The sequence below is a fragment of the Gossypium arboreum genome, chromosome 3 (assembly GCF_025698485.1).
Source record: "Gossypium arboreum isolate Shixiya-1 chromosome 3, ASM2569848v2, whole genome shotgun sequence".
Lineage (NCBI taxonomy): Eukaryota > Viridiplantae > Streptophyta > Magnoliopsida > Malvales > Malvaceae > Gossypium > Gossypium arboreum.
In genome coordinates this window covers 72,064,433-72,136,521 of record NC_069072.1, presented here as the reverse complement: position 1 = coordinate 72,136,521, position 72,089 = coordinate 72,064,433, and the positions used below count along the sequence as shown (strand labels likewise).

Below are 72,089 nucleotides of genomic sequence, written 5' to 3'. Positions count from 1 at the left end.
GTTTTGAACGATTAGCCATTGGAATGGTTAATCATGATCACACTTTGTGCTATGTATGCAAAAAGGGCCAATTGAATCATGGAAATCATGAAATAGGTAAAGCCTACCTTAAAGGCAGATGCTGACAGCAGCAGTGACGTGGATGTGAAAAATCACTAAAAATAGTAGGAATGGTATTAAATAGTGAATAAATTATGTAAATTAGCCTTGATGAATCTACTTTCATATGGAAGAAACGAAACGGTCATATGAGTTATATGTTAAGAGATATTAAAGTTCTCGTGAAACAGGGCCAGAACGGTTTCTGGATCCCCTATTCTGACTTTGGAAATTCATTGTAAATTAACCAGAGATAATTAGGAGTCATGCCATATATGTATAGATTCCTCTCTGAGTCTAGTTTCTATAGAAACAAATAGAAACAGTATTGAAGACTTGTATAGGAAGATATCCAATTCGTAATGCATAAAGGTCAGTGTAGTCGAACCCTGGAATAGGGGAGACTTTAACTAATAAACTGTACTAATTGGCCCGACCAAAAATTCTAGAAAAAAATCTGTAGATGGACATATGAGTCTAGTTTTGGGGAAAAATTACGAAACTGATTTTCGAGTTTTGAAACTCAAGATATGATTTTTAAGGCGACAGTGATGCAGTAACCAGCTTGTCTGGAAATTTTTTTATGGACAGTGGAAATGATTAAGTCAAGTTTGTGTGCACCTTGTGTTCGACTCCGGTAACGGACTCGGGTACGGGGTGTTACAGAATCAAAGCAACGGAATAAGCATTTAATGCTTAGTAAGTTTTGAATAATGAAATTATGCACAACTAAGGTATAGCGTTCGTATGACTAAATGAATAATTGCATATACACATATTCTCAAAATCATACTTCACATTTCAACCCTTATATTCATACACAGGGGATCAACTTAACTAAAGGCCGGAAGCTTGTTAATCAATTGAGCGAATACTATTTAAAAGGAATCAACTATTTCAATGAACATACGAAACATACCTCATCATTTGGATTTTACGAGCATATTAATTGAAATTATTACAGCAAGATCGCTCATTCTCCAAACCCAAGTACCTTCAGGATTTAGCCGGCTATAGCTACTCGCTCAAACGCCTTCGGGACTTAGCCCGGATAAAGTAACTCACACAAATGCCTTCGGGACTTAGCCCGGATATCGTAACTCGCACAAATGCCTTCAGGACTTAGCCCGGATATAGTAACTCGCACAAATGCCTTCGGGACTTAGCCCGGTTATCATCCGAATATTCATGCACATATCAATAAATCATGACACAGCTATATTTCATTTTCATAACTAGAATTCGAACACAAGTCAATTATCAAGCATTACCATTTTCGGCTCAATAGCCACATACAAAGAGCATGATTTTGATTTGCTTATAACATGATCTCCATACACATTCGGCTACCCGTCATAAGTATAAACTAATCACCTCAATATATAATTCAAGTAGAATCATTATATCTCCGTTTATTTGTTATGCTATATGTCATGACTTAATCAAATCATAAACTAAGTTCCATTACTCGAAAACTTACCTCGGATGTTGTCGAACGACTTCAACGGCTATTCAATTACTTTTTCCTTCCCTTTATCGGATTTAGTTCCCCTTTGCTCTTGAGCTTAATTTAACAAATAAATTGATTTAATCATCTTGAACATCAAGAGAAATTCAAGGTACTTAGTCCATATATATATATTAGACATTAGAGTCATATTTATGAAATCATGAACCAAATTCAACATATTGGCTAATATTCTCCTTTAGCCGATTATCTAAGTCAAGATAGAATCATCATTATGCTTGCCTATAACCGAATACATGCAACACCAATCTATCTATTCATTCATGTGTGCATCTTATTTAAGCATGTATATCTACAATCGAATTCATCATATAAATATCTATGAATTCACTCAAACAATCTCAATACAACACATGGTGCTCAAACCATTATTCAAATTCAAAACTCGGCTAGTACACATATATACACTAGCAATCAAATACTAACGTTTGCACTTCACCTTAATAGCTAGCTTAGCAAACCTTAATTTAACATATAATTGTTCATAACACAATTAAAGCATCCTCTCCATTCCATCAATTTAAAACACATACATTGCCCAATAATATCCAAAATCATATTCGGCCTTAGTACACACTTGTTAGCCGAATTTTCTCCATTTAGTAACTAATGCACATATGTGCTCATTTGCTAGACTCTACTTCACCTAACTACCGTTTATCTCTTCCATTTACTACCATGGCCGAATGTTATAACCCAAGCCACACATATTGTTCCTCAAGGCCCTTCAATGACCACATTCGGCACCCCTTAAGAACAACCCCATTTCAACCTTCAAGAAGGAAGAAAAAATATATGTACTAAGAGCTTCAAACTACTTGGCCGAATATCAAACCTCCAATCAATCAAAATTTAATCCATGGAATGAATAGAACTTGAACTAACCACCTTCTTTATACATAATTTTCCAAGAATTTCAAGGTACTTACCTCTTCTTAATCCTCATCCAAGCCGAACATGAAGCAAGAGAACTCCTTTCTTCTTCCTTTCTCCTTAGAATTTTCAGCCAAAGATGTTAAAGGATGAACACTTTTTTTTTCTTTTCTTTGTTTTCATCACCCTTCATCTCCTTATTTTATTACTAACCCTTTTATTTTATTATTTCTAACATAAAACATTAACACAACATGTTTATAATATGTTATGACCCATAGCATGGCCGGCCACTAGCTCAAATTGTGGGTAATTTGACATACAAACCCATCATTTTTATAACATGCATTAATAGGCCACTTTACATTTGCCTAGCACATTTCTAAATTTTCTCACATAAGTCCTATTTACTAAAATTCACTTACAATTAACAAAATCCAAATATGAAATTTTCACACATGCATATATACATATAATAAGCATCAAATATGACAGTTAATTATTTTTATGACTCGGTTTTGTGGTCCCGAAACCACTTCCCGACTAGGGTCACATTAGGGCTGTCACATTAAACCCCCGAAAATAAGCTTGCCTTTTGATTTTCAAAGCTCATGCATTTTAATTTTAAGAGGATATTTGATTATTTGGGTTAAACTAAAAATATTGAAACCCAGTAAATTAGGGTACGTTTTCTCGAATTTCCAAACACGAAATATTGACCTCCTTTTTTAATGAAGAAAAGAAGAACAAAATTTTAAAAAGGGTATTAGGTCGTTTGGTCAAACGAAAAATCGAAACCCAACACGTTAGGGCACGATTTCTCGAATTTCCAAAACACAAAATATCAACTTTATTAAAGAACCCCTTTTATGAATTTTGGTGAAAATTAATGCAACATTTAAATTGATATACAATATGTGATACAAAGTTATGATGACAATGATAAAATTACAAAGGTAGATACAATATTAGAAAACAAATCTCGATAAATGAATAAAACAAATAAGTAGGGATACATGATGTAAAGATAAACAAACATAACGTAAATGTTCATAAATGAATGGGACAATGAAACCACATACATGAAAAGGAAGCAAATGATGAACCAAAAGCATGAGAAAATATTAGTAGTAAGAAAATATACGAATCAACAATTATTTATATAGAAAACATTAACCTTACGAACTTTAATGTGTATACATGAAGTATATAAAAAGAGTAAATAAAGTATATATGTGTAATATTAAGTAGGAAATCCTTTAAAATATGAAAAATTATAAAATAGCAAAGACGAGATAAAAATAATGATGATAATAAAAGTGATGATATATAAAAAAATGTGTTTAAAAAATATTAACTCGTTTAATATAATAATAAAAATAACTTATGCGTAAATACTGAAAAGGAAAACAATATGATAATAATAGTAGTAGTAATACAATAGTGATAATAATAATAGTGATAATGTAAGTAAATCTGAAAATAAAATATATAATGTAATAATAACAATATAAAATTATTTAGTTTAATAATATGATGATAATAATAATAATAATAGTAGAATATAAAAGTACATGAAAGAATACAAGTAAATCAACTTGAATTATTAAAAATAGGTGAGGAAATAAAATAGTATAATATAAAAAAAAGCAGTGATGTCAATAATAGTGACAATGATATTAATAGTACAATGAAAGTCAAAAGTTTTAAATCTATATAAAAGGATATAAAATAATAGGTAGTAAAATGATAAAGCGAAATGAATGTATTTAAAAATAGAGGAAGCAAACTTTCACTAGATCGATACCAACAGCAGATAAGAAAACCCTATTCTTTTTTTCTTCTTATTTTTGTATCAAAATGAAATAAAAATAAATGAATAAATAAAATAAAAAGCTCGAAGAGAAGAAATGAAAATCACCTTTTTCTTTTCTTTTTTTATTTCGATTTCTATAGGGTTTTTGTATTTTGAAGATTGAGTTTTTTTCCTTTTCAAAAATCCCCCCTTTTTCAGTTTGTATCAAAACTGATTTGTGAAAAAGGAAATGAAATGAACGAAAATAAAAAAAAAAATGATGAACACCTCTCAAATTTTTTGAATCTGTTTTTGGTTGTTTCTTTATTGTGCTGTTCAAAATTACATTTTTTTTCTCTAGCTATATAGCCGAAATTGATACTTGCTTTTTGCTTTTTGTTTTTTTCTCTACTGCCCCTGCTACTGTTTAGTACCATTTAGCCACTATTTTTTTTGCTTTGTCTACTTGCTTCTTGTTTGCAGGCGTTGACTAGAGCGATGGGACGGTGGCGTGCTGCAGGCGTTACCAGTGGAGGGGTATGGCGCACATGGGACCTAGGTTTTTTCTGATTTACTAAGACTTAGCTTAAGTATTCGAGCCTGGCCATTAGGTTTTTTTGTTAATTTTGGGTTGTCTTGTAATTGGGCTGTCAATTATTTTATTTGGTTTTGGGCCAGGCAAAATTTGGGCTGTACAAGGACCAAATTGAAAAGTTTTAAAAACTCAAGGCTAATGTTGTGACGTCACCTTTTCCACGTTACGATTTGTCACTTCACGATGTCAGGCCATTCGACGTCATGAGTCACATACTTTCGGTTGATGTTGCGACAAGAAAAACGTGGTCTCCGGGACGAAGACTATTTTTTTATACAAATTAGGTCATTTGGTATTTATTTCATGTTAATCTTTCAATTAATTCAATCGATTCTTATTTACACCACATTTCTTGCATAAGAACATACTATAACAATGCATTAATCCATTACCTAATCAACTGGTTTAAGATAGACTCAATTTGATAACAAAACATACCAACTTAACTTATTCAAATTCAACTTATCAACCGTACCTTATCCATTCAGGATCATCATTTTACCTATACCATTCCTACTCAAACATGCCACTTTGAATACAATTCATCTAGCTTACATATTACCAAACAATCAAATATAAGTAAAAATTAACCTTATCATAAACCAAACATTATAAAGGATTCAAACTTAACCTATCATTCAAAGTAAACACATATATTAACACCTATGTACATGCCACATAACTGAGAATAAAATGACCAAAAGACTATCAAGTCTATGGTAGGATAGTGTGGTCTACAAGTTGACTCGATTGATAGGTTCCACAAATCAACAATCTACAGGGAAAAGGAAAACTAACAAGTAAGCATAACGAATGCTTAGTAAGTCCATTTGAAATTTATGTAACTTACCTTGACATTTATATCAATTTAAACAATTGAACTCAATGGCATAATACATGACATCCATTGGCATCCATTCACTAACATGTGCAATTCAACAACAACAATATATATATTAGTCCATATGCATAAGCCAAACTATAATGCTTAATTTATATTCATAAGAATCCACTCCATGCACTGATCTTCATTTCAACCATTTTGTTTCCATTTAATACATTTTCATTTCTATTTTCGCCTAGAGAACTTTAGCAAATTAAACTAGGATACACATGACTAATTTTCTCACATGAGTTGACATATTCGGGCTGTAACACCTCTAACCTGTATCTGTCGCTAGATTAAGGTTATGGAGCATTGCTAAACAAATGAAACATTTAAACATACATTTCATACATTATCATAACACATTATAAAACAATTATTCACATACATATCGTCCCTAATTCGAGCCCTTGAGGCCCTAAAAATACCTAAGAAACAATTTGGGACTAAATAAAAAACATTTGGAAAGTTTAAGAAAATTTCAAAAAAATTTAGAAATAGGGGTCATACGGCCGTGTGGCTAGACTGTGTGCCTCACACAGCTGAAACACACACCCGTGACTCAAGCCGTGTAACCTTCAAACTAGGGACACACGACTGTGTCCTAGCCCGTGCCCTTACCCATGTAACTCTCTGAGTAGGGTCACACGAACGCGTACCAGGCTGTGTAACTCTCGAAATAGCTTCACACACCCTTGTTTCAAGCCGTGTGCTAGGCCATGTAACTCACTAACTTGTAAACAAAGGAACCTACAAGAGACACACGGCCGTGTCGCCAGGCCGTGTGTCACACACAGCTAAGTCGCACACTCATGTCTTAGGCCGTGTGGACATAAATTTGCCCAAAATCAAGCCATCCTCAACACCAAATCATGCATTGTAACACCCTTAACTCGTATTCATCACTGGAATAAGGTTGCGAAGCATTACCGTACAAACGAAACATTAAAACATACATTTCATACATCATTGCAAACAGGATCTAAATACATTCAATCACATACATAACATCCCTTAATCGAGCTCTCAAGGCCTTAGAAATACCTTAGAAAAAATTTAGGAACAAATTGGAAATAATCAGAAAGTATAAGAAAAATTTAGAAAAATTGAACTGTAGGGGTCACATGGCTTGGACACACGCCCATGTGCCAGGCTGTGTAACACTCGAAATAGCCACACACGCCCGTGTGCTAGGCCATGTGCTAGGTCGTGTAACAGCCTAAATTTCATGCATTAGAACCTACAGGGGACATACAGTCGTGTCGCCTAGTTGTGTGTCACACACAGCTGACTCATATGCCCATGTCTCAGGCCGTGTGGACATGAAATTGGCCAAAATCAAGCCATTTCCAACCCCAATTCATACAACCACTTAAAAGCATTTTGTACACATAATCAAGGCATCATAACATGACCAAAACCAATATGAAATGACCAACTCAATAGTCCAAAATCATTCAACCAATATGTCATTCAAGGCACCTCAAATGCAAGCATACAAACTTACCAAATCATGTATATTTTTTATCACTTTTCTACTATCAAACATAATTCACTTTTACCAAGTCATAACTCAAATATGACCATTAACACTTCAACATAACCTACCATTTGAGCCATACCATTCATGCATCACAAGTGCCAAAATGACACAATCCAACCAACATCAAATGGTACCAACTATAAACTTATACATGGAAAAAACATCAACTAACATTCAACTAGATGCTAAAACAAGTTCACCTATACATGTCATTATAACCTTGGCCAAAAGATGAAAAAAACTACCAAAATTTATGCTGGATAGTGTGATAGATCTCTGACGAGCTTCCAAGCCGATTGAGCTTCTGATTATTTATAGAACATAGGAAAGAAAACTAAGTAAGCACATAATGCTTAGTAAGTTCGTAAAACATGAATATAACTTATCATTTCAGTATATAACATTAAGATTAAGCATAATATAATCCAACCACAAGCTTGGTACAAGCCTAAGTACCATCAACAACACATGTTAGTACCATTAAACACAATTCACTTGAATTTAACATAAGATAAGCCATTATACATGAACATGCTTCCTTTGAATTCATCACTTTCATTAACTTAAACATACTTCCATTGAAGCTTACCATTTCAATCCTTTTCATAATTACATAATATAGTTCATTTGCACACTTACCGTTCCTTTCCTTTTCATGCCAATGAAAGCTCACACGAAGTGTACTTAACATATAATCGTAACCTTTCTTTTACATCGTTGCTCACTCAAGCTATGAAATGGGCCAGTTCACACGAAGCTGTGGGTTGGAATGTAAGCTACACGATGCTACTCGCATGAGCCATGGAGTATCTGCAACAAATGCAGGACCTCAACCATTGGTAGAACATCTAAGACTAGTATCCGAAAAATGAAAACCCTAATAACATGTCATTTGTATCCTAAGAATTCTTAAGGTTCAACTAAGACTCGATAACCGCCATGGCATTGTTGGATAATCATCATTCAATTATATGAAAATTAACATATTAACATATAATATAAAATAACATTAAAATGATAATTCTTTATACGAACTTACCTCGACGACTAGATCATAAAAATAAAGTCGATTAATTCGAGGCTTTAACTTTTCCGCAATCTAAATTCATACAAGGTCTATCTTGATCTAAATAGAAAAATTCAATCCATTTAATACTTACATTATTCAATCCAGTCCATACTTTATTTTTGTAAAAATTACTATTTTACCCCTAACATTTTAACTTTTCATAATTTAGTCTTTAAGCTCATAAATTGAAATTTAAACATTTTCATCCTTTTCTCAAGCCAATTAATTTCTCTTGGGACCTACATCAATCTATAAAATCATCATTTCAGAAATTTACCATGGAATTTTACCACTTTTACAAATAAGTCCCTAAATGACATTTTTATCAAAAATCACTTTAATATTATGTCAATCTTTGTCCACCAACATTATAAATGGTCTAATTACCATTTAAGTCCACTCACATTTAAGTTTCATAGAAATTTGACTCCTTTTACTAATTGAACTCTACTTTTGCACCTTTTACGATTTACTCCTTTTTATGTAATTAAACATGCAAACGTCAAAATTTCTTAACGAAATTTTTATACAACCTTACTAACATTCCATAAACATTAAAATAATAAAAATATAAAATTATACTTTTCAAAATTATGGTCCTAAAACCACTGTTCTGATGTCACTAAAAATGGGTTGTTACATGCTTAAACCTATAGGCCTTTTGTGCACATAAACAAGGCATCAAAATCCTATTAAAACATACACAAAATGACCAATTCAAGAGTCCTAAAATCAATTAACCAATATGTCATTCAAGGCACCTCAAATGCATTTATCAAGACTTATATAAACATGCATACTTTACCACTTTTCATTCATCAACTACTAGCTCCAATACTTACCAAACATGCTACAATTTGACCATTAACATTCCATCACAAAAACCTATAACAGCCTGGTTTTAGCTAAATCAGAACAGTGGTTTCGGAACCACAAATATGATATCAGAAAATTTATTTTAATATTATTTTTTGCGCTTACAACATGATAGCATGTACGTGTGAAAATTTCGTGAGCTAATTTTATCGTTTAATAGCTCAATTTGAGAAAAAGGTCTAAATCGCGTAAAATGCAAAAGTTGCATTCTATTAGTTAAAGGTGTCCAGAAATATTATGGCCTTAAATGGTAATTAAACCATTTTAATTGTTATTGGACAAAGATGGACATTAATATGATGATTTTAATGTTATGTCATTAAGGTTAAATAGGTAATTTGGTAATTAAAATTAACATAAATAAAACAAAGGCCATATTATCTTTATTTTTCTTCATCTTAACCGATTATCAAAATAAAAATAAGCCAAAGAAGATGTATTAGGGTTTGGCACACATTAAGCTTGATTAAGGTATGGTTTTTGCTCCGTTTTTGATGATTTCTATGTTTTTGTAATCGTTACAGCTCAATCTAGCTAGCGCATACCTTAATTTTTGAAACTGTTAAAGAATTATCATGTTTATATTATTGAATAATTGAGTATTTTGATGATTGATGATATATTATGAAAGTTTGTTAATAGTTAAACTAGTTTTGTAAAGTGATTTTTGATAAAAATGTCAAAAAGGGATTAAATTGTGAAATCTACAAATTGAGGAGTTGAAATGTGAAATAAATGAAAGTTTAGGGCTGCTAAGGGCCCTATAGAAATTCGGCACTCATAAATTTAGAAATAAATTGTGTAATTTGTGTTTTTATGTGATAAGGACTAAATTGATTAAATGTGAAAGTTTAGGGGCTAATGTGTAAAAAATGCCTGAATGTGTATTTTTGGACTAAATTGAATGAGTGAGTTAATTTTGAATATATATAGATCAAGAAAGAAAGAATTCGAATTTAGATCAGGGGAAAAGCAAGGTTATCGAGTAATCAATCCAATTCGTCAATTCTGAATTTGAGGTAAGTTTGTATGTGGTAATTTCATTATAAATGAATGTTAAATCCTTTGATATTGCATAAACTATGATTACGAGATTACGGATAATGATTGAATTGTGAATACGAATCTACAGATGTGTTCGACGATGAAATCGACAAGTGAAACTTCCCGGTTGAACCTTAACAATAGTTTAGGATGCTAGTGACATGTCATTAGGTTTTGTGTTGGCCTCGGGCCATGATATCAGCACTTCAGGTGTGAATGATACCTTGATTTGGCTACGGGCCATGGTATAGGTATTCTGGGATAAGTTACCTTGATTTGGCTATGGGAGATGGTATAGGTACTTATAGATTATAATCCTTGAGTATCTGACTTCTATTTCAAATGGTTCAACGGGTAAATTAATGAAGTGGTTGAGAAAGAGGTTAGTACGAAATGATACAAGTGTAACACCCCGTACCCGAGTCCGTTACCAGAATCGAACACAAGGTGCACACAGAAATCATATCTTGAGTTTCAGAGCTCGAAATATTTTTTTTCGTAATTTTTCCCTGAAACTAGACTCATATGTCCATCTACAGATTTTTTTCTAGAATTTTTGGTCGAGCCAATTGGTACAGTTTATTAGTTAAAGTCTCCCTTATCCCAGGGTTCGACTACACTGACCTTTGTGCGTTACAAATTGAATATCTCCTTGTACAGGGATTTAATACTGATGCCGTTTGTTTCTATAGAAACTAGACTCAGAGATGAATCTATACATATATGGCATGACTCCTAATTGTCTCTGGTTAATTTACAATGAATTTCCAAATTCGGAACAGGGGATCCAGAAACCGTTCTGGCCCTGTTTCACGAGAACTTTAATATCTCTTAACATGTAACTCCTATGACCGTTTCGTTTCTTCCACATGAAAGTAGACTCATCAAGGTTCATTTACATAATTTATTCACTATTTAATACCATTCCTACTATTTTTAGTGATTTTTCACATCCACATCACTGCTGCAGTCAGCATCTGTCTTTAAGGTAGGCTTTACCTATTTCATGATTTCCATGATTCAATTGCCCCTTTTTGCATACATAGCACAAAGTGTGATCATGATTAACCATTCCAATGGCTAATCGTTTCAAAACAATTCCATACCTCATAATGATCGACATACAAACGATTATAGTACTATACTAAAAAACGTATATAAGCCATTTTCACATGGCTATCCAAGTTTACACAAAACCAAAAGGTACATGACCTTAAACAAAAGGGTAGTCCTATACATGCCATTTCAAAGTTCAACCAAAATTATACCAAAATGGAGGCTTTGATAGTATGGATGACTTCGACTTCAATGATCCCGAATCCGATAGCTAACGAGCAAAATCTATAAAATAGAAAGCAGAGAAAGCGGAGTAAGCAATTTATGCTTAGTAAGTTTGAGCAAGAAATTCAACACAACAAAAGCATAGCATTCATAAAGCTAACGGATAATTTCATATGCACAAATTCTCAATATCATACTCATTTCACATTCCAACCCCTATGTTCATACATAAGGGATCACCTTAGTCAAATACCGGAAACTCATTACTCGACTGAGCAAATATTATTCGAAGGGAATCAACTAATTCAAGCTCATATGAACATACCTCATTGCTGGAATTTTTTTCAAGCACATTAACTGAAATTTTACAGCAAGATCGCTTATTCTAGAATCACGTACCTTTGGAATTTAACCGGATATAACGACTCGCTCAAATGCCTTTGGGACGAAGCCCGGTTATAGCGACTCGCACGAATGCCTTCGGGACTTAACCCGGGTTTAGTAACTTGCACAATTCCTTCGGGCTTAGCCCGGATTTATTAACTCGCACGAATCCCTTCGGATCCTAGTCCGGATATAGTCACTTAGCACAAAGCCTTGGGACTTAGCAGGACATCATTCAATAACCGAGCATAATTATCAATAAATTATGACACATTCGTATTTCATTTTCAATAGCAAAACTCAAACACAAGGCACTTTTTACACTTGCAATTTCGGCTCAATAGCCACACACAAAGAGCATGATTTTAATTTGCTTTAAACATGATCTAATCAATTCGAATTTAAGCTCTATTACTCAAGAACTTACCTCGAGCGTGGTCGAACGATTTCGACGGCTATTCGACGACTTTTCCTTCCCTTATCGGATTTAGCTCCCTTTGCTCTTGAGCTTAATTTAACAAATAAATTGGTTTTATCATTTGAGCATCGAAGAGGAATTCAAGATACTTAGCCAATATATATACTCATTAGGCATCAAAGTCGCATATGTACGAAATCATGAATCGAACTCAACACATTAGTTAATATTCCTCTTAGCGAATTTTCTAAGCCAAGAATAGGCATCAATATGCTTGCCTCTACCGAATGCATGCACACCAATTTCCTTTCATGTGGCGAATATGCATGTCCATGTTGAGGCCAATTATACATAATACCACACAAAAACAGCATACATTTTACTAACTAACGATTACATATCGTAGCTCAATACACATCTCTCATTTACTTCATAACCAAACATCATCATAAGCAAATATACACTTGAAATAGTATATATGTCATACCAATACATCGTGTGCAAACATATATACATATATATATGCTAGAGCCGAATCTCAAGTTGATTGTAACTAAACATGAACAAAATTTCAATACACAAATCTTACTTTCCATGCAATGAGCATAAATCACACTTATGGATGTACCATGGCGAATCCATCACAACACCATAATTTTGGTCATGATTAAACAAAGAACTTAGTATCTCATTCAAAAATGCTAAAAGAAAATCTAAGAGTCCTCAATCCCCATCACATGTATCATTATCAAGCTTGATATTTAGCATGCAATGGCATTAACACCACATTTACTTTGGCGAATTTCATTCCCATGACATAGCAAAGATTTGAACCATGGGCTACCAAGAACATCAAGCTAGCAACTAAAAACATGCATGAATCTCATGGCACAACCTCAAACATACCTTAATCTTGATGCAAGTATACCCAACCTCTTCCTAATCCTCTTCCAAAACAAACATGAAGCAAAATTCCTTCCTTCCTCTAGTATTTTCGGTCAAGAGAGAATGAAAAGATGGATGAACAATTTTTTCTTTTCTCTTCCACAATGCACGGCAATGGGGGTTTCACTCACACACACACATTTTTTTTTTTCTTTCTTTATTACCTATACTTATTTGTTTATTGTTTCTCCCTAATGCACCAACAAAACATGTTTCATGACATGTTTAGCCCATGATTCCTTGTCATGGCCGGCCACTACAACTTGGGGAATTTGACATGCAAGTCCTCCTTTTGACTACATGCACTATTAGGTCCTTATAGATTAGCCTTTCACTTTTCAAAAGTGTCACACAAGTCCTACTAACTGAATTCACATGCAATCGGCTAAATCGGAACTTGAAATTTTCACACATTCATAATTACATATCCTAGAAAATAAATATTACATTCAAACATTTCGGTGACTCAGTTTAGCGGTCCCCAAACCACTTCCCGACTAGGGTCAATTTTGGGTGTCACAACTCTCCCCACTTAAGAAATTTTCGTCCCGAAAATCTTACCGTAAATAGGTTTGGGTAACGCTCTTTCATAGAGCTCTCAGGTTCCCAAGTAGCTTCTTCCATCCCGTGTTTGAGCCATAACACTTTTACTAACGGAACCCTTTTGTTTCGCAACTCCTTCACTTCACGAGCTAGGATACGAATCGGTTCTTCTTCATAACTCATATCGGATTGAATTTCAACCTCTGATGGACTAATTACGTGCGACGGATCAGATCTATAGCGTCGAAGCATCGAAACATGAAAGACGTCGTGAATCTTTTCAAGTTCAGGGGGTAAAATCAAACGATACGCAACTGGACCGACTCGTTCGGATATCTCATATGGCCCGATGAACCTCGGCCTCAATTTGCCTTCTGACCAAATCGAGTATCTTTTCCAAGGCGAAACTTTAAGAAACACTTTATCTCCCACTTGATACTCAATGTCTTTTCTTTTCGGATCCGCGTCGACTTACGACGATCGGAGGCTATCTTGATTTTCACGGATTACTTTTACTTTCTGTTCAGCATCTTTAATCAAATCCACTCCAAAAATTTTATTCTCACCGAGCTCGGTCCAAAACAATGGTGTACGACATTTACGCCCGTACAAGGCCTCGTAAGGCGCCATCTTAATACTTGATTGAAAACTATTGTTGTAAGCGAATTCAATCAAAGGTAAGTACTGCTTCCATGAACCATCGAACTCGAGGATGCAACATCTCAACATATCCTCAAGTATCTCGAATTATCCGCTCGGATTGACCATCGGTTTGGGGTGAAAGGCGGTCTTGAAATGCAACTTGGTACCCAAAGCTTCTTGCAATTTCTTCCAAAATCGCGAAGTGAATCTCGGATCTCTATCCGACACAATGTAAATCGGTACCCATGTAATCTCACAACCGAGAAACGTATAATTCAGCTAGTTTATCCAATGAAAAATCCGTACGCACAGGGATAAAGTGAGCCGACTTAGTCAGTCTATCAACAACAACCCAGATCGCATCCTTCTTACTTGCTGAAAATGGCAGTCCGGACACAAAGTCCATTGTGACTCGATCCCATTTCCACTCGGGTATCGTAATCGGTTGAAGTAATCCTGAAGGCACTTGATGTTCCGCTTTCACTTGTTGACATATTAAACATCTCGAAACAAAGTCGGAGATGTCTCGTTTCATACCATGCCACCAAAACCGACGTTTCAAATCGTTGTACATCTTTGTACTCCTCGGGTGGATTGCCATCCGGCTACAATGGGCTTCGTTCAGAATTATCGAAATAAGTTCCGAATTCTTTGGAACACACAGACGACTTCGAACCTCAAACAATCGTCATCATCAATTTGAAACTCCGATTCCTTGTTCGAACACACTCAAATTTTTGCAACCAACTCATCGTCAACCTTCCGAGCTTCACGAATTTGATGAGTCAACAATGGTTTGGCCTTTAATTGGCTATTAACACATTGTCGGGTAGAATAGACAAGTGTACATTCATAGCTCGTAAAGCAAACAAAGTGATTTTCGCTTAAGGTGTCCGCAACCACATTAGCCTTTCCGGGTGATAATCAATGACAAGCTCATAATCTTTTAACAACTCGAGCCAACGTCTTTGTCGCAGATTTAAGTCTCTTTGAGTCATCAAATATTTGAGACTTTTGTGATCCGAATACACATGGCACTTCTCACCAAATAAGTAATGTCGCCATATCTTTAAGGCAAATCGATGGCGACCAATTCGAGATCATGGGTCGGATAATTTTTCTCATGTGGCTTTAATTGTCTCGACGCGATAGGCCACAACTCGACCCTCTTGCATCAATACGCAACCTAACCCAAGTAGGGAAGCGTCACTATAGATGACAAACTCTTTGCGATTCGGTTGTACTAATCTTGGAGCTTAGTCAAATGAGTTTTCAATTGGTCAAAACTTTTCGACACTTTTCCGTCCATTCAAACTTGACATATTTACAAGCGGTTTACGTCATGGGTGTGGCTATCTTGAGAATCCTTTACAAACCGTCGGTAGTAACCAAGTCCCAAAAAGCTCGAACCTCAAGAATATTTCTGAGGCTTCCAGCTAAGTATGGCTGAAATTTTACTCGGTCGACTCGAATACTCGATGCAGATACCACATGACCCAAGAAGCTAACCTCTCTTAACGTAACTCACACTTGTTGAACTTAGCATATAACCGCTTATCCCGTAAAATTTGCAACACTAATCTCGGTGCTCGCATGTTCGGTCTCATCTCTTGAATAGACCAAGATGTCGTCAATGAACACAACTACGAACCGATCTAAATATGGTTTGAAGATCCGATTCATCAAATCCATAAATACCGCAGGGGCATTAGTGAGCCCAAACGGCATCACTAAGAACTCGTAGTGACCATATCTCGTTCTGAAGGCAGTTTTGGGTATGTCCGAATCTCGGATTCATGAATCGATAATAGCCCGATCTCAAATCTATTTTTGAGAACACCGAGGCTCCTTCAGTTGATCGAACAAATCATCGATCTGTGATAACGGATACTTGTTCTTTATTGTCACTTTATTAAGCTGACGATAGTCGATGGACAACCTCATGGTTCCGTCCTTCTTTTTCACAAACAACACTGGTGCACCCCAAGGTGAAAAACTCGGGCGAGCAAAGCCTCTATCCACCAACTCTTGCAACTGAGCTTTCAACTCCTTTAATTCCGTTGGTGCCATACGATACGGAGCTATCAAAATCGGTGTGGTCCCAAGTACAAGCTCAATGCCAAACTCTATCTCCCGAACAGGTGGCAAACCCGGTAATTCTTCGGGAAAAACATTCGGGTATTCACAAACCACCGGAACAGATTCGGGTTTTATTTCTAACTCCTTATCATCAAGTACATACGCAAGTTATGCTTCGCACCCCTTTCTTACATATTTTTGGGCCAACATTGATGATATTACAGCTGGCAACCCCTTTAAGTCCGTAGACTCAACTCGGATCATCTCGTTATTTGCACACCTCAAATCAATAGTCTTGCTTTTGCAATTCACAACCGCATCATGCACGGTCAACCAATCCAACCCAAGAATAACATCAAATTCATCGAATGGCAAAAGCATCAAGTCCGCCGGAAAACAGGAACCTCGAATTACTAGGGGACATTTCTTACACACTTTGTCGACCAACACGTAACGACCCAAGGGATTTGACACCCGAATTACGAACTCAGTAGACTCAATAGGTAAAGTCTTACTGGATGCTAAGGTTTCGCATATATAAGAATGAGTAGAACCAGGGTCAATCAAAGCAATCACATTAGTATCAAAGAGAGTGAAAGTACCGGTAATAACATCTAGCGAGGAAGCATCCTCACGTGCGCGTATAGCATAAGCCCTAGCAGGAGCGCGAGCCTCGGATCTGGTCGTGACATCTCTAGATCCTCTCTGACCACCACTAGCATTGCCCGTATTTCCAGATGGTCTACCTCGGCGGTGGTAGCACCGGTTTCTCACTCGATTTGTATTCTGCTCGACAACCTCGGGCAATCTTTAATAAAGTGGTCGACCGATCCGCACTTGTAACAGAGCGATCACGGAACCTCAGACTTCCGAATGCCATTTGCCACAATGTCGACACTCAGCTTCGTCTCGGCGTTCATTCCCAACACCGGCGGCATCAAGTGCCTCGTGTACCCATTGTGGGTCGATCACGATCTCGTCTAAAAGGCCCGGCGCCTCTAGACCGCCCACATCATCTCTAAATTTCTTGATGCATGTTGAAGAGACTTTCCATGGATCTTTTGAAACTCTCCAGTTCCCACATCAACTTTTTGTTTTTCTTTTCTAAGCTCTTGACTTTACAAGCTCGCTCAACAAGTACTACGAACTCTCGTATTTCAAGAATGCCAACGAACATTTTATGTCTTCATTCAGCCCATCCTCGAAGCGTTTATACATGATGCCTCGGACGAAACACATTCCGGCGTATCTACTAAGTCTAACAAATCTTCGCTCGAATCGAATCGACATAGAACCTTGCTTAAGCTCAAGAAATTCCTTCCGTTTTGATCAACAAATCTCGATGATATACTTTTTCCAAACTCGGTTTGGAAAAACTCCCAATTACTTGCTCTCGGGCACAACAAGTCGAGTGCTCCACCAATAGTAGGCGTAATCATGTAGCAAGGAGATAGCACACTTTAGGCATTCATCGGGTGTACAAGATAGCTCATCGAGTACCCGGATAGTGTTGTCCAACCAAAATTCAGCTTGCTCGGCATCGTCGCTATCCGTAGCTTTAAATTCAGTAGCCCCATGTTTTCGGATTCTATCAACTGGGGGCTTATTCGACCTTATTTGGTCAGTTACCGGAGGCATTGTAGGTATGGGGGCTGTGTTTGTTGGCAATGGAGGTTGTGGAACAGCCGTATTAGTTCGAATGTATTGGTTGAACCAATCATTCATCACGCTATAAAAGGCTTGCCTAGCCTCATCATTCGGATTGCTAGCAACAGGTTGAGAGTCCGCCGGCGCTGTCCCTTGTGCGGGAGCAGGCGCCACACTCTCCACATCATCAGCTATCGCTCGGTTGGGATCGGGATCCATTACTATAATAAACACAAATTCAAACGTCAGAAATCACCACACTATCAAATAATCACATAAAATGGCATGTATAGCTAGACCCAAACGCATTACGGTAGTCCTAGAATCGACTAAACCGTAGCTCTGATACCAATAAAATTGTAACACCCCGTACCCGAGTCCGTTACCGGAATCGAACACAAGGTGCACACAGACTTAACTATTTTCACAGTCCATTTCGAAATTTCCAGACAAGCTGGTTACTGCATCACTGTCGCCTTAAAAATCATATCTTGAGTTTCAGAGCTCGAAAATTTGTTTCGTAATTTTTCCCTAAAACTAGACGCATATTTCCATCTACAGATTTTTTTCTAGAATTTTTGGTCAAGCCAATTGGTACAGTTTATTAGTTAAAGTCTCCCCTATCCCAGGGTTCGACTACACTGACCTTTGTGCGTTACGAATTGAATATCTCCTTGTACAGGGCTTTAATACTGATGTAGTTTGTTTCTATAGAAACTAGACTCAGAGAGGAATCTATACATATATGGAATGACTCCTAATTGTCTCTGGTTAATTTACAATGAATTTCCAAAGTCAGAACAGGGGATCCAGAAACCGTTCTGGCCCTGTTTCACGAGAACTTTAATATCTATTAACATGTAACTCCTATGGCCATTTCGTTTCTTCCACATGAAAGTAGACTCATCAAGGTTCATTTACATAATTTATTCTCTATTTAATACCATTCCTACTATTTTTAGTGATTTTTCACATCCACATCACTGCTGCAGTCAGCATCTGTCTTTAAGGTAGGCTTTACCTATTTCATGATTTCCATGATTCAATTGCCCCTTTTTGCATACATAGCACAAAGTGTGATCATGATTAACCATTCCAATGGCTAATCGTTTCAAAACAATTCCATACCTTATAATGATCGACATACAAACGATTATAGTACTATACTAAAAAACGTATATAAGCCATTTTCGCATGGCTATCCAAGTTTACACAAAACCGAAAGGTACATGACCTTCAACAAAAGGGTAGTCCTATACATGCCATTTCAAAGTTCAACCAAAATTATACCAAAATGGAGGCTTTGATAGTGTGGATGACTTCGACTTCAATGATCCCGAATCCGATAGCTAACGAGCAAAATCTATAAAAGCAGAGAAGCAGAGAAAACGGAGTAAGCAATTTATGCTTAGTAAGTTTGAGCAAGAAATTCCAACACAACAAAAGCATAGCATTCATAAAGCTAACGGATAATTTTATATGCACAAATTCTCAATATCATACTCATTTCACATTCCAACCCCTATGTTCATACATAAGGGATCACCTTAGTCAAATACCGGAAACTCATTACTCGATTGAGCGAATATTATTCAAGGAATCAACTAATTCAAGCTCATATGAACATACCTCATTGCTGGAATTTTTTCAAGCGCATTAACTGAAATTTTACAGCAAGATCGCTTATTCTAGAATCACGTACCTTGAATTTAACCGAATATAACGACTCGCTCAAATGCCTTGGGACGAAGCCCGGTTATAGCGACTTCGCACGAATGCCTTCGGACTTAACCCGGGTTTAGTAACTTGCACAATGCCTTCGGCTTAGCCCGGATTTATTAACTCGCATACGAATGCCTTCGGATCCTAGTCCGGATATAGTCACTTAGCACAAAGCCTTCGGGACTTAGCCGGACATCATTCAATAACCGAGCACAATTAACAATAAATTATGACACATTCAGTATTTCATTTTCAATAGCAAAACTCAAACACAAGGCACTTTTTACACTTGCAATTTCGGCTCAATAGCCACACACAAAGAGCATGATTTTAATTTGCTTTAAACATGATCTAATCAATTCGAATTTAAGCTCTATTACTCAAGAACTTACCTCGGACGTGGTCGAACGATTTCGACGGCTATTCGACGACTTTTTCCTTCCCTTATCGGATTTAGCTCCCTTTGCTCTTGAGCTTAATTTAACAAATAAATTGGTTTTATCATTTGAGCATCGAAGAGGAATTCAAGATACTTAGCCAATATATATACTCATTAGGCATCAAAGTCGCATATGTACGAAATCATGAATCGAACTCAACACATTAGTTAATATTCCTCTTAGCGAATTTTCTAAGCCAAGAATAGGCATCAATATGCTTGCCTCTAACCGAATGAATGCACACAATTTCCCTTCATGTGGCGAATATGCATGTCCATGTTGAGGCCAATTATACACTTCATACCACGAAAAACAGCATACATTTTACTAACTAACGCATTACATATCGTAGCTCAATACACATCTCTCATTTACTTCATAACCAAACATCATCACAAGCAAATATACACTTGAAATAGTATATATGTCATACCAATACATCGTGTGCAAACATATATACATATATATATGCTAGAGCCGAATCTCAAGTTGATTGTAACTAAACATGAACAAAATTTCAATACACAAATCTTACTTTCCATGCAATGAGCATAAATCACACTTATGGATGTACCATGGCGAATACATCACAACACCATAATTTTGGTCATGATTAAACAAAGAACTTAGTATCTCATTCAAAAATGCTAAAAGAAAATCTAAGAGTCCTCAATCCCCATCACATGTATCATTATCAAGCTTGATATTTAGCATGCAATGGCATTAACACCACATTTACTTTGGCGAATTTCATTCCCATGACATAGCAAAGATTTGAACCATGGGCTACCAAGAACATCAAGCTAGCAACTAAAAACATGCATGAATCTCATGGCACAACCTCAAACATACCTTAATCTTGATGCAAGTATAGCCAACCTCTTCCTAATCCTCTTCCAAAACAAACATGAAGCAAAATTCCTTCCTTCCTCTAGTATTTTCGGTCAAGAGAGAATGAAAAGATGGATGAACAATTTTTTTTCTTTTCTCTTCCACAATGCACGGCAATGGGGGGGTTTCACTCACACACATACATTTTTTTTCTTTCTTTATTACCCATACTTATTTGTTTATTGTTTCTCCCTAATGCACCAACAAAACATGTTTCATGACATGTTTAGCCCATGATTCCTTGTCATGGCCGGCCACTACAACTTGGGGGGGGAATTTGACATGCAAGTCCTCCCCTTTGACTACATGCACTATTAGGTCCTTATAGATTAGCCTTTCACTTTTCAAAAGTGTCACACAAGTCCTACTAATTGAATTCACATGCAATCGGCTAAATCGGAACTTGAAATTTTCACACATTCATAATTACATATCCTAGACAATAAATATTACATTCAAACATTTCAGTGACTCGGTTTAGCGGTCCCGAAACCACTTCCCGACTAGGGTCAATTTTGGGCTGTCACAACAAGTATGTACGGAACCTATTCAAGTATTACACTGAGAAAGTTTAATGAGATGGTATTTGATCATGTTTTGAGACATGAGAAATGTTTGTGGTTAATGTGATTTTGATTTGGTAATGTTTAAATGGTTGAATTACATTTATTTGATGAATTAAAATATTCACTTACGAACATACTAAGCTATGAAGCTTACCTTGTGTAATTTATCTATGTTTTATAGAGAATTAAAGCTAGTTGTGTCCGGGAGTCATCGGGAACATCACAGCACTGTCAAACACCTAAGTTGGTTCTTTTAAGTTGTGTACTTTTGATATATGGCATATATAGGTAGTTGTGGTACTTTGGTTGTGAATAGGGGTGAGCGTTTGATTGAATAGAACCAAATCGAATGAAAAAAATTCGAGTTAATATAGTTGACGAATCATATTTTATCATCCTAATTTGATTTGAAATTTTCTCGAATTGAGTCGAGTGAGATGGAATTCGAATCGAATAGAATCGAATATATTTGTTCGAGTTAAATTTTAAAAAATAATTTTGGGTCCTTGTAACCATTGTCACCCATTGTAATAAAATTTGTCCACCTTAACCAAAATTTTTATTAACTTTCATCACCTCATAATTTATTTATTAATTTTTATATACACTATGTATTTGGAATTAAAAAATATATAAAATGTAAAAATGTGATTTTTAATAAAATTTATTTCAAAGATAAAATGTGAAATTGATACCAATATAAAATTTTAACATGAATATTTAATGGAATAATTAATAATTCAATTTTAATATAAATATTCAATATGACTAAACAATTTAATAATATAAATAATATAAAATGTGAAATTTAATTTAATAATATAAATAATAGATATAAATAAAATTATTCTTTTTTATGTTTAGTGATTTTTTGGATAATTTTGAAATTTTATTTAAGAGTAAAGGGTGAGAAGTAAAAGTTTAGGGGACAAATAAAAAGTTTTGAGCAATAAAAGTTTGAGGGAAAGTAAATAGGGGGGAGTGAAATTTTGGAGGGAAAATATGAAAAAAAAATTGGGGGGGTTAGTTTTGGATAGATGGGAGGTGGGATGCGAAGGAAGTAAAAATTTTAGGGGGAAAGTAGGAGGGAGTAAAAATTTTGGGAGAAAATAAAAAGTTTTAAGGGTTTTTAGGAGTAAAATTTTGAGAAAAAGTAAATGGGAGAGTAAAATTTTAGTGGGAAATGGATTTTGGGTAGATTTGGGGGTTGGGATGGAAGGGGAGTAAAAGTTTTGGAGGGAAAGTGAGAAGGGGTAAAAGTTTTGAAGGAAAGTAAAAAGGTTTGAGAGTTTGGGGTAAAAATGTAAAATATTATAGTTTGATATTTAAATTATTCAAATTATTTGAGTTATTCAAAATCGAAAACTCAACTCGATTCGAACATGAAATTCGAAAAAAATTTGAGTTGACTCGAATAACTCAATTAACTCGAATAACTCGATTCGTTTAACTCAAAATTTGATTTTTTTTTATTTTTTCGAGTCGAATCGAGTTTTGCTCACCCCTAGTTGTGAATATAGCCATGAAAGTTGGCTTGTAAATGTATATGTTTGTTTTGTATATATAGCCATAAGTGATGGCTTATTTTGGTATAAATGTGGTTATGGTTTCATAGTTACTCAAATGGTTATATTTTAAGTTTGGTAAATGATCTATATGGTGTGAATGAAGTTGTTAACTTGAGAAGTTATATGCTTGTGAATTAATGCTTGATGATATAAGTGTTTGAATAGGTAATTGGCATTGACTTGAGTATTGATTTTATTGAAATGGATATGGTATGAATTTTGTATATTGATGATGATTTTGGATGCCTATTGTATGATGAATTGGTACCATTTTGATTATATAGGTGAAGCATGAATAAGGGTGGCAATTTGGCCTTGCAAATGGCCTATTATTGTCCACACAGGTAGAGACACGAGCGTGTGTCTCAGCCGTGTACGAGACACGGTCATGCTACACGGCGTGTGTCCCCTAGTGTTTAAATAAAATTAAAGTGAGTATACTCTACACGGCCTCACACACGGGCGTGTGACTGGCCGTGTGGCACAAGTCAGTATACCCTCTGAATGGCACATGGCCTAACACACGGGCGTGTGACTTGGCCGTGTTGCATAACTTAGTATACCCTATAGGATTGGCACGGCCTAGTACACGGCCTAGCACACGGGCATGTGTGGTCACTTCGAAGGGCACATGGGCTAGACACACGAGCGCGTGGTTGGCCGTGTGACCCAAGTCAATATGTATGCCCTATTTTTAGACGACCTATGACACGGGCGTGTCTAAAGCTGTGTGAGGCACACGGCCTGTTCACATGGGCCTGTAACCCTTGTATGTTTGAAATTTTTTTAAGTTTCGAAAATTTTTGTATGTTATCAGTTTAGTCTCAAACCACTTCTATTGTATGTTTAAGGCCTCGTAGGCCCTTTTATAAGGGACAATGTGATTATGTTGAATGGCATTTTGAATATAAATGCATAAATGTATGTATTATGTATGATAAATGATGTGTATTGATCAGTAATACCTCGTAACCCTATTCTGATAGTGAATAAGGGTGAGAGGTGTTATATTTATTGGTATTAGAGCTACGGTTTAGTCGATTCTAGGACTAACATAGTGTGTGTGAGAGTCTAGCTATACATGCCATATATACTCAGTGATAGTGTGATAATTCTTGACAGCTTAAATTGTGTTTTTGTATAGTAATGGATCCCGAAAGAGCTATAGCTAATGATATAAAGAGTAACGCGATGGCTCCTACTCAGTGGGTAGCACAATCTGACTCTAGGCCTGTAACTAGTAGCCACAAGGGAGAGGCTAAACAAGCTTTCTTCCAAATGATGAACAAGTGGTTCACGGAGTTCGTTCGAATGAATCCGGCTGCTCAACAACTTCCACCCCCACCTATTTCTAAACAAATCCCTGTTATTCCTCAAGTTATAGATCCGATACAATTGAACAAGCCGCTAATAGATAAGATTTAGAAACATGGAACTGAAGAGTTTCGGGCTACTATTGATGATGATACGGAGAGAGCTGAGTTCTGGCTCGAAAACACGATTCGAGTATTTGATGAATTACCTTGCACACCTGATGAATGTATCAAATGTGTTGTATCTTTGCTAAGAGATAATGCGTGCCATTGGTGGAAAACATTGATATCTGCAGTTCCTAAAAAACAGATTACTTAAGAGTTTTTCCAATCTGAATTCTAAAGAAGTACATCAGTCAAAGATTTCTCGATCAGAAGCATAAAGAGTTTCTAGAGTTGAAACAAGGCCGGATGACTGTCACTGAGTATGAAAGAGAATTCGTATGTTTAAGCAAGTATGTTCGAGAGTATGTGTCTACTGAGGAGATTATGTGTAAACGGTTTTTTGATGGGTTGAACGAGGATATAAAACTATTAGTCGGGATTCTTGAATTGAAAGAATTTTTCGTTCTGGTTGAAAGGGCTTGTAAAGCCAAGGATCTTAGCAAAGAAAAGAGAAAAGCAGATTTAGAAGCTAGAGACTCAAGAAAAAGATTGATGAGTAAACTGTATCAATCTTCATCAAAGAAATCCAGAGATTCGTACGCTCACCCAAATGCTTCAAATGAATATTTGAACAGAGATCGTAGAAAACAATACTCAGGTTCTAAAGCTCAAGCGACATCTATAGTGAGTGTTGGCAGTGTGAGAGATAACGAACCTGAATGTCAGCAATTTGGAAAATGACATTTTATAGAATGTTCGAATAAAAATAATAAAGCTTGTTATAAATGGGTTCATTAGATCACTTTATTCAGAATTGCCCTGAGCCAGATGAGAAAGATAAAGTTCATAATGTGAGACCGAGTAATACGACTACTAGAGGGAGACCAGCCCGAAACACTGGAAATACGAGTGGTAACCAGGGTATTACGAGAGATTCTACTGTTAGATTTGAGGCACGAGCACCTGCCTGAGCTTATGCTATCCGTGCACGGGAGGAGGCATCATCGCCAGATGTTATCATTGATACTTTTACTCTCTATGATACTAATGTGATTGCATTGATAGATCCAGGATCAACTCATTCTTACATATACATGAATTTAGTATTTAGTAAGACTTTGCCTATAGAGTCTACTGAATTTGTGATTAGAGTATTGAACCCCTTAGACAAATGTGTTTTGGTTGACAAAGTTTGCAAGAATTGTCTGTTAATGCATCAGGATTTCTGTTTTTCGGCTAATCTAATGTTGTTTTCATTCGATGAATTTGATGTAATTTTGGGTATGGATTGGTTAACAATGCATGGTGCTATAGTGAATTGTAGACAAAAGACAATCGAACTAAAATGCCATAATAATGAGACTATTAGAATTGAATCTGATGATCTAAACAGTTTTCTAGTGGTAATATCATCTATGTTAGCTAAGAGACTTGTAAGAAAGGGGTGTGAAGCTTACCTTGCTTATGTACTTGATACGAAAGTGATAGAAAAAAAGATTAAATTAGTACCAGTTGTGTACGAATATCTAGATGTATTTCTCGAAGAGTTAACGGGTTTACCACCTATCAATGAAGTTGAATTTGGTATTGAATTAGTACCGGGGACAACGCTGATATCGATAGCTCTGTACAGAATGGCCCCGATAGAGTTAAAAGAGTTGAAAGCTCAGTTGCAATAGTTGACAGATAAAGGTTTTGCTAGACTGAGTTTCTCTCCCTAGGGTACACCGGTGTTATTTTTGAAAAAGAAAGATGGCACGATGAGAATGTGTATTAACTACAGACAACTGAATAAAGTGACTATAAAGAACAAATACCCTCTACCGCAGATTGATGATTTGTTTGATCAGTTTAAAGGAGCAACAGTGTTTTTGAAAATTGATTTAAGGTTGGGTTATTACCAGTTGCAAGTGAAAGACTCGGATGTACCAAAGAATGCATTTAGAACAAGGTACGGACACTACAAATTTCTTGTTATGCCGTTCGGACTAACAAATGCACCTGTTGTTTTTATGGATTTGATGAATCGAATTTTAGGCCGTACTTAGACAGATTTGTAGTTGTGTTTATTGATGATATTTTGATTTACTCTTGTAATGAATCTGAGCATGTAGAACATTTGAAAATCGTACTACAAATTTTGAGAGATAAACAATTGTTTGCAAAGTTCAGCAAATGTGAATTTTGGCTAAGAGAGGTTGGCTTTCGGGGACATATAGTTTCATTCGCGGGTATCCGAGTAGACCCGAGCAAGATTTCCTCGATTATAGATTGGAAGCCTCCGAGAAATGTAACTGAAGCCCATAGTTTTTTGGGACTAGCCAACTATTATAGACGATTTGTGAAAGGCTTCTCGATGATTGCAACTCTGATGACGCGATTGCTTCAAAAAGATATTAGATTTGAGTGGTCAGAAAAATGTCAGCAGAGTTTTGAATAGTTGAAAGCATTGTTGAAAGAGACCCTAGTATTAGTTCAACCTAAATTGGGTAAAGAATTCGTAGTTTTCAATGATGCATTGTTAAATGGCCTGGGTTGTGTTTTAACGCAGGAAGGCAAAGTTGTAGCTTATACCTCGAGACAATTGAAGCCTGTAACACCCCTTACCCGTATCTGACACCGAGACAGGGTTCGAGGCATTACCGGACTTAAACATTCACAAACATGCAAAACCGGGTCACAAAATTTCGTCCAAAATTAAAACTTTTCAAATACATGTATATCATCCCTTATACGGGCCTTTGAGGCCTAAAACATACATCAGGGTGGTTCTGGACTAAACCGAGAACTTTAGAAAGTTTTGGGAAACTTATAAAAATTTTCATGAAACAGGGTCACACGTCCGTGTAGACACAATGACACGCCCGTGTGTCTCCAACACGCCCGTGTCCTCAGGCCGTGTAACTCTCAGTTTATGATGTTAGCAAAACAAATTGAACCACTCAGCCAGATCACACGCCCGTGTGCTAGGCCGTGTCCTTCACACGGTTGAGACATATGGCCTTGTCTCTGCCCGTTTGGCTAGCACTTAGGCTATTTTCCAAGCCTTTTGTTACCATTAATACCCCACATACTTAAATACATTATAGACACATACAATGTAGCATCAAGTAAATGATTAAACATCCTCCCTTAAGACTCAATTGTAATATTCATATATCATCATACATGTGTTTTGCTTACTATTTTGTACCAAGTCTAAACACAACAATTCACAATCAATTGAACATGTCATTTTGATTATTACTTATACATTTATACCATGCTTGCCTAAGTCATTCCACACCAATTTCATGTTCAAGCATTATTAACTTATTGCCATATCACACTTTTATTTTTTGATTATGACCACTTCGTTTGGTCATAAGACATTCGTCAAGCATACATACCGTAATACTAACCATTTATGTCAAACAATTATAATCACATGACCACATCACAAGGCATCAATAAATAGCTTGGATAAATAGGCTTACAAGCCACAACCCATACAAGCCACATCTCATGGCTAAACACAACGAATCAATTTAAGCCAACATCTTGGCCAAATCAAAAGAATACACATCATAGTGACTAAGTCCCTATACATGCCACTCACTTGAAGACATTAAAATTCAACAATACTCTAAAGGTGGTAGCCTGATAGTGTGGTGCTGCCTCGGGCGATCTCCAACCCCGAGCCGACCTGACAACACTAAATAAATGGAGAGGAGGGAGTAAGCTTAAAGCTTAGTAACTCCATATGAAAATAATAAGCAAATTATCAACATGATTCCATGGTAATATAACCATAATTATACTTTTACTTATATTCTAGTCATGTTGTTTTCTCCAGTCATAGTCACTAAATTATTTATATCTAGAGCTACGAAACTCCAAATCAAGATTTACTAATTTTTCCTGAAACTAGACTCACATATCTTCTTATCATAAAATTTTCAGAATTTTTGGATTAGCCGATAAGTACAGTTTATTCTTTAAAGTCACCCTTGTTCTGCTGTTTGACAGCTTCGACCCTTCTTTACTAAAAGTTGATTATCTCTTCGTACGGGATTTGATAAATGTTCCCATCTATTTCTCTTGAAAATAAACTCATTAAGGATTTATTCATATAAATTCTAACCCATTACCATTTTTGTAAAATTTTTAGTGATTTTCCAAAGTTGAGACAGGGGAGCCCGAAAGCACTCTGACTCTATCTCACAAAAGTTCAAATATCTCATAATATGAAACTCTTTTGCTTACACCATTTCTTCTATGTGAAACTAGGTTCAATAAGATTTAATCTCATATCTTATTCAGTCTCTAATTCAATTTCCACAAGTTTTGGTGGATTTTCGAAATCACACAACTACTGATGTCCAAAACTGTTTTAGTGCAATATCATGATAACTATCATATGATGGCATAATAACATAACCACCAATATTATTCATCATTCAAGCATTCTAGCTCATTAATCAAATATTCATATACATACACGTGAATTTACATTTTGTCATATATCACCCTGTAACAAAGCATTACTCATGAGTATAACATATGTACCTGTACATATCTGTAGCATATCGAATAACTTTACCTTCATTACCATGCCCATCTCGGGACTTTCATCGCATCATTCATTATAATACCTGTTGAAAACTTGGAATACTATTGGATACACGGAAACTTGCACATAAATGCCACATAAACATATGTACCCAAAGCTACCTTATAACATGTAACACATCCATAATAAACTCGGACCTCTCAACGAGCTTGGATGTTACATAAATCGCATCCATTATGAACTCGAACCACTCAACAAGCTCAGATGCCACAGATATCATGAACTTAGACCACTTAAAAAGTTCAGATTCTCACATATATCATGAACTCAGACCGCTCAACAAGCTCGGATTTCTTAATTCCTAGTGACATGTCACTTGTATCCTAAACTATTCCTAAGGTTCAAATGGGGTTTTCCACACTTGCACATAGCATCCTTATCACACTTGCTTATCATGTCGTGGACAATGACCATAATACCATTCATGCTTACAAATTCACCATTCTCATATTCATGAAATAAATATGGCATTGCTTATAATTACATTTAGGCATTTGTCACATAATACAATCATCATACCAACTATAAAAATATTCACCACATAATGTTAACACATCAATTTAAGTTCAAGCATAAACAATGATATTATTGCATTATTATTGACATACGAACTTACCTCGAAAGCGAGCACGGCTATTTATTCTGATTTAGTTCATAATCTCATTCATTTCCAATCTATGCCCGAATCTCATTTTCTTTGATCTAGAATATCACATTTAGCTTACTAATTAGTCACATTATTCATATGGGTCCAAAAATCATACTTTTACAAAATTTTTATTTTGGCCCCTAAACTTTCACATATTTGCACTTTTGCCCCAATGCTCGTAAAATGATTTTCATTCCATTTCTTTATACTTTAAGCCTAGCCGAACCATTTTCATAACTATAGTAGCCCCTAATTTCCACTCAATCACACTTTTATGACAAATTTTGTAACTTTTACAAAACGGTCCTTTTTGACAATTTCACTAAAAATCACTAAGTAAAAGTCGTTTATTACACACCGAGCATTCATATTCTACCATTAAACATCAAAAAACATGCATTTCATCCATGGGTAAATTTTTAAACACAAACCCTAGATTAAAATAATGGTGGAAATAGCTAAATCGAGTTACCGGGGCTTCAAAAATGTAAAGAACATTAAAAACGGGGCTCGAGATCACTTATAAATGAGCTTGGAAGCTTGAATAAAAACCTAGCCATGGCTTTCATGCAAATTTCGGCTGAATGGGGCAAAATATGGACAATTTTGGCTTATTTTCCCTCTTTAATTCTTTTAATTATTAATTACCAAAATGCCCCTAACTTAAAAATATTCTATTTCACCCATTTCATGTCTTTTTTTTTTCCAAAAATTAGCCAATGGTCTAATTGCCATTTAAGGACCTAAAATTTAAAATTTCAAATCATTTTGACACCGCTAACATGTAGAACTCAACTTTTTCATTTTTTACAATTTAGTCCTTTTAACTAAATTGAATGCCCAAACGTCAAAATTTTCGAACGAAATTTTCACAAAATCATCTAGTGGAATTGTAGACCATAAAAATATAATAATAATAAGTTTCCTTATGTCAAATTTGTGGTCCTAAAACCACTGTTCCGACTAGGCCCTAATTCAGGATGTTACAAAGCAGTACGAAAAGAATTATTCGACGCACGATCTAGAATTGGCCACGATAGTGTTTGCATTGAAAATTTGGCGTCACTACTTGTTTGGTGAGAAATGTCATATTTATACCAACCACAAAAGTTTGAAATATCTGATGACTCAGAGAGATTTGAACTTGCGACAGCGGAGATGGTTAAAATTGCTAAAAGACTATGAATTGGAATTGACTATCATCCAGGAGAAGAAAATGTAGTTGCTGATGTGTTGAGCCAAAAGTCCTTATTTGCTTTACGTGCTTTGAACACACAATTAGCGTTGGACGACGATGGTTCGGTAGTAGCCGAGTTGAAAGCGAGACTGTTATTTTTACAGTAGATTTGTAAGGCTCAAAAATTTGATAATGAATTGTAAGCAAAACAAGCTCAGTGTGAATTGACTTCTGATTCAGAGTTTCAAATAAGGCCTAATAACTGTTTAATGTTTCATGATAGAATATGTGTACCAAGAAATTCTAAACTTATTTAGAGAATTCTAAATAAAGCACACAGTAGTTGTTTATCAGTGCATCCGGGAAGCATGAAAATGTATAACGATTTGAAATAGTTTTATTGGTGGCACGATATGAAACAAGATATCTCAAAATTTGTTTTGAAATGTTCGATATGTCAACAAGTAAAAGCTGAGCATCAAGTTCCGTCAGATTTATTACAGCCTATTACGGTTCCTGAGTGGATGTGGGATTGAGTAACAATGGATTTTGTATCAAGTTTACCCTTATCTCCGAGTAAGAACGGTGAAATCTGGGTTGTAATTGATAGATTGACAAAATCGACTCATTTCATTCCTATACATACGGATTATTCACTTGATAAATTGGCTGAGTTGTATATCTCAGAGATTATTCGATTGCACGAAGTGCCACTATCTATTGTTTTGGATAGAGATCCGAGGTTCACTTCATTATTTTGCAAGAAATTGCAAGAAGCTTTAGGTACAAAGCAGCATTTTAGCACTATGTTTCACCCGTAAACAGGTGGTCAATCTGAATGAGTTATTCAGATACTTGAGGATATGTTGTGTTGTTGTATTCTTGAGTTTGAAGGTAGCTGGGAGAAATATCTACCGCTGATTGAGTTTGCTTACAATAATAGCTTTCAATTGATAATATGGCACCATACGAAGCTTGATACAGTCATAAATGTCGAACACCATTGTACTGAAGTGAGCTCAGAGAAAATAAGATTCACGGGGTTAATCTGATTAGAGAGACTGAAGAAAAAGTGAATGTAATTTGCGATATCTTGAAAGCAGCTTTGGATCGACAAAAATCGTATGTAGACTTGAAACAAAAGGATATTGAGTTTTAGATCAGGGATAGAGTGTTTTTGGAAGTGTCGCTATGGAAAAAGATATTCTGGTTTGGTCGAAAAGGGAAATTGAGTCCGGGATTTATCAGACCGTATGAGATTATCGAGCGAATTGGGCCAGTTGCTTATCAATTATCTTTACCGTCTGAGTTAGAGAAAATAAATAATGTGTTTCATGTATCAATGCTTCAACGATACCAATCTGACCCTTCACATGTCATTTCCCCGACCGAGGTTGAAATCCAATCAGATATGTCATATCCTGAAGAACCGATTCGAATTATAGCTTGTGAGATCAAAGAGCTGAGAAATAAGAAAATTGCATTAGTGAAAGTATTATGGCATTGACACGGGATTGAAGAAGCTACGTAGGAACTCGAGAATGCTATGAGAAAACAATACCCAGTCCTATTCACTGGTAAGATTTTTAGGGACGAAAATCCTTAAGGGGGAGAGTTGTAATAGCTCGGTTTTATCTAAATCAAAACAGTGGTTTTAGAACCACAAATACGATGTTGAAAATTTATTTTAATATTATTTTATGTGTTTACAACATGATAGCATGTATGTGTGAAAATTTCATGAGCTAATTTTATCGTTTAATAGCTCAATTTGAGAAAAAGGACTAAATTGCATAAAATGTAAAAGTTACATTCTATTAGTTAAAGTGTCAAATAGCTCTGGCTCTTAAATATTATGGCCTTAAATAGTAATTAAACCATTTTAATTGTGAGTGTACAAAGATGGACATTAATATGATGATTTTAATGTTGTGTCATTAAGGTTAAATAGGTAATTTGGTAATTAAACTTAACATAAATAAAACAAAGGCCATTTTATCTTTATTTTTATTTGTCTTAACCGATTATCAAAGAAAAAGAAGCCAAAGAAGATGTATTAGGGTTTGGCACACATTAAGCTTGATTAAGGTATGGTTTTTGTTGGTTTTTGACGATTTCTATGTTTTTGTAATCATTGCAGCTCAATCTAGCTAGCCCGTACCTTAAATTTTGAAACTATTAAAGAATTATCATGTTGGAATTGTTGAATACTTGAGTATTTTGATGATTGATGATAGATTATGAAATTTTGTTAGTTAAACTAGTTTTGTAAAGTGATTTTTGACAAAAATGTCAAAAAGGGATTAAATTGTGAAAGATGCAAATTGAGGGGTTGAAATGTGAAATAAATGAAAGTTTAGGGCTGCTAAGGACCCTATAGAAATTTGACACTCGTGAATTTAGAAATAAATTGTGTAATTTGTGTTTTTATGTTATAAGGATTAAATTGATTAAATGTGAAAGTTTAGGGGCTAATGTGTAAAAATGCCCAAATGTGTATTTTTGGACTAAATTGAATGAGTAAGCTAATTTTGAATATATATAGATCAAGAAAGAAAGAATTCGGATTTAGATCGGGGGAAAAGCAAGGTTATCGAGTAATTGATCCGATTCGTCAATTCCGAATTCGAGGTAAGTTCGTATGTGGTAATTTCATTACAAATGAATGTTAAATTCTTTGATATTGCATAAATCATGATTATGAGATCACAGATAATGATTGAATTGTGCATACGACTCCACAGATGTGTTCGACAATGAAATCGACAAGTGAAACCTCTCGGTTGAACCTTAGGAATAGTTTAGGATGCTAATGACATGTCATTAGGTTATTGTGTTGGCCTCAGGCCATGATATCGGCACTTCAGGTGTGAATGATACCTTGATTTGGCTATGGGCCATGGTATAGGTATTTCAGAGAGGAGTTACCTTGATTTCACTATGGGCCATTGTATAGGTACTCCGGGATAAGTTATCTTTGTAACACCCCTATCCCGTATCCGTCGCCGGAATAGGTAAAGGGGCATTACCGGACTTGAAACTCATATCAAAACAGTAAAAATTTTGATTTTTTTTTTAAGAAATAAAGAACATTCCTTTAGATAAATACTAAAGACATCCAGGGATACAATTTAAACTTCTATAAGTACACATTCAAAAGATGCCATTTTCGCATGGCTTATATACATTAACCAAAATATTCTTCTGCCACTAGTCTATTCTACACATGCCATAAAATAACCCAAAACATAACAATACCAAGCGTTGGATAGTGATAGTGTAACAAGTTCTTGACGATCCCCGAGTCCAGTAGCTTCCAAATGAGATCTATAAAACAGAGGAAACAAAGTAAGCGGAGTAAGCATTACAATGCTTAGTAAGTTTTAAGCGTGTCAACAGATAACAATCAAATTATAATATGGTTGTTCGTATTTTTTTATTTCACTCTTCCTTTGGGTATATCATCCCTTTACCAAATATGCACATCTCATCATATACAATAGGCAGATAAACTTTCACCTAAAAGTGAGCTCATGTAACATAGATATATTGTATAATTTCACATAACCTTTCACACTGATCCGATGCCACATAATCATAGGAATAGTCTCATAGATTGCTTACGTATGCGTCACATAACTACCTTTTGATTTAGATCAAATCAAGCTCACATATAGACTCGGAGTACATACCTGTTTAACCTTTCGCATTGAATATATTTATAAGCAATTCTTATTGCGAAGTCTTATAGCTTTAAACTCTACTCGGATTATCAGCGAGACCTTTAGCTCCGATGAAATCTACACATGAAGTCAGCGGGTCTTATCCCGAACATAGTCACCACATATAGTCATCGGGTCTTAAATCCCGGATTTACATAACAGAGTTTCATGCATATTTATTCACATGTTACAGCATTCACATCGACTATCATATTTGTAATTCATTTGCCTCATCAAATATCTAATAAAACACACCTTCCACAGTTTGTCATTTGGCCACAATATATATATACACTTTCACGTTCATCACATTGGCCATTCGGCCTTATCTCATATATACACATTCACATTCATCACATAAAATCCTGAATCAAAATATAAATTTTCATATATTCACATCACAATTATCCAAATATACTTCATATCCCACATATACTTTCATGTATACACTTTGTCTTGGTGAATCTACATCTATCATTTTCCAATGAATAATTCAATTTCAAGCCATACTATCATTTCATATTCGAATACTTATAAACTTACAATTTCACAATTTTTAATATCAAAGATCCATCTAACACTCATATATCATTTTATAATGTCACAAATTAGAATTCACGTATGGGTTTAATCAATAGCTTATGAGCAACTAAAACAAGTTTTATCAATGTTTACAACATAATCACAAATTCTCTACAAGCTGTTTTCCTGAGCAACAGTCGTTAAATTATTTGTAACTGGAGCTACAAAACTCCAAATGATGTGCTGTTAATTTTCCATGAAAATAGACTCGTATATCTTCTATCCACAAAATTTTCAGAATTTTTGGTTTGGCTAATCAATACCAGATTTTTCTTAAAGTTTCCCTATTTTACCGCTTGACTATTCGACTACTCTTCACTAAGAACTGAATTTCTCATTGTACAGAATTCAAAATATGTTTTCGTTTATTTTGTTTGAAACTAGACTCATTAAGGAGTCTAAGCATATAAATCTTATCTTATAATCATTTTTTACAATTTATAATGATTTTCCAAATACTAAACAGGGATTTGAGCCATTCGACTGTCTCTCACACACTTTAAAAAAATCTCATTATCGGCAACCCCTTTACTTACGATTTCTTTTATACTGAAACTAGACGCATCAAGCTTTAATTACATAATCTATTCAGCCTTTAACTCAATTCCCACAATTTATGGTAATTTTTCCAAAACACGCTACTCTTTGCTATCCCGGCAGATTTATACAAATTTACTCAGAAAGTTCTCATTTACATATTTAAAACATAATATCATATATGCCATCATTTAGAAAAGTTATTGACCTTAACGTATATACTTAATTCATATTCATCCCATTTAAAAACTTAAAACTTACAAAGGAATCAAACTCAAATACTTAAGAACTTACCTCGGAAGTTGTCGAACGATTCTGATCGACTATTCCTTTAGGTAGCTTTTCTCTTATCTGAATTAGACTCCTAAGCTCTTGAGCTTGAATAAACAAATTTAATCTATTACAAACCAATTATACAAACTCATGGCGAATACAACAAGAAGACTAACTAGATTCTACTAGCCACTCATTGCTCTATTATTAACCTTACTTAATTATAAACACATTCGCAACTACCTCAACCTTATTTAATACAATTAACAATCGAATTCCTCATGTAAAAAGTACCATTGCGAATATCATTTAGTTCACAAGGTCCTAATTTCAAAAATTTGACAAGCTCATACCCATTTCCTACTAATTCCATCATTTTAACACAGGTACGGCAAAGCTAAATTCCATTCTTCCATTAGTTTGCATTTAACTAAATCATGCCTTAATGTTAAGCACATTCGACAATGGTGCAAACATCAATTAACAAACAAACATTATCAACCCATTTTTTTTATTACACGTTTTCTCCAATTTAACACCCCCAAATTATCAAACTTTAACAAGTTTAAAACTCATCTAATGACCATTTATAAACTAAAGCATCAATCATTCAAATTCAACTCATCACAACATGGCCGAATACATATTTCTCCTACTTCCATTCTAAATAAAATTTTATCAAGCTTCCATCTTCATTTAACTATGTACCATTTAGAACTATCAATACTTTACACCCTTTAACAAATTATAATCAATTGCCAAATGCATCTTTGACAATTTAAACCGCACAACTCAAATTCTTACAATTTAAGCTTAGAAATTTCTATTCATGTAAATTTTAGCAACATGGAGTCCATTAAACACTCCAAAATTCCATTTGAACAACAATTGTTCAACCTTCTAGCATAATTTCAATCGACAACAAGCATTATTTAACATTCGGACATCAAAGAACAATTTAATCCTCATCAATTCAATCAATATCAAGTGTCCTAATTTGGACATTAGTAGTCTTAAATAAAACCGAACAAATCAAACTTGAAAATTTTCACGTTAATATCATAAAGAAAAATTTAGAGAACCAACAAGCTTACCAAGATTTTCCGCTTCTCCTACCTTCTACCGTCTCCATTTTTCTTTTGTTGCAGCCCTCTTCTTCTTCTTCGATGGATTATTGAGTTACTTGAAATTTCAGCTACCTAACTAGCTAAAATCATAGTTTTTCCTGCATGCATGCGACACCAAGCCTTCTTCCAATCGGTTTTCCAATAGAACAAATATGGAAGAAAACTAAAACTCCATTCCCCTTTCTTTCCAAACGGTGAAGAAAAATAAAGAAAGTGGAAGATGAGACCGCTTTTATGTTTTATTCATTTCATATTATAAAACCAATTATCATTATTTTACTAATATAAAAGCATAAAGATACAAATTTCCTTCATCATTGCCGTCCATTAAAATAAAAGGGGTCTAATTGACATGCAAGCCCCACATTTTAGCCATGTTAACAATTGGCCACTTTAAGAAAAAGACTTCTAAAATTTTCCTTTATACAATCAAATCCCAACTAAATAATTTAGCATCCAATTAACTAAATTAGACCACCCAACTTTCACAATAGGTAATTCACATAACAAAAACACTGAAATTAATATTTTACAAAATTTTTGACTAGGTTTTGTGGTCCCGAAACCACTTCCCGACTAGGGTCAATTTAGGACTGTCACAACCTTGATTTGGCTACGGGCCATGGTATAGGTACTTATCGATTATGATCATTGAGTATCTGACATCTATTCCGAATGGTTCAACGGGTAAATGAATGATGTGGTTGAGAAAGAGGTTAGTACGAAGTGATACAGGTATGTACGAAACCTATTCGAGTATTACATTGAGAAAGTTCAATGAGATGGTATTTGATCATGTTTTGAGACATGAGAAAGGTTTGTGGTTAATGTGATTTTGATTTGGTAATGTTTAAATGGTTGAATTACATTTATTTGATGAATCGAGTTATTCACTTATGAACTTACTAAGCTATGAAGCTTACTTTGTGTTATTTGTCCATGTTTTATAGAGATTTAAAGCTAGCTTGGATCCGGGAGTCGTCGGGAACATCATCGCACTATCAAACACCTAAGTTGGTACTTTTGAGTTGTGTACTTGTGATATATGGCATGTATAGGTAGTTGTGGTACTTTGGTTGTGAATATAGCCATAAGAGTTGGCTTGTAAATGTATATGTTTGTTTTGTATATATAGCCATAAGTGATGGTTTATTTTGGTATGTTTTGGTATAAATGTGGTTACGGTTTCATAGTTGCTCAAATAGTTATATTTTGAGTTCGATAAATGATCTATATGGTGTGAACAAAGTTGTTAACTTGAGAATTAATGCTTAGTGATATAAATGTTTGAATAGGTAATTAGCATTGACCTGAGTATTGATTTTGTTGAAATGGATATGGTATGAATTATGTATATTGATGATGATTTTGGCTTCCTATTGTATGATGAATTGGTACCATTTTGATTGTTTAGGTGAAGCATGAAAAAGGGTGGCAATTTGGCCTTGCAAATGACCTATTGTTGTCCACACGGGCAGAGACACCGGTGTGTGTATCAGCCGTGTGCGACACACAGTTATGCTACACGGCCGTGTGTCCCCTAGTGTTTAAATTAAATTTGTGACAGCCCAAAATTGACCCTAGTCGGGATGTGGTTTTGGGACCACAAAATCGAGGCATAAAAATAATTTAAAATTTATTTTGATGCCTATGATATGTGTTAATTTGTGTGTGGCATTTTTGATGATTCGATTTAGTGTTATAAAGGTGAATTTCACTAGAAAGGACCTAGTAGTAAACTTTGAAAGTATGATGGGGAAATGTGTGATGACTAGTTAATCATGCATGCAAAAATAAGGGATTTGCATGTCAAATTTCCCCAAAAGGAAGCTTAGTGGCCGGCCATGACAAGGGTTATGGGCAAAGAAAACATGTTGAAACATGTTTTGTTAATGGATGATGAGGGAAATGATTTAATAATTAAGTTGTAGGAAGAGAAGAGAAAAAAATGTGTGTGAGTGTGGCATTTCCCCATTGCCGTGTATGTGAAAGAAAAACAAGAAAAAAATTGTTCATCCTTGTTCTTTCCTTCTTGGCCGAAAATACTAAGGGAGAAGATAGGAGTTTTGCTTCATGCTTGGCTTGGAAGAGAACTAGAAGGAGATTTGGTCATACTTGCATCAAGATTAAGGTATGTTTGAGGTTGTGTCATGAGATTCATGCTTGTTTTGGTTGCTAACTTGATGTGCATGTTAGCCATGGTTCAAATCCTTGTTATGCCATGAAAATGGTGTTTGGCCAAGGTTGATATTGTGTTAAAGCCATTGCATGCTAAATGTGAAGCTTGTTGATGATGCATGTAATGAAGGATTGACTACTCTTGAAATTTCTTTTAGTATTCTTGAGTAGGACATTGAATTCTTTGTTTAACCATGACCAAAGTTAAAAGGGTATGGTTGTGATGTATTCGCCATGGTGCGTTCATGAGCATGATTTATGCTTGTTACTTGATTGGTAAAAATTTGTGTTTGGATGGGTATGAACCCCTTGAGATTCGGCCTTGCACCTATATGTGTGTATATGTTTGCACATGATGTTTTGGTTATGAAGTGAGTGATAAAAATGTTTGTTTAAAGAAGAAAATATTGAAGAATGGTTGTGAAATTGCAAGTACATTCGGCCTAGTACACATATGATGTGAAAATCTTGGAATTTATTGTTGATTTGGTGCAAGAATGACTAAGTATAATCGACCATATGAGTGCTTGATGCTATATTATAAGTATTGAGCTACAATATGTAAAGCATTAACTAGTAAAATGTGTGCCATTCATGTGTGGTGTTAAACATGTAATTGGCCTCAACATCAACATGCATAATCGGCCATGAATGAGTGCCTAATAGGTTGTGTTGTTCGGCCATGAGTAAGCATGTTGAAGGCTTTGTGTGTTGAGTCGAATCATGAATTCCGTACTTATGTGACTTTAATGTCTAGTGAATATATGTGGGCTAAGTGCCTTGAGTTCCTCTTTTGATACTCAAATGATTGAATCAATTTATTTGCTAAATTAAGCTCAAGAGCAAAGGGGACCAAATCCGATAAAGGGAAGGAAAAAGTAGTCGAATAGCCATCGAATCGTTCGACAACATCCGAGGTAAGTTTTCGAGTATCGAAACTTAGATTTTGATTCGATTGAATGAAGTAATAAGCAATCGAAATTCGCCTTGTATATGGCCATTGAGTAGAAATGATATTTTGTTAAGTGAATTGTGCATAAAAGTTTTGTTGTGAAAATGAAACAAAGATGTGTATGAATGTTCGAGTGATATCCGGCTAAGCCGAAGGCAATTGTGCGAGCTATGATATCCGGGCTAAGCTCAAGGCAATTGTACGAGCTATGATACCGGGCTAAGCCCAAGGCAATTGTATGAGTTGTGATATCCGGTTAAGTCCCAAGGCATTTGTGCGGGTTACCATAACCGGCTATGTCCCAAGGTGTTTTGAACAGTAGCTATATCCGGATAAACTCAAGGTATGTGAATTGAAATTTATAAGCTGCTGGAAAATTTTCAGTTATTGCACTTGTGAAATTCCCAACAACAAGGTATGTTTTGTGTGTGCTTTGCACACTATGAGTAAATGCGCATTAATATTCGCTCTAATGATAAATGAGCTATCGGCATTAACTAGGCCGTTATTTATGTATGAATATAAGAGCTGGGATTGTGAAGTAAGCATGTCTTTGAGAAATTGTGCATATGAATTATTGTTTAGCTACTTGAATGCTATGCTTTGGTTGTGTGTATATTATGGCTCAAACTTACTAAGCATAAATTGCTTACTCCGTTTCTTTGTTTCTCTGTTTATAGATTTTGCTCGTTAGCGATCGGATTCGGGATCATAGAAGTTGAAGTCAACCACACTATCAAAGCCCTTTTGGTACTCCTTTAGTTGAGTTTTGGATATGGCATGTATAGGACTACCCTCGGTTATTTTTAAGTACTTGTGATGTATATGTGTACGGCCATGCGAAAATGGTTCGTAAAAGTGGAGTATGGAATTTGACCATATGTGGTTTGTAATTATATTTGGTTTCATGATGTGATTATGGTTTGGAATGAGAGAGTTGGTCACATGATCAGCCATTGGAATGGCTAAATATGATCATATGTGGACCTAAGTATGACTAGACTATAGTTGGTCCATGGGAACTACAATATAGGTAAAGCCTACCTTAAAAACAGAGGCTGCCAGCTGCAGTGACGTGGATGTGAAAAATCACCAAAATTTGTAGGAATGGTGTTAAATAGTGAATAAATTATGTGATAGAACCTTGACGAGTCTATTTTCATATGAAAGTAATGAAACGATCATATGATCAGTATACCGAGAGATATTAAAGTTCTCGTAAGACAGGGCCAGAACGGTTTCTGGGTCCCCTGTCGCGACTTTGAAAATTTTCCATAAATTATCCAAAATGAATTAGAAGTCATGCCTTATATGTGCAGATTCCTTTTTGAGTCTAGTTTCATTGGAAACAAACGGTATCAGTATTGAAACCCTGTACAGAGAGATATTCAAGTTGTAACGCGCAAAGGTCAGTGTAGTCGACCCCTGTAACATGGGCGACTTTAACTAATAAACTGTACCAATTGGCCCGACCAAAAATTCTAGAAATAAATCCATGGATGGATATATGAGTCTAAATTCAGGTAAAATTTATGGAATCAGTTTCCGAGTTTTGAAACTCGAGATATGCTTTTTAAGGCGACAGCGACGCAGTTTTCCAGCTTGCCTGGGAATGTCAAATTGGTCGGTGCCATAAGTGGTTTTGGCTTGTTAACCCCACGTGTCCGACACCGGCAACGGTCTCGGGTTCGGGGTGTTACAAAATTGAAGTGAGTATACTCCACATGGCCTCACACACGGATGTGTGACTGGCCGTGTGGCACAAGTCAGTATACCCCCTAAATGGCACACGGCCTAGCACACGGGTGTGTGACTTGGCCGTGTTGCATAAGTCAGTATACCCTACAGGATTGGCACGGCCTAGTACACGACCTGGCACACAGGCATGTGTGGCCACTTCAAAGGGCACACTGGCCAGACACACGGGCGTGTGGTCGGCCGTGTGACCCAAGTCAGTATGTATGCCCTGTTTTCATACGGCCTGTGACATGGGCATGTTTGATGTCGTGTGAGGCACACGGCCTATTCATACTGGCGTGTGACCCTTGTATGTTTGAAATTTTTCTAAGTTTCCAAAATTTTGTATGTTATCGGTTTAGTCCCGAACCACTTCTATTGTATGTTTAAGGCCCCATAAGCCCTTATAAGGGACAATGTGATTGTGTTGAATGGTATTTGAATATAAATGCATAAATGTATGTATTATGTATGATAAATGATGTGTATTGATCAGTAATACCTCGTAACCCTATTCTAATAATGAATACGGGTGAGGGGTGATACAAAACATGCCATTTGAGCTATTCAAAACATACAACATGATATAGTCACAATGACGCAAACTAACAAGATATAAAGTGACATCAACCAAGAGAACTTATACATATCAAAACATCAACTAATCATTCAACTAGCTACTATTACAAGTCCATCTATACATGCCATTATAACATTGGCCAAAACATTCGAAAACTACCAATATTTATACTAGATAGTGTGATAGATCTCTGACAAGCTTCCAAACTGATCGAGCTTCCGATAATCTATAAAACATAGGAAAGAAACTATGTAAGCACGTAATGCTTAGTAAGTTCATAGAAAATGAAACACAACTTACCATTTCATCACATAATAATAAGTAGAAACATAATGTAATCCAAACCACAAGCTTGGCACAAGCCTAAACATCATCATCAATACACAAGTTAGTGTATTTATACATATTTCTTTTGGATTAACCACATGATAAGCCATTTTCATAAGAAATTACATTATTTAATCCATACATCCTTTTCATAAGAATTTGCATAATTCCATTTGAAAACTTACCATTTCAATCCTTTTTCATGCCCGTTGAACCATCTAGAATACCATCGAATACTCAGGAAAGCTCACACGAAGTGTGCTTAAACATATAATTGCAACCTTTCCTTTACATTATTGCTCACATGAGCTGTGAAATGGGCCTGCTCACACGAGCTTGGGTCGAAATGTAAGCTACACAGTGCTGCTCACACGAGCTATGGAGTATCTACAACAAATACAGGACCTCAGCCATTGATAGGACATTCAAGACCAACACACGAAACATGAAATTCCTAATGACATGTCATTTGTATCCTACAAATTCTTAAGGTTCTACCCGTAACCGTCATAGCATTTCTTTGGATATACATTGTTCAATACCATTACAAATACATAATAACTTACAATTGAATTACATGAATATAGTAATCTGTACATACGAACTTACCTCGACAACTAGGGGCGTAGAAATGAAGTCGTACTAATTCGAGGCTTTAGCTTTTTCCTGATCTAAATTTGTACATGGTCTATCTTTATCTAAATAGAAAAATTCAATCCATTTAATACCCCTAGTATTCAATTTAGTCCGCATTTCATATTTATGCAAAATTACTATTTTACCCCTAACATTTTAACTTTTCATAATTTAGTCCTTAAGCTCATAAATTGAAATCTAAGCATTTTCATCCTCCATTCAAGCTAACTGATTTCATTAGGGACCTATACCAACCCATACAAACAATCATTTAATAAATTTAACATGAACTTTTATTTTTTTACAAACAAGTCCCTAAATGCAATTTTCATCAAAATTCACTTTACAAAACTTGTTTATTTATTAACAAGGACTCATAATCTATTATTAAACATCAAGAATCATACAAAATCATTCATGTCATAACCCCCAATATTTGACAGTTTTACAAATTGATCCCCAAGCTATCTAGATTAAGCTAAATTGACCTCAAAAATATAAAAATCATTAAAAACGAGGCTCGAAAGCACTTACATGCAAGAGAGGAAGTTAACTGAATGCTTAAACCCTAAAATGGCTTCTTTTCCTTCAATTTTTTCAGTGGGAATAAAGCATGAAGAGGATGATACATCTTTTTTTTTTTACTTTAATTTTAAGTTAATTTGTTATTTTACTAATTTAACCTTGATTTATAACTTAAAAATCACTTAAATTGTGTCCATAAATGTCCACTAGCTTTATGAATGGTATAATTACCATTTAAATCCATTCACTTTAAAGTTTCATAGCTACATGACCCTTTTAACTAATGGAACTCTACTTTTACATTTTTTACGATTTAATCCTTTTCACTTAATTAATAATGCAAATATCAAAATTTCTTAACGAAATTTTAATATGATCTTACTAACATTCCATAGACATTAAAAAAATAAAAAAATAAAAATTTACTCTTTAGGTTTATGATCCCGAAACAACTGTTCTGATTTCACTAAAAACGGGTTGTTACACGGGCTGCTCACACGAGCTTCATAGAATCCGCAACACATGATGGATCTCAAGCTATCATATTAATCCCTGATCAAACCTTGTTTCCTTTTTTTCTTTTGAACCATTTCCTTTTTCATTTGGACCCTAATCGTTCACTTAGTTCACACGGGAACTGTTACTGTTTCCGTATCATTTCAAATGTTGACCATCATCTTATACATATAATTTAATCATATAATAATTTGACATCCACTTAGTACATTGTCTATGCGTATTAACTATATTTTCCATACTTTACAATTTAGTCCTTTAGATGCCAAAATCATCAAAATTACAAATAACTAATAGACATTATAATATAATTCAAACATAACATAAATTGCATAGTAAGTTCCATGTGAACTTACTTGGAGAAAATAGCAACAAATGAAACAACAAGGACTAATATGTAATTTTGTCTTTTTCTCGATTATCCTCCGGTTGGTTCAATTCCTGATCTATATGATAATTTATTTCAATTTGTCAATTCCAAATACCATATAACATCTTATTATATTCATATGATAGTTTAATTCTATTTTTTGAAAGTTTCCTAAAGTTTCACATTTTATTCAATTTAGTCTCTAAAACTGAAATTGCTATAACTTTCAAATTTAAGCCTCGATTTAGAAAATGATCTCAATTACATCCTCATATATTTCTCTGTTACCTAAAATTATGGGAATATAACATCAATTTTGAAATTCATGCACTTTAGTCTTTATGTTAAAAACTAGCAATTAAACTTTACAAACTAGTCCTTTTTCAAATCTAAGCTTAAAATCTGACAATTTAACACCACTTTCATCAAGAATTAAACAATGGAAGCTTTTATAAAATTTAACAAATTTCAAAAATTGGTACCCAGGCTTGCTAAATCAAGCTCCTGAGACTTCAAAAACATAAAACTACAAGAAAAGGATTTGAAATTACCTAATAATTGAAGAACTAAATGTAAAGAAACTTGAAACCCTTTTTCTCTCTTTAGGTTTGATGAAGAAGAAGATGGATGAAGAATTTTTTTTTTTCGTTTGTTATTTATATTAAGATTAACACTTAATTTATTATAATTAACCTAATTAACTAACACTAATCACACTTAACTAATTTTGGTGGACAATAATTTTCCACCACCACTATTTGGTCTCAATATAGTGGTCCAGTTGCTTAATTGGTCCTCAAACTAATTAAAAAGTCATAGCAATTAACTTTTACCACTTTTATAATTTAGTTCTTATACATTAATTAACTATCCAAATGAAAATATTAGTAAGCCGAATTTTAATTGAACTTTATACTAACATCATAAATATTAAATAATAATATTTATGGACTCGATTATCAAAAATAGGGTTTCAAAACCATCATTTTTGACACCACTAAAAATGCATTGTTATAGTGACACCCATTTCCTAGTGTCGTGACATTGACCCTATTTACCCTTTTTTGACCTGATTAAGCCCCAAATGATTTCTGTTTGTAGCTGAACTTTAAAAGAAGCTTAGAAATGAATTAATTAACTTCAATTGGTTTTAGTTATGTTTAAAATAAAGTTTCAAAATTAATTTTTGTATTAAATAGAGTTATTGTTCAAATGTGACATCCTTTGCTCATGATGTACCAGTTCATCCTGGGTAAGGGTTATTACGTAATGCCAATGAGAGAATATCATTTACCCTTATAGATTTATGATTTCATTGTTGTTGAATGATGCTACATCATGCAAAAGTCATATATCTAACGTACTAGCTTTCAGTTCCTTATATATTTTAACTCAAGCTTTCAGTACATCAAAGTATACGAGTCACACATACATAGTCCATTATCCACTCAAGATTAAGTTATGCCACATTATAAACATCATAAGTGAATAAATCCATAAACGTATCTAGGATAAATTTAACTTGGGTCTTGCCCAACGCATTGTCAATCCAGATAAAGCCATCTATGTATCTATCTTCTAAGAGTCATTCGTTCTTATGCTCAAGATAAGACATCTCACTAATTGGACTTGATAGACAGTATGAGTTTTTCAATTGATTTGCTCTATTTTGATTAGGTTACGAACTATTTAGATTATCTACTAATATAAATTATATTCTTATATTATTATTCAACCACATAATATAACTTAATATTAATTAAATATTAGATAACACATGAGCCAATAGTTACTTACATTTTGCTTTGCCTACAAAAACTATTAAGGACATATACAAATGATATTAATGTATAAAGAAAATTTATTTAAACCAATTAGTTTGAAAATTACAAGTATAAATTGCTGAATATACTACTCTTAGGATACTGGATCCTAACTTTTCTACCGAGGGATTCGTTCTTACTATTTGTGACCTTATTGCTTGGTCGGATGATTGGGAGTGTAATAGAGTATACATCGCATTTAAAGATTATCAATTACTTTTTTTTTTTGTAAAACAAATTATACATTATTCTTTTGTAAGTTTGATGCTGATAAACAATAAATTGATTTGGATTCGAAAAATGATATTTTGTAAAAAAGTAAGGTATTTTAAGGAGACTATCTTAAGAATATTTATTTTCGAAACGATAAAAAAATAATATACTCAATATACAATGTCTTTACTCGAATGAAACAATTTGAATTGCACTATGGATTATTTTAAACCGCAAAGAGCTTAGAGAAACATTCAATGAAGAAAGAATATTTGTAGTAATGATTCTCACTCAAACTTGATGAACTCAAAATTAATCTCTCAATTCTAATTAATGGTAGAAATACCTATCTACCACTTTAAAAAGACATAATCTTTCCTTTTATATTACTTCCTTTCGTTTCCATTATATATATAATATGTATGTATGATTGTAGTGTATATATATTATAACACAAAACCTTAACGGTATATATTTTACTTAAAAACACTTTCTATAATATAATATATAATATATATTACCTATATATTATATAAAACAAATAGATAAAATAGGATGGCTGTGAGCTTGTTAACTTTGGTGTTATTTCATTTTAAGGTAGAAGAATACTTTTTAAGTGGTAATGTTATTTGATATTGAGATAAATAATTTTAGATTTTATTTTTATTTTTCATTTTAAATCAATTCATTATTTAAATATAATTTTAAAAAGTTTTGATTATTTATATATAAAATTAATAAACGAGTTTAATTGAGCTTGAACTAAAATATGATGTGAGCACACCCGGGGTATCCTCGAATGTAAAACAAGATTTAATCGAGCTTCCAAAAGGTCCCATGACTCGAGCTCGAACCAAGCAAATTCAAGACGCTTTATCAGCCTTAGTGTTGCGCATTTGGGATGATAACAAGGTCCATGATGTTGGAGGAGCTAAGGACAACACCTTGAAGACTTAATGCATTCTTTTGCAATCCGATCTCAGCTCCTTTCCATCTCTCCATGCGCCATTCAGCTCCAATCAGCTCACTTGAGCTTGATTTAGCTCGTTTGAGCTTGAATTTAGCTCGTTTCAGCTCATTTCTTTTACATTACAATAAACTAAGTTTAAACTTTATTCTTAATTAAGTTTGCTACAGCTCATGCCGAATTTCCTAGCTCAACTTAGCTCATTAAGTGTTTTTGACTATTTGAGCTAGCCGAATTTAATTTGATAGTTGACTTATAAATTTTGTTAGTGTCATTAAGTTGTTTAGTTATATCTTTAATTATGATTATATGAATAATTATTTTATTTAATTATTTTATTTAATTATGTAGGTTCAGCCGAATGTGGAGATTCATTCATGTCAAGGTGCATGTATGGGAATGTTCATTGAACGGGAAGATTCATGCATGGTTCGGTTCAATGTTTGGAGGACTTACATTCATGTACATGGAGGATTAATTGCATACAATGGATATTGAAGAATACATCTCCCTTAGATGGCACACATGCATGAATGAGGGACAATTAATGCAAGTGCATGTACGGCTAGGTTCAAGCTCTCTTCCAAGTTCTATGTACAGCCGAATGCATGTGGGAGGACCCTTGGGGTTTCTAAGCACCTATTCGGCCAAGGGACACCTCTTGGAAGCTTCTTGCACTCCATGGCCGAACCTAGACAACGCGTTGAGCTCCCAAAGGTGCACATTCATTCAAGTGATTAAAGCTCATACATGAAGCTGTCCAAATACATCCCCATCAGCCGAATCAAGACTAGTTATTTAATGTTTTCATTCTAGAACATTCTAGTTAATTCATGACTGAATTTGCTTAGTCTTTAAGCTAGTTAGTTTGTCCATTCGGTTACTACATGATAGCCTTTAAATAGTTTGTTGATTTCATTGTAAAAGGACTTTTGCCAATTTGTTTAATGAACATTGTTCTTGTGATGTTGCTTCCTCTCATATCTCGTACAAGTTTCGAAAGACTTATCTAGCTAGTGCTAGTGGCGTCAATCGTCCTTATTTGAACTTATCACCAATCTTGGTGTGGCCTTCACCCATCCATCTATTCATCCTTTTTCCCTTAACAATATAGGAACTGGGGTGACACTTTTTAGTGTTGAATCATTCCTGATGTTAAGTTCACTATTCCATCCCCACCTTACATTATCTCTTTCTTATTGTTTCAAAACCGAACCATCCCTTCAACATCCTTTCTTGTTTCCTTAGCCGAACCTATCACTACCCTTTGCATATCTTTTGAAAACCTTCCGCTAATTCAAACCTATTTTTTTTTCAATTCTATTTCCGTGACCGAGGCACGAACGACCCTTCTCGTCTATGATTGGGCATTACATGAATTCGACTCAATCACATCAAAATAGCTCAAATATATTTCGAGTAAAGTTTGAACCTAAAAAATAATGTTAGATCGAGCTTGAGTAAAGTATTGAGCTCAAACTTGAGCTTCCCACTATTCAAGATCAGCTCGACTTTATGCAAATGATAATACTCTTATTATATAAGAATTTGAAAATAAAAATTAAATTAAATTGGTTAGAACTCTAATTTTAAAAATTGAAAAAGATAAGAAATAAAAATGATAAGAGTATAAAGAGTAAATATGGGAAAATAAAAGGAGTGATAAGAGAAGTGGAGAGTGATATAGATAAGATTAAAATTTAGAAAGAGGTTAACAATACTTAAGAGACAGAAGTCAAAGGTAGAAGGAATATTTTATTCCTAAGTTAATTATAATTTTTGGGACTGAAACGGAATTAACCGTGAGCAAGCTGAAATGGAAATAGCTGTGAGCCAGGCCTACCTTACTTGATAATATTCTAACATTTTTAATTTCTAAAGTACCACTAGAAGGGCCGGCAGGGCGTTTCCCATCACAAAACTTGATAACACTCATAATTAATTCCTTACGAATACGATTGCAATTTTCATTTCCTTTCTTTGCCAAATCCATAAGCCAAAGCATAATAATGAGAATTTTTACCCAGCTACTCTGCTAACTGCTAGGGTTTGGACTTTGGACTTTTGGAGTTTGACTCGGCCGCATGGTCAGAATATATCTTCTTTTTCTTTTTTTTCTTTTTCCTTTTTGATTTTCCACAGCTTTGATCTATTTCTGCTTTCCGTCACTGAATTGAAAACTTTTGAATTCTTTTCTCTTCTTTCCGTTTGATGAATGATTTTCTGCTTTCTGCTTTCAGCTTTAATTTTTCATTTGATTTGACTTCTAATTTCTGATATGCTTTCTTGATTAGCAATCTTCACTAAATTCAAATAATGCTCTCTAATTATTGTTGTTGTTAAAGCTGCTTGTGCATCGAACCCATAACTCTTCACTTTCACATTCTTCTTCTGAATTCTGCATGCAAAACTTTCTAAAATTGTGTTATAATGGAAAGCCCATCCACTAGTTAGCTACTTGTGTTCCACTGCAATATGAAAAGGTGATGAATTGTCAAGTTCCCATGGCTATCTTGTGATTCACTTGCTTTTGGTCTGTTTACTCATTCCCTCTCCTTTCTTTTTCTCCTAAAAAAAATAATTTTAGGTTTCGTATTTTTGTTGGATGCAGAAACTACTAGACTTTTGACCCATCCCTTCACCTTCTTCTGATAAGGGACAACAAGGTGAGTAAATGCATTTTTTTGTATGAAAAAAAAAAAAAAGGTTGAAAATCTTTTGGAGACTTGTAGTTAGAGTCCTTTGATGGTGCTCGTGAGTTACCTACTACTTCTGCTTTATTGGTTGGACATTTAATTAGTTTTTTCTCTGTTGCTTTGCGTATTGCAGCACATATCTGATTCTTTTGCTTCATATGTCTGTGCTCATTAACTTAATGCCATTTACTTTTATGATCTATCAGATTATATTGGCTACACTATTCAAATTCCTGTCTTTCATGCTGGAAATAAGTCAGTTTATTATAGAATTTGACTAAATTTGCCTGGATTGACAGATATAGTAACACTCAAGATATGGGATGTCTGGTTTCAACTCCCAAGGATTCTGGAGGAAATAGGCGGAGGCCAGGAAATATTGGGGAAGTTTCTGTATATGTACCAGGTTTACGAATTCCCAAGTCTGTGGATTTCTTTCAATCACTCGGTGGTCACTTGTCAAAGACATTAGTGGAACGCCTTACTGCCTTGAGAACTCGTATAGTTGTTATGGCTGGCCAAGAAGCACCTACAATTACAAGAACAAGGAGGAAAACTGCTACACAGCATGGTTTGTTGCTGGCTAACCAGGTTTCCTAATAAACAGATTGTAGTAAGCATTTTTACTGAAATTTCAGTTGAAAATATGTCTTCAGGGGGTTCAACATTGGCAGATCTTCATCAGGCTCTTGAAGACTACTTGCCTGTGCTTTTGGGATTAGTTACAGATGGTGAAACATATTATTAAATTTCACTCCCTTGAAAAGGTTTATGTGCTGTATGAGGTGGAATCTAACATTATGGTTCATTGTTGTCATTCAGGGAGTCAGCTACAATATAAAGTACAGTTTATTTGGGTAAATCAGGAGGATGATGCTGAGGTCAGACTGTGGGTTTAGGCTCTTATTGTCAACATGCCTTCTATTTTCTTTTGTTGTATATTATTGGGTCGCTCTTCTCTTTGAGGAATAAGATTTGATGCAAAGCAATTTTTTTTGGCAGGAAACAGCAATGTTTAATGCTTGGTATGAGGTGTTGTCAGTATTGCATTTGATGGCGATGTTATTGTTATCACAAGCCAACTTATTGCTTCTTCCTAGGACATCTGCTGATGGTTATCAACCAAAAGTATCAGAAGGTATGTTGTTAAGAGAAAGAGAAGAAATTTCAATGCTGATTATTCTCTTGGGCTGCTATTGCTTTTGTTTTTCATTCTCCTACTCCAGACTTTTTGTTTTTCAAGTTTAAAAGGTTGATTACTGGCAAATCTGTTGACCCTTTCTTCTTAGCTTGGATTTTCAGTCTGGTTTTGCCCTTAATCATTTTTTCCATGGGCCTAATGAGAGAGGACTGCCTTTTTCTCTCAATAAACAGAAAGCAGGCGAGCTTCTATTGATATTTTCTTGAAGGGTGCGGGGTACTTGGATTGTGCTGTCAGACATGTTCTTCCCCAGTTGCCATCTGAACTTAGGTGTACAAAGATGATATACTTGCAGTCAAACTTTCTTTAATATATTCACAATCAATTCTTGCGATAATAATTTAGTAACAATACGTTGGTCTCTACTTTGGTTGTAGGAGAAATTTGCCAGTAGACCTAGCAGAAGGAGTTCTTCGAGCACTATGTTTGCAGGCATTAGGACAGGTACTAACTTAATCTCTTGATTGATGTAGGCATGAACTGTTACGTTACTTGTGAATCAAGTTTACAAATGTGGACTTTGAGGATATCACTTGGTGAATTTGTTCTTATAATGAGTATGAATACATTTTGTGAGCAAAAATCTATTCTTTCATTATTCTTATATTCCTGTAAACACTTCATTGACAGTCTGAATATTGTTGCACAAAATCTTGTCTTATTTTTATTTGAGTCATACTTTTTAGTTTTTATAATGTGTGGCCGTGTGCGTCTAAGAATCAATCGGCATAGACCTTGCATAGGCAGTTTTTTATTGTCTCATGGTTTAATGTTATTTTTGGTGTAGGGTGTTGATATCCAACTTGGAATGGCAATTGATAGTACCAAGGCTACTCTAGCTGTGAAACGAAGGCTTGCATGTGAGATGGTAAAATACTGGCAGCAGGTATGAATGCATCTTTTGTTTTTTCATTTCTTATGTTTTGACCTTGAATTCAGCTATACTTCTTGCTTTTATCAAATTTGCTTTCAATTTTCTTTGCATACTTAGGCAAATCAATAGGTTTAGGATTACCCATTCCAGTGCCAATCTAATTCATGCAATCAGTTTACCAAAAATTCACTTAATGAATCTCCAAGGATCTAGTTCTGGAGCTACACTTGAATGACTTCTTTATCCTACTTGGTATTGAGCATCTACTAGCGTTGCCAACAAATTTTCACACTAGAAGTCCTAAGTTTTTGATCCTCTCATGTGGATGAATGAATGGGTTTGGGTCCGCTTGGCCCAATCTGTATTCCAACATCATATATTGTTGTTTGTGTGTAGGCCTTGTATTATACTCTACTTCAAGTGTAGTATAAATGTGATTAAGGGTCTCCTAATAACCACATCTCACTCACAACTTTTGCCACTTAATGACTTTTCTCATGGCATTTTTTTTTATCATAGTTCGGTAACGAAGTTTTTGAAATTTTACTTATTCAGCAGAAGAAAACTGTGGTTTGTCTTCATTCTTCTCTAAGCCTTTCCTGAATCATTCATCTTGTCTCAATGTATTCATAAAAGTGTAGTTAGTGATTTTCAAACGTATACTGATATTTTTTGCCATTTCTTAACAGGCTCAAGATAATATTATGAATCTTCCACTATCAAATGGATGGGGTGAAAAGCATCGGCTTTTTATAAAATGGAAATACATTGAAGCTAAGGTACTTAACCTTTATTTTCTTTCTCTATTTTTTTAGTCATGAGAATTAAAGCATGGTTATGTTACTCTCCTAATGATTCTTAAACTCAAATATTGGTTTATGGTATTTGAAGAAATAATAAACAATATGTACTTGATGTAGCAATTTCAATTAAAGGGATATTTACTGGACTTTCTAGCTGCATGAACTATGTTATGATAGTAATCAGTTATGATAGTATCTCTAGGATTTATTGTATCATATCTTTGACTTTCTTTATTTGTATATCTAGTTACTAGTATAAATAGGTCATGTAACATAATGCATAGATGCAAGGAAATATTTTTAAGAATTCTTTTCTCTTTTCTCTCTCTTTTCCTCTTCTTTTTTACGGCTGTAATAGCAAAAACAGTAAGTTGTAACAGAAGCAGCCTTGTTTCTTCTTCTTCTTCTTCTTCTTCTTCTTCTTCCTCTCTCTCTCTCTCTCACTCTCGATTTTACATGGTATCAGAGCCAACCGAGTCTCACCGCCCCTTACATTATAAAGCCCAGCCTGTGTCAACCCTTCAACCAAAAAAGGGCCACCGGAAGCCATGCGAGTGGGCCACATGCTCCATCCTATTTTTCCTACCCTACTCCCATGCGCCGACACGTGAGGGTGTGTGGGCCACCCCTCCAGCCACTGCTTTCCTCCATGAATCTTCCTGTCGTCCATCCATCTACGGTGGTGCTGTCCCCATACTTATTCAACCTCGATTTCTATTTTTAATTAATTTTCTCTCTCCCTTGCTATGGATACTGTGATCTCTTTGGAGGCAATCTAATATCATGGAAGAGTAAGAAACAAGATACAGCGAGATCTAATGCAGAAGCTGAATATCGGGCTATGACTCTAGTTGCTTGTGAGCTAATTTAGTTAAAACAATTACTTCAAGAGTTGGAACAAGAAACTGTCAGCCCAATGAAGTTAATATGTGATAACCAAGCAGCATTGCATATTGCCTCGAATCCAGTGTTTTATGAAAGAACCAAACATGGAGATTGATTGCCATTTTATAAAGCAAAAGATTGAGTCTGGATTTATCTCTTACAAATGATCAGTTAGCAGATGTTTTAACTAAAGCTCTTAAAAACCCTTGCATCGAATATACATGTAACAAGCTAGGAGCCTATGATTTGTATGCTCCAGCTTGAGGGGGAGCGTTGTGATAGTAAATTGTTATGATAGTATCTCTAGGATCTATTGTATCATATCTTTGAATTTCCTTATTTGTATATCTAGTTACTAGTGTAAATAGGTTATGTAACATAATGTATAGATGCAAGGAAATATTTTTCAGAATTCTTCTCTCTTTTCCTCTACTTTCTCATGGCTGTTACAGCCTAACAGTAAGCTGTAACCGAAGCAGCCTTGTTTCTTCTTCTTCTTTCTTCCTCTCTCTCACACTCGATTTCACAAACTATATTTCTCTTCTAGATAAGAAAGAGATTAGCCAACAAATTAGACAAGGGCATCAGCATGATGAATAAAGAGTGAGTGGCACATTATTATGGGAGAACTGTGATGGACAGATTTTGGACTGCATTAAGGCTTAGTTTAGCAATGCTTCTAAGAAGCACTTTTGGGACAAAAAACGCTTTTGAGGAAAGCTAAAATTTTCTGCTTTTGGAAAAGCGCTTTTGGGACAATTTTGGGCTTTTGAAAAGAACTTTTTCTCTTAAAAGCGTCTTGTTTAGGAATGCTTTTATCTTAAAAGTGCTTTTTGTCCCAAAAATGCTTCTTAGAAGCATTGCCAAAGTGGCCCTAAGTGACTGTGAAAGAGGAAAAGTGAGGAACATGGAAATTGAAACAAATGACAAGTAGGAAAAAATGCCATTTTGGGGTGCAATAGTAGCAGTAGTGTTTAGTGGGAAGAAAGAAAGAAACATCCATACACTGCCATTTGGTTTGCATAGTTTGAGCCAAATTTTCATTAACTGAGCATGTATATTTGAATAATTCTTTATTATTTTCTTTTGGCTGAGTGGTATGCCTCTACAATTTTGTTTTGTATTCAAGACCCAATAATAACATCATTTTTAACCTTGCAGAATTATTTCACAACTAATATAGTAAAACGAAAAATCTTAACCCTCTACCAGGGATGATGAATTTCTGCTCCTTTTTCTCTTTTAAGACCCTATAGCTAGCTGTATAGGGATTCTTGGATGCTACACCTTTGAGTAAACATAACTATTAACTTTGTATTTCTACTGCACAAGACATTCTCAGGCATGGTGCCTATATCTGTATGATGACTTGTTTCTGTAGAAGGGATTGGTCATGTCAACTTTGGGTCTTATCTATTAGCTATTAGGATTGTACCTAAATAGTTCAAATTTATTCTTTCTGAGATCAAATTTCTTTTATGATGTTACTTCTGTATCACAATAATAAAATGAGGCGTACATTTTACTTTGGGGACGCTTATCCTGATGATGAGTAGGGTTCTTCTGTCTTTCTAAATTTCGATGTGAAATGAGCTTTTGAGTTTGAAATATGGTTATTGTGTGCAAACTTTACGTTGGCATTTAGGAAGTAATTCAATAGAAACTGAAAATTTCAAAATTTTATCTACTTTAATTGAATTCTACCGAGGAGTAAAATTATGTAAAGATTCTGAAATTCGACTCTAGGAAAAGTATCACTATTTTGTTATGCTTACTGTGCGCTTACCATCTGAAATATTTGAAATGTGTAATGCTTTATGTAGATGCAAAGGCTGATGTCTCAATAATGCAATTTATGAATCTTTTACCTAATTGACGTAAATCTCTCTTTCCTTAAAGTAGAATTCTTTTTTCTTTTTTCCTTTGAAGAACTGACAGTGACAATCTTAATGAGCCTACTTCAGATTCAGCTACTAACTATAAGATAAATGGAATGAATTTTGAAAACTTTTTCTCTTCTTTTTTACTTGGATTTCAGCCAGTCAAGGAGCCATAGATGGATTATACATGCAAAATCTCTTTTGTTCACTTCTATTTTTGTAGGTTTGTGCTGACCTTTCTGTATGAAACCATCTTGTTAGACAGTAATGATGCACGCAACATGTTTTTTTTTCTACTAATATATGATGCTAGTAATTATGACTCTCTTGAGGTTTCATTTCCTGGCTTGCGGTAGTTATTTAATTATATTTGTTGATTTATACAAACACAGGCTGCAGCATATTATTATCATGGTTTGATTCTTGATGAGGGAAATACAGAGAAATCTCATGGTATGGCTGTAGCTGCTTTGCAAGCTGCTGATGAATATTTCAAAGAAAGTAAAAGGGCTTGTGAGGTATTTAATGCAGCTCATCCTTTATCCAGGTAACTTATATTGGATCATCTCTGGATTTACATTTTTTCTTCCATTCACCCTTTAGCTTTTGGATTGCTAATTGGCTTTTTGCGGTCTGACATTTATCCACTATCAGCGTGTTTGGTTCACGTAATAGAATGGATTAGTGGTATAAAATAGTTATTATCAATTTTGGTTCATCCAAACAAGACATTGTCGGAGTATTATATTAATTTTATGTTCGGTTAGTTCAATGACTAGGGTTTTAGTGAATTTAAAAGACTAATGTTATGGCCATGGGTTATGGATTGAGTCACTGGATAATTCACAAGAAAACCTATTTTGATTGATAAAGCCCTATCCTTGTAGCATTTCCTACCTTGTGAAGAATTGAACTGTTGAAGGGAGTTCCTAACCTTGGAACTCGTCAAAGGAAGTTCCTAACCTTAGACTCGTCAGGAAGGGAAGATCTTAAACTTCTATAAATTGGAATAATTTTCTGTCTTATTTTATTACTAAGACTTGCCCCCTTAAATAGTGGTTACATAGAGTTTTATTCTTGTTAAGAAATTAAAATTAACTTTTAGAATAAGAAACTATAATTTAGGACTTTTAATTGCTATAAAACACTTGCTAAATTAATTATTCTAATTAGGAATATTATTAAAACAAACTTATTTGTCTTCTGTCCATTTTTGGTGCCTTTGACTTCCTTGTCTTGCCCAGAAAGGCAACCGTAACAAATAATTTATCCTTGCATAAAAGCAATCATAATTTCTTGTAGAATGATACTAGTAAATTATAATAATATTTCATAAAATTGCATTTTGTTTCTGTATTTTTTTCAAAAGAAATTTTCTTCTCCATTTTCGTTTTTTGCTTCTCTCTCTCTTTTTTTTTTTTTTTTCACTTCCAGAAACCAAATCATGGTGTGGGGGCACTGGCACCCCTACCACTAGATTGTTTTGTGCTCTAGACTAGTACTTCTGGCATCCTTTTTGTCACTTTAACCTAAAAATCTCATCCTTTGGAGGTGTTGGTGGTGCCAATGAAAATTTTTGGTGAAAATTCTCTCAGAAGACATTTGGTTCAAGTAATCTCACATTCCGAGGGTAGTATAAGATTTCAGAATGATATTCTTTCATTTAGATTTCGAAGGTTACCTTGATCCAATAATCGTAAAATTCCAATAGTATTAAGATCCCAAAATATAGGAGGTAATCTCAATACTACACCTCTTCCTTGGTAATCTATATTACTTTCGTAACCTGAGATTTTTTACAATTTTACCTTCATTTTTAATGACTTTAATTCATTTGACTTAAACGAAAACAAAGTAATAATAAAAACTAATGAACCAAATTGTCTGGTCCTTTAATATATTTTTCAAGTAACATTTCAATTATATATATTTATTATTAGTTGAGAAGAATTAATATTTTGTGCATTATGTTACATTTTGTCTATTACATTCCAATTGAAATGCTTCTTTTATAACAATTTTATCATTTGCTTTATCATTTCGACTAAATTTTACCTCAAATTATAACAAATAACTTGTTTTAATAAAATATATATTTTAATTCTCTTTCCTCATCACTTTAGTCAAAAGAGAAGCCTGGCTACTTATTATTTTCCTTCAATTCCAATTGATATGAAATTAATTTACCCCATAAATACTTTCATTTATCAATAAAATAAAATACTATAATCTTCTACTTTTGTGTAGTAGAAAATATAAAAAAATGCAAATTCTATGAGGAGAATTTAGTAAAATGTGTTTTAGTAATTTTTACATTCTGTCTATTGAATAACTAAATTTTACATTTTAGTCAAATGAACCAAATAAGGTAATATAACATACCCTGTAATGTGCTATGTAATTTATATTCCTATAATCCTATTATCAGAGGTAACTTACATTACATGAACCAAACGCCATAATTTTATTATATATGTGAGGATAAAACATCCATACTCTATGTTTTCTGTCCTCCATGATAAATCTGCATAATTTATTCTTCAGCTTTTCTGAATTTTTTGAAGCCTCTAACTATGTTCTTAGGTCATCCCACTTAGGTAATCTTAGGCTTGTGAACTCCTATGGTTGTTTTGGTGGCCAAGGGCTGTTCACCAATAAAACCCACATGGGTTTGAACCTTGGGGGAGCAAGTGGTAGGCTTTTATTTGGGCAGTCTGTGTGTGGTGTGGGTATGTCCTTACCATGGGTGTGTGAGTACTAACCCTTTAATTGTACATTACCAAAAAAAAAAAGGTAATCTTAGGCTTGTAAGAACATGAAATGAATAAAAAGGTTGCTATGCAACTACAATCCTATCGTCTATGTAGGGGTTAAAAGTTCATGCTCATTCCTGGCCATTCTAAGCCCTATAATGTTGCTGCTGCTCGTTAGTAGTTATTGAGTTGGTCATAAAAAAAACCCATTAAAAGTCTTCCCTTCTCATTATTAATACTTAATGTTTTACCTGCTCCTACAATTGGCACAAAAATACCATATTAGGTGCTATAATTGTATATTGTTGCCATGAACTATTCTTGATGTCAATGAACAAAGTTTTGGGGTGATGAGATTAGAAATAACGGAGAAAGGAGAAACAAAGAGGAAAATCAAGGGCTAAGGTGAAGGAAGAAATATAGGAAACTAAGGAAAAATTGAGAGGGAGAGAATTCTGAAGTCATCATTATACCATTGACCTATGTAAATATTTAAGTATTTGCAGCATTAAATATTTATTTAATATTGATATCCGTTTTTAAGCATAACACTATCCTTTAATTGGACCAGATGGTTCTATTAGTTGGAGAGGGAATTGAGACCCCATTTGTTCAACTAGTGTCATGAGGCTAGAACTTTAGTTTAGCAAACCGCGCGGTTATAGGTGATTTCTTTACTTTAAATCCGCCTAAGTCAATCTTACTCTTGAAAATGAGAATTCAAAAAGGCTAAAGCACCGAGATAAAGTAGAAGCAACTCGGAAAGACAAAAGGATTTAAATCAAATAAAAAAAAGCACAAGAAATAATAGCACACCAAGTATTTGAGTAAATTCTCTCAAATATTCTTTTAACTTTGAATGATATACAAGGGATGAAGTGATTAAAAATGAGGGGAAAAACTCTATTTATAGTTGAGTTCCCTCAGATCCAATGGTGTAGATTGAATTACATCAATGACTGATATTACTGCTTATCTATAAGATGAGAGTCTTAAGAGATTTAAACTCTATACAGTTTTATCTCTTAGGATTTACATTAACCATGGTAACTCTAGTTTTACTGGAGTGTTTCACTAGGCCACCAAGGCTTCAAGTAGATGGGCTTCACCATGTGTTCCACGAATTGGACCAGTTCAAGTGGATCAATTGAACCCAATTTAATTAATTCACCGTCATGAGATGCTCTGTGTGCACTCGTCACTGGCTTTGATGCGCGGCCTGTGACACTAGACTTAAGGTTTTTTTCCTAATAGTTTATAAGATGCAAAGCAACAATCTCGTTACCAAGAGTCATTTTCATTACTTGAGTGCCTATAGTAAGACAAGGAAAAGAGCAAAAGGCTTTAAGAAAAATATTCATCTGACAAATGGGGGCCCAGCTCCCCAGTGAGGTATTTTATTATCTACAATAGAGCGATGCAAAAGAGTACCTTATTAGTAGCAAAGTCTGTTAGTCCCTTGATGCACATCTTGTAGTAAATTTAAAATCCATATAATTCACAACACTTTCCTCTTTAATCCCAGCACATTTGGTAACGAATTTCCCTGGATCAACAAGAGAAGTGTCATGTGGGAGAATTAAATCAGTCAGAATTTGGGGCTAGTTACTTAATGGGAAATGATCAAAACAGAAACCACTAATTTCAAATCACAAGCATCAACTAATTCCCCCCAATAGACCTTTGAATAGATAGCACACTGTGCAAACAAGTTATCCACATCTTGTAGGTGCACTTTCTTTTTTCTTTTACATATCCAACATCATCCTCTTATCCATTAATATGGTTCTTGCCTCACTGGTGTGTCCTTTCAAAAGTAATCTTCCTCTGATAATCAAAGTTCCAATATTTCATTCCTCAATGCCCTGCTTCAGAAGTTAAGCTTGTTCTGGATCATGTGAAATTGTGTGATCTTTGGTATTGCTTGGAAAACACTTAATTGAATAACCACTAACCGGTTAGAACTGGTAGCTACCAGCTTTCTCTTCTCCAAAAAACAGAAGCTGTTCAAAACATTATTTGCAAAAAGTTTGAGTTTTGGGGAGCTATAAAAGTGGAAGCTATATTGGTGCTTTAAACGAAAGCTGTAGTGAAAAATTTATAGACATTCAATAAGATTTTTAAGTTGAAAAATTTTCTTGGTCGTATCACATAAAGTCAATTTGATGACATTGTTTGGTAGCTCTACCCTAATTATTATTCTTGTTGCCCTGGTTGGGCCAATTAGGCTCAAGGACTGTTGGTATTGAAGGCAAAAATTTCTTATTCTTAGCAGTGCTCCCATCCTTGAGTTCTAAATTGAGATTGCCCTTCTCAGCGGTGATACTATTCATAAATTCTAACAATGAGATGCCCTTGGATTGACCATAATTAGAGGCGGCAAAATGAGCCCCAAAAAATAGACCCTAACAGGCCTGTACCTAGAAAAGCTCGAACCCGAACTTGAAAAGCCTCAAACCCCAAAAAATTAAACCCAAATTTAACACTAAAAATAAAACAATTATATATTTTATATATAATAAAATAGTAATTTTTGTGGAAATGAGATTACCACTGTCACACATAAGCAAAAAAGCTTTATGTTCTCTTATTGCTTTTTATTTGCATTATTTATTTTAGCTTTTGGTTCGTTTTCATTTGCATTATTTTAGCTTAAGATTCTTGTAACATAAATTTACATTGGATCATTTAATTCTTAGCTTAGATGATTCAAATATAAGAAATATTTATACGTTGACAAGCAACATCTCTTACCCCAACTATTGGTAAAAGAAGACAAATTACAATTATACATTTTACAATTCTAACTACAATTAGAAATTCCAAATTATATGTAAATATTAAAATACAAAAAATACATCAAATAGGTTTTTAATGGAAATGATAAAAATAGAACAACATAATCTTGATTAATATATAAAATATTCAATTCATTTGTGGACTGTCAAAAAACAAATCAATAATGAAAATTGATTAAAATATATTTTAAATTTATCGTGAATGGCAATCCATTTAATAAAAAACATAATATGAAAAATTTCTAGTAAATTGTTATTAAATCCATAGAATTATCTTTTTTTTATTATTTGTTTTATCATAAGTAGCACCAAAGAGATATATGTAGAGTTTGCTAAAATTTATGCGTTTTTATTATTTCTTTTATCATAAGTAGCACCAAAGAGATATAAGTAGAGTTTGCTAAAATTTATGCGTTTCTATGATATAATTATAAAACTATCATGAATGTTTAAATTGTTAAAATATTTACTTTTAAAGTTTTTAAATATTAGTGCATATTATCTAATTTAATTTAGTAATTATTTTATCAATATACCTTTTTGTTATCCAATGAAAAATAGTTCTTAAACTTTTATTATTTGGGATAATAGTTTTAATAAAATATAATTAAAAATATTGTATCACAAGTTCCAACAAAAGTTTACTTAAAAATAATGATAAATTAATAATTTATATTGAGATGTAAACATTTGAATTATAATGCAGAACAAACCTGAGCCTAAACCTAAGCCTGAATCTAAAAAAATCCCAGACTCAAAATGCCTGAACTCAAAAAAAAAACATGATCCTGAAAAGTCCAAACCTAGAAAAGCTTGAACTCGACCTGAAAAATTCCAAACCTAAAAAGACCTGAATCGAAATAACTCAATCTAAACCCGTTGGAATCGGCTTGATTGCTACCTCTAACCATAGCTATCAAACTATAAAGAAATGATATGTTGGGAAAAATTCCTAAGTCATCTCTTAGCAAGGAAGCACTTTTGCAGCTTCATTTAAATAACATAAAATTTGAAAATACATTTATTTGTTTGTGTAAAAATAAAGAAAAAATTCAAAAGTTCTATGAAATTTCAAAAGGAAGTTAAGCAACTTAAACTTTTTATTCAAAATTCACCTAAAGGTGTAGTTTCTCAAAATTTCTGAAAACCCTTTTATTTAATTTACATGGTCCCGTTATACAATAAAAACTTAAACCACATAATATCATTTTAATAACTTTAATATATTTTTTTAAAATCTAATGGTACCCTTATTGCATATTTTTCCATAATGGATGTATTTTTATTTTAAATACTATTAATTTTATAATTATTTTTATCTCATGAAATTCATATTTGCTAATGTAATTTATCTAAACAAAATAATTAAAAATACTAGCATTTGAAATGATACATAAAATATTTTACTTTCAAATTTCTTCAAGATATTAAAATTCTCCATCCCATGACATTGTAAAAGCTTTTACATCCTTCTTGTTATTTTTTGTCCATGATTAAACCTACTAGCTTTATGACAAGGATCCTCCTAAACTGCACTTAGTGTCATCATAAATTTTCCCATAGAACCAATTAGTTACATTATTGGCGAACCTAGTAGTTTCTTCCTAGTAAATCATATATTTTGGTTGGTCAAATGACATCACTGAAACAATTCATTGATTGTTTCTGGCTGATCTTTGAATTCACTAGCTTGGCTTTCCTTGAAAAAGTTTTTGGTCAGGCTTTTGTGAATTGGGCACGCTAGAATTATCGTATCTAGGTATCCTACCACTCCATATGAAGCTATGAGCCAAAGACTTGGCCTTGGTAATTCTTACTCTTCCTAAGATTGGTAGCACAAGCTAATCTCTTTAGTTGTCATCACAATCTTTTTATTATAAAAGAAATAATTATATAAAATGATGCATAAACTGCTACGTTCAGTAGTCTTACTAGATTATGACTTTACACTAATATCTGATGCCAGTTAATGCTTTGGTATAAAAAAATTGGCTAAAGTAATATAACAAAAGAGCTTCTATACTTAAATCAATTTGTCTAGGTAAGTTCCTATACTTTTGTTACACTCGAATAAACCCTTTTACCTTTTAATTGTGCCTAAATAAACCTGTAACCTTTAATTTGCACTTGAATAAAACCTTAAATTAATCAAAATTTCATTTCAAATATGGGCTTATCTGGATACAAATCAAAGAATAAGGGTTTATTTGGATACAAATTAAAATATAAGGCTTTAAGAAAACTGAAACAGTTTATTGGCTCTTTTAATATTTTAGCCTTTAAAATTTTGAAAATTAGTGGATGCCTTAGTCAACTTGGTAATGGAACTCTTATCATATTCCTTCTTTGGACTCATTTTTTAACATTCAAAGACAAATATCTCCCATCCTCTCATCTTATAATAAATTATTTCAATAACGAGGATTTATCAGATAACATCTTTAGTGTGCGATTCATTGATTTCAAGTTGCGCCTAAATGTACTTCATCTAGATTTCATGTCTAAAGTCATTACGCTGTGCATTTTGGAGTACAACTCTGTGCTGGGCCTTCTGAGGTTTGGCTGAAGTGGGTTGCCTCGTGCTTAGAATATTTGTTTAATTGACAGCATGATGGTGTTATGAGATAATAAGATTTATTGGTTCATTTTCGTTGGAATCAAGTACAAATAGTTAATTTAAATTTCCCAATAATGATAGACTAGAGATGTATGTTTATTTTGCTGCGTAGGTGGGACTTGAGATGGTAAAATAATGTTCCAACATAATTTCCATAATTCAAATACGCTTGCTCTGTTTGGCTTGGATCTCTATTTTTGCTTTTAACTGGCAAAGTTGGCATTTTCTTTTTAATAATTGTTGGTGCAGAAACCCACCTCTTTGGGGAACCATGAAGTATCTATCCGAGAAAATTCCGAAAGACACTTCTAGCAAGGTGCGGATAAACCGTGATCTCTACTCTTATGAAAAGTAAGTCTTATGGTTTCTAATTACAAATTCGGGGGCAAATAGTTTTGCATAATAAGCCAAATACAATAACCTGGGCAATGGTAATGTTTTTAGAATCATGGAGACGGCTCCAACTTTGCCAGATTTTGCTCTAGCATTGAAACCTGATGAATATCAGCTACCTCCAGCGGATCCCTCCTGGAATGAGAATGTACAGTTGAGCCATATTGGCATTAACCAGGTTAACCACGATAAAAGATAATAGGTGATAAATCGTAAATTTGTATCAAAGAGATACAGATGCGGATGCAAGAGCCGTTCAGTTCATTCACAAACGATGATATTCATGTTAAGATAAGGTGAATTGAAGGTGGACTTCACCAACTGTGATTGTTTGTGTGATAGATGAGGTACATCCACTTGTAGCTTTTCTTTTTCTTATTGTTGCATTGCTTCAAAATATCTTTTTTTCCCCATAAATAAAATATATGCTGTGATGTTATAAGGCCTTCATGAAGCACATATTGCGTGTAAATTGTTTGATCGCAAAAGTGCAATTGTTCTATCGTTTCTTTATATTCCCTTTCCTTTTTCTTTTTCTTTTTTGATTATTTTTTCCTTTTTTATTTTTTTACTTCAATGTTATGTAATATTTATTGTCGTTAATTATACCATTAATCTTGTATTATACAATCTCTTCAATTTGAGTACCTAAAGAATTAAGCACTAAATTTCCGTTAAACAAAGTATTAGAAGTATATAAAGTTGTTGTATTATGCACCCGTATTAGAAGTTTGCCTAAGGAATCTATACAAGACAACAATCCAATTTCCTTCATTATTACTATTAAAGGGTAAATGTGGATAGAGGGTCAATTGCTAAAGGAAAAGGGCCCAAAATGTCTCTACCTCGAGTAGCAAAATTGGAGGGTTAATTGGCTGGAGAAGGATGAGAGTTTCTGGCAGGGCTCACACTTCATGACTAGATATAGTGCGTCTTTTTGAGGAGTAGGTCAATAATAACATTAGCGCAGGACCTCCTTTTGGGCAAATGTTCTCACTCCCGAGTGATGACCGTATATCTGTCTATTAATATATATCTAAGAGGTTAATATTAGCCAGTATAAGATGAATTGACATTATAATGTGGTTCCATCAAAACAAATTTGATTGTTGGGATCATCCAAGTATCTTCATTTTCGATGTTAAAACTTTGTTGAGTTCTTGTATAACAGGGTCGCTCCTTGTATGCTAGCAATATCTTCCCTTGTTGTATCTTGATGGATGAGGGAAATTGTTGCAACTTAATCATTTTCATTTTTTCCATGTAATGACTCGAAAATTTCTCCGAAATTTGGAAATTTGAGTCATTCCTTGAAGTAAAACTAAGATGTATTCTTAGAATAGTTTTTGAGTTTTTCCGAAATTTAGAAATTTGAGTCATTCCGTGAAGTAAAACTAAGATGTATTCTTGGAAAAGTTTTTGGGTTATTCTTATAACTTAGTATAATTTAATTTCAAGGTTAAATTTCTTTCAATTAGATAGAATTAAAGAGTTAGGGATTTGAGGCATAGATTATTTTTTAAGAAAATCAAAATGGAAGGGTTAAACGTCTTAGGACTAGAATTATGATTAGCATTCATGGGAGGGTTTATTAAGTAGTTTGACCAATGTGCCATTAGAAGAAAAATCCCAATTTGTTATTTTGAATAGGAGGGAATGATTTATGAGGCTCTCATTTTCACGAGAGCTTACGACAAATATGACGATCAAATTCTCTCAATTTTCTTTCATCTTTTCTTCTTCAATTCTTAATCCAATTTCGTTTATTCAAGTTTGGCAAGTAAGATTTCAACTAAATCTTTCAACATTCAATTGCTTTAATTAATTTCTCTATTTGTTCGCATTCTCATTAATCTTATCTAATGTAGGGAGAGAACTTTGATTCTTGAGTTCCTTGATTTCTTTAGATGAGAAATTGAGTGATTTTATGTTATAGATTAGTATTAATATAGTAGAAGTCAACTAATGAGATTAGAGTAGAATTCGTGAAAGGTTGGGTTGAGTTCTAGAATGAGAAAGCGGAGTTGATATTTGTGAGATTATTGATAGATTTTAGATGAGAGATTTAGTGATTTTGAGTTGTGAATAATTACTAAAACATTAGATTTTAGAATTTATAAGTTTATATACGAGTTTGAGAGACGATTTATGTGAAACTCCACACCCAACTCAGTCACCGGGTCCGAATGCAAGATGTCACATTCGTTGCTGAAGCAACTACAATATCATAGTTCAAAATTTTAATATGATACAAACAAAATACTAAAGTTTACTCCAAGATTCAGTGACAAACTTTTTAAAACTTCTTAAAACATTTTAGAAACACATTCAGGTTCTAATCGTGCTTACGAAAGCAGTTGCGAACCTCCAGTAGCATATGGGAGTCAAATGAGTAAAAATAGTTTGAAATTTTTAAGTGGAACAAAAAGGGGTCCTTTTTGTGACCACAACGTGGTCTTGTCGCGACAAGAGCAAAACTGTTTCAACCAAGAAATTCATGTTTTCAGCCATTGTCGCAACAACCAAAGAAGCTCAGTCACAACAATGGGCTCACTGTTTGAAAAAAAAATTAGATAGAACCTTTGTTGTCGTAAGTATGAGGTTGTTGTGGTCACGAAAATGCCTACATAATCATCAAAATTCAATCTCGACATTTCTTGACAATGACCAGTCCATTGTAAAACTTATTATATCATAATTCCAAGTTCAAACATCTCTTAGACTCATCCAAGCATATTCAAACAACTTAGGCATCAACATGACCATAACTTATTGAACTAAATCACCCAAAACTAATTTACTTGTTATGCAAGCAAAACATGAAGCACCAAATACATCATATAAAAGGTCCCTTGCATATCAACACAACCATTAACCACACTATTACACACACATATATATATAATTTGATTACAAAACACTTGTATAATTATCTCAATTCACCAAAAGGATACCAAAAACTAACTTTTACTAGCAAGTACAGGTCAACTCAACTAGATATTTCAAAAGATGATACTGTAACACCCCTTTATCCGACCCGATTGTCGATTCCAAGCATTGGGATGCTACATTCGTTGTCGAAGCAACTACAAAAAAAATTCATAGTAAAATTATCATTTCACATCATAAATCATGCAATCAACAATAATACAACATTGAATATCATAGATATTCTTTCTTAGATCTTATACAAGCATACAAATGCTTTAAAGTCAACCCGATATCCAATAGGGACCTTTTTGTAACATCGATAAAATGTCACATCAAATACACCATAAATAGATCATTCAAATATTCAATCATGTCATAAATACCTAGATACTATGATGCACAATTAAATTCGAGCCTTAATAAAGCTTACAAAAGCTCTTTTGTAAACCCGAACATGAGTTAGGACCAAATTGCAACGTTTTTAAAATTTCTAGATAAGGTATCAATACCCAATAAAAGTGCTGATACCAGTATGAGCTTCAATGTTTCAAAGAATTTCATTTAAATCAAGTGGTATCGATACTAAGCTTAAAGTACCGATACTTTCTCTAAGGTATCGATACCTTTCCTTAGTATCAATACCATTTTGACATTTTGTTTTGCAAAACCTTGATTGAAAAGTATGTACTGATACCTTTACCTATGGTATCGACACTTTAAAGCCAAAATGGTCAAAATCATGTATTTTGGTCTGTTTTTCATGCCTAAACTAGCATCAACTTAACTTGTGCTTGTAAGCACATTACCAACCTGCAAAAATCAATACAAAACATGCATATATTTCAAATCACCAATTTCCATACTCATTCAATATATTCATACATCATATAAACACTAATTCACATGATTATTTTTATTATAACCTTTTCATCCATTCCCATTTATAACATCAATCCTTAATATCATCATAGCCATGCCAAGGACTACTAAAATATGTCATCCAAATGATACATGTGCAACCACCATCAAATACTCAATTTCATATAACCTTTATCTTACTAAGATTAAGCATTCATCAACTCAAAATAATAATCACTCAATATGAGTTCAAATATTACAAGTTGTCTAAATGTTATCTAAACCAACCAAATGCCATCATTTGACACCATTTCTCAAAAACATATACTAATTCCAATACCAATTAGCCTATCATACAATTCAAGCCTTTCCACAACAACATAAAGCCATACCAATTCTCTAATGAAGCATACCAACAATTTAGTTACACCAATTGACTACCAAACTATTATTCAAGTGCTTTATAAGTCATTTAACACATTACCACCATATATGCACTTTCATATAACCATTACAATTCCAAAGGTAAGCATTCGCAAAGTTCAAATCAAAACCGCATCCAAAACAAACCCATATATTAACCCTATGTACATGCCACATAACCAGACATAAAAGTTCAAAGGCTACTGAATTAGAGGTTGGATAGTGTGATCTTCCAGTTGATCCAACTAACGAGTTCCACAAATTGAATCTACAGAGAAAGGAAAACTAATAGGGCAATCATATTGAATGATTAGTAAGTCCATATGAAAATAATTTAACAAACCTTGACATTTCAACTAGTTTAATTAATTGAAACACATTTGTATAAAACATGACATTTCTTTGGCATCCTTTTGAATACATATATAACTTCACAAAATCACCAATAGGTTTATCCATTAATACAATAAGATCATACTACTAAATTCATATACAAGTACAACCATGCCATTTTATATTATGCTATTCAACTTTTCTCATTTTGTAAAACATATCTGTAACACCCCAAACCCGGCCTAGACGTTATGACCGGATCCGGTGCGCCACATCGATGCGTTTAAAACATTCCGTTTTACTTAGTTTGGAAAACTTAGTTGGGGTTGTAAAAGATACTTTTTAAAGCAGGTTAAGGTGAATAGAAGCTGTGCACCAGGTAGGAAACCATGAAGAAGAGGAGGTGAGTCCGTCGGACTGCTTAAGTACCAAGCTCCCTTCGGATCCAATCCTAGACATGCACACCACCATTGCCACACCTTAACGACTCGAATAATTTTGAGAAAACCGTCTGGTTATGTCTATCTTAAGAAAATGATTAAGTTTGAAAATGTTTGCTTAGCGGAAGTCTTACTTGTAATCGTGTTATTTTGAAATCCCTTAATGTTTTTGAAAACGCGTCCTAAAGCTAACCCATTTTCCTTAGTCATCATAGTTTTCTTCATCATAGTAAAATAAAATAATAAAAGTAATTAAAACCATAAAAATAATTAAAAGGCCTTATTACACTTAAAACCCAAAACCATAGATGAAATTAAAAGGACGTCCAGTTCACCAGAAAGAAACCAGGTTCGTAGAAACATGTGGCCAGTCCAAATCCCTCACAGCTCCAAGCCCACTATGGTTGAGGATTACCTGCGAGGATGAAAATAAGGGGTGAGTTTTGGAAAACTCAGTGTGTAATTCAACCCAACCGTAGCCTAAATTAGTTCAAACCACAGAGATAGAATAAGTTGGCCTCAGCCCAGAACAGATATCAGAATAAAGCCCGTAGGCCCGAGCAGCACTGAAACGATATATCATGCTTATGCAGAAACCCAACCATATCCAACCACATACACCCCCATACCATCCTTTCACCATGTGGGGAGATTACTTGACCCACCCAACCGTTACACGCCACGAAATATGCAAAGATGGTCGCCAACATGTAAAATGTGACAGAGTCACCAGATCTGATATTTTGTGGCGGTGCCACCGTATCAGATAATTTGTGGCGGGGCCACGTATCAGATAATTTGTGGCATAGCCACCGTGACGCTTCCTCCATAATATAACCCATGTCCCCATGCAATGAGATATACATTCATGGCATACATCATACAGATTTAATTCATCATGCTTTTCAGACAAAATTAACCCTAGGGGTATAAAGGTCATTTAGCATACATAGGGGTATAATGGTAATTTTGCATACATAGGGGTATTCTAGTAAATCTAAATATTTCTAAGGTTTTCATGCATATCGTAGCTATTACGTTTAGCCAGAAACACTTACCGAGCGTTCTTACCGAATTGGGCCCGTTGGCCCATTAACCTAGTTTTGGCCCATTAAGCCCAAAATATCAAAACACACGAAATCGCGCGTACTGCAGTTTTATCACTTCTGATTACCAGTAATAATTACCCATACGTCTCACGAGCATTCGCACACTTACAAGCGCCCAAAATACCAGTTTTTCTGTATTTCGGCTTTTCGGCTTTTACCGATCTAGCCTATGAAAGGGTGTCAGTTACACACCTGATTTGTGACGACTTGCTGATAAGATCCATGCATGAAATGCCTACAATTACGTTGCTACAATTCTTAGATTGCAAATCACAACACTAATCTCCATAATTACTTACCCATATTCGACTCTGTCCCTAAAAGCCTTTAAAACTTTACCTTCTTGCCGAAATCCGATGGCTAGATCCAAGTCTGATCGCTCCAAAGATCCAAGCCTTTGATCCAACCCTTGAGAAGACACTAATCATCAAAATAAATCATCGGTTAAAGACCCTTTATGCCCTATGCCCAAATCGATAGCCTCCCTAGATTTTAGGGACTTCGGCTTTTTCCTAACTTGAAAAATAAGACTAGATTTGGAGTGATGAGCACTTACCACTTATTCCTTCCTGCTTTCCACGTAGATCGATGCGATTCAACCTTTAAACGACGGTAAAACTTGAATCTAGAAGCTTTGAAGTTTCGCTACAAGTCCCTAACTCTATAGTAGTTTCGGCTTTTCTAGGTGATATAGAAAATAATGATTTGAGGCTATAACCCTGGGTAATGTTGTCGACAGA

At 34.3% G+C, this 72,089-nt stretch overlaps 1 protein-coding gene across 3 annotated transcripts; it reads left to right on the top strand.

Annotated features, from left to right (window-relative positions):
* Nucleotides 1-50,125: 50,125 nt before the first annotated feature.
* On the top strand, nt 50,126-65,938 carry LOC108475991 (uncharacterized). Of its 3 annotated transcripts, none has more exons than XM_017778023.2 (13): nt 50,128-50,442; nt 50,967-51,021; nt 51,351-51,622; nt 51,708-51,782; nt 51,874-51,932; nt 52,054-52,189; nt 52,426-52,522; nt 52,630-52,696; nt 53,040-53,138; nt 53,816-53,905; nt 57,087-57,241; nt 65,112-65,213; nt 65,307-65,938. In XM_017778023.2, exons 3-13 carry the CDS (start codon nt 51,370-51,372, stop codon nt 65,452-65,454), a joined length of 1,281 nt encoding a protein of 426 aa, XP_017633512.1. In that variant the 5' UTR covers nt 50,128-50,442; nt 50,967-51,021; nt 51,351-51,369; the 3' UTR covers nt 65,455-65,938. The 3 variants fall into 3 exon arrangements, with proteins under 3 accessions (XP_052881703.1, XP_017633512.1, XP_017633513.1); XM_017778024.2 differs by lacking the exon at nt 50,128-50,442 and adding an exon at nt 50,467-50,838; XM_053025743.1 differs by lacking the exon at nt 50,967-51,021 and having other exon boundaries at nt 50,126-50,442.
* Nucleotides 65,939-72,089: the final 6,151 nt, after the last annotated feature.

Coding starts and splice junctions, on each gene's coding strand:
- LOC108475991 (XM_053025743.1), top strand. CDS start 51,370: ATGGGATGTCTGGTTTCAACTCCCAAGGATTCTGGAGGAAATAGGCGG. Junction 52,190..52,425: donor TCAACCAAAAGTATCAGAAG/GTATGTTGTTAA, acceptor CTCAATAAACAG/AAAGCAGGCGAGCTTCTATT. Junction 52,697..53,039: donor GTTTGCAGGCATTAGGACAG/GTACTAACTTAA, acceptor TTTTTGGTGTAG/GGTGTTGATATCCAACTTGG.